This window comes from Gobius niger, assembly GCF_951799975.1.
Source record: "Gobius niger genome assembly, chromosome: 1".
NCBI lineage: Eukaryota > Metazoa > Chordata > Actinopteri > Gobiiformes > Gobiidae > Gobius > Gobius niger.
The window spans coordinates 40,835,680-40,903,065 of NC_136852.1; the positions used below are offsets into that span (position 1 = coordinate 40,835,680).

At 42.2% G+C, this 67,386-nt stretch overlaps 6 protein-coding genes across 6 annotated transcripts in view; 5 read left to right on the plus strand and 1 right to left on the minus strand.

The window, feature by feature from the left end:
- Window positions 1-296: 296 nt before the first annotated feature.
- On the minus strand, window positions 297-8,132 carry nudt18 (nudix (nucleoside diphosphate linked moiety X)-type motif 18). The gene is made up of 9 exons (XM_079568574.1): window positions 8,066-8,132; window positions 6,554-6,714; window positions 6,263-6,373; window positions 4,991-5,093; window positions 3,709-3,832; window positions 3,377-3,501; window positions 3,189-3,265; window positions 2,850-3,047; window positions 297-483 (listed from the first exon to the last, which is right to left on the minus strand). The coding sequence occupies exons 2-9, from the start codon at window positions 6,710-6,712 to the stop codon at window positions 373-375; spliced, it is 1,008 nt and encodes a 335-aa protein (XP_079424700.1). The 5' UTR covers window positions 6,713-6,714; window positions 8,066-8,132; the 3' UTR covers window positions 297-372.
- A 186-nt stretch (window positions 8,133-8,318) lies between these two features.
- sdhaf1 (succinate dehydrogenase complex assembly factor 1) lies at window positions 8,319-10,067 on the plus strand. The gene is made up of 2 exons (XM_079569094.1): window positions 8,319-8,467; window positions 9,325-10,067. Exon 2 carries the CDS (start codon window positions 9,436-9,438, stop codon window positions 9,685-9,687), a length of 252 nt encoding a protein of 83 aa, XP_079425220.1. The 5' UTR covers window positions 8,319-8,467; window positions 9,325-9,435; the 3' UTR covers window positions 9,688-10,067.
- A 5,872-nt stretch (window positions 10,068-15,939) lies between these two features.
- On the plus strand, window positions 15,940-27,807 carry LOC306974274 (uncharacterized protein; the record flags this gene model as incomplete). The annotated part of the gene is made up of 8 exons (XM_079571452.1): window positions 15,940-16,010; window positions 16,141-16,204; window positions 16,383-16,448; window positions 17,809-17,928; window positions 20,866-21,122; window positions 24,537-24,608; window positions 26,117-26,406; window positions 27,493-27,807. Exons 1-8 carry the CDS (start codon window positions 15,962-15,964, stop codon window positions 27,805-27,807), a joined length of 1,233 nt encoding a protein of 410 aa, XP_079427578.1. The 5' UTR covers window positions 15,940-15,961.
- A 5,723-nt stretch (window positions 27,808-33,530) lies between these two features.
- srp19 (signal recognition particle 19) lies at window positions 33,531-38,206 on the plus strand. Its single transcript, XM_079569069.1, has 5 exons — window positions 33,531-33,708; window positions 34,806-34,881; window positions 35,787-35,858; window positions 37,508-37,616; window positions 37,812-38,206. The coding sequence occupies exons 1-5, from the start codon at window positions 33,671-33,673 to the stop codon at window positions 37,940-37,942; spliced, it is 426 nt and encodes a 141-aa protein (XP_079425195.1). The 5' UTR covers window positions 33,531-33,670; the 3' UTR covers window positions 37,943-38,206.
- Window positions 38,207-39,934: 1,728 nt separating this feature from the next.
- LOC306972155 (serine/threonine-protein phosphatase 2A catalytic subunit beta isoform) lies at window positions 39,935-53,689 on the plus strand. Its single transcript, XM_079568651.1, has 8 exons — window positions 39,935-40,366; window positions 43,229-43,267; window positions 45,397-45,567; window positions 49,022-49,195; window positions 49,273-49,362; window positions 49,432-49,593; window positions 51,149-51,267; window positions 53,149-53,689. Exons 1-8 carry the CDS (start codon window positions 40,265-40,267, stop codon window positions 53,219-53,221), a joined length of 930 nt encoding a protein of 309 aa, XP_079424777.1. The 5' UTR covers window positions 39,935-40,264; the 3' UTR covers window positions 53,222-53,689.
- Window positions 53,690-55,165: 1,476 nt separating this feature from the next.
- tti2 (TELO2 interacting protein 2) overlaps window positions 55,166-67,386 on the plus strand; it is a 14,347-nt gene continuing 2,126 nt past the window's right edge. The window contains exons 1-7 of the mRNA XM_079568118.1: window positions 55,166-55,297; window positions 56,274-56,724; window positions 57,465-57,634; window positions 60,931-60,988; window positions 62,394-62,522; window positions 65,220-65,312; window positions 66,876-67,087. Of these exons, the coding sequence (XP_079424244.1) occupies window positions 56,284-56,724; window positions 57,465-57,634; window positions 60,931-60,988; window positions 62,394-62,522; window positions 65,220-65,312; window positions 66,876-67,087 (1,103 nt within the window). The 5' untranslated portion in view covers window positions 55,166-55,297; window positions 56,274-56,283. The remainder of the gene's footprint in view (window positions 55,298-56,273; window positions 56,725-57,464; window positions 57,635-60,930; window positions 60,989-62,393; window positions 62,523-65,219; window positions 65,313-66,875; window positions 67,088-67,386) is intronic.

Sequence of the window (67,386 nt, forward strand, 5' to 3'; positions counted from 1 at the left end):
CAAATCTACACTAGTTCATTATGTATCCAGTTTCTGCTCCACAGCGCCACCTCTGGAAGGAACAAACCCATTCATTTCAGGCCACAGACTTTAGCTCAAAATTAAAGAAGAATGAATGGGAGAAAAGTCAATGAATACAAATAATAATAACATTTCCTTAGAGCTTATACTGCAGATCAATATGTACATCATTGAAACCTAAACTCTCTGTAGCTTATCGAAGGGAGAGGCTTCTTGCTTTGGTCAAAACATATTTACAGACAAGACTTTAACACCGTTCCTTTAGTGTTTCCCCCTTGTTAAAGTGCTCTGCTCCGGTTTTAAAGTCTGTAGGGGCGCTCTCATTAGTACATGCTGCAGGGGGCGCTCTCCTCAGTACATGCTGTGCAGGGGTAAAATGGCCGTGGTCTTGGTCTTGTCCAGGAGCCGGTTTCTGAGCTCCAGACTCTGGACTTCGTGCCAAACGTAACGCTGGTTCTCGATCTGAAGGAAAGGAAACACTTTAGACACGATAAAGTTCACCAAAAAACAGAGTAAACACAACTAAAGATTTGGCTAAACATTTGACCCACGCTGGAAAAATGACCGCCTTAACCCCCATCTGAACCAAGCACATCGGTTTTACCCAAATCTAAAAGCCTCTTCAAAAGGGCGTCAACATAGCAACGAAACGAGAGGAAAACAAGGATGAAAAAGCAGTGAGAAAAAAAAAAAGTCAAAAAAGTGACGACAATACAGCAGTTTAATTTTGACAACATGTTTTAAAATTAGAGGTGGGCATACATTTTTTTTTTTTTAAATCTAGATTAATTTTGAAATTAATCTAGATTAATCTAGATTAAAATGTCTCGCTTGAATTCTGCCGAAGCCATTCAGAATATGTGTGCTACCCAAATAATGACTAAAAGTAAGTCTTTGAGAACGAGTTTCTCAAGTCAGGCGGTGCGTTAGACCAGGGGCTCATCTCCTGTTTCCAAAATGCATCACAAACTGCATGAGAACGTTCTACTATGATAATTGGTGATGAAAATAATTCATGTTCAAGAAGATGCACTTGTGTTTACTAACTGTTTATTCAGTTAAACATGAATTTTGAACTGTAGGCCGACATTAGAGGTCCTGATGAACTGTGTACAGTCAATTTTCTGGTGACAAACTAAATCTCCTCTTCTGCACACTATGACCTGCTAAAGAACATGGGACAGTTGTGGCAGGAGTCCCCAAGTATTTATTTACGGGTAATGTGGGCCATCTTACCAGATCAGAATAAAGGCCTCTGTTTGTGAGCGTGGGAAACATGTGCGCGTCTCCTGATTGGTCAACAGTGTCACGTGATCACTGTCACAACAACGCAGCTCATGCTACTGCAGCTGCTGCTACTACGAGCTTCAACCTGGCGATAGTTTTGTCAAAATGGAGATAAACGTCGACAACACGAAGATGTGGGACGTATTTCTTTGGATTTGATAAGAAAAGGAAACGGGCCTCAGCCGCGAGGCGGAGGAGACACCGGGGAGCGGAGAAAGAGAAGCTAACGGACTCGGAGATAATGAGCTGTAAAGTCCGTCTCCAAACTCCGTAAGTGCTGCGGTTAAACTCTGCTCGCGGGTGAAATTTACCTGGAAAAGGCTCTGGTGAACTTTTGGTGATAAAGTTGCGCTGTTTGGTGTGGGGCTGTTTGGTGTGGGGCTGTTTGGTGTGGGGCTGTTTGGTGTGGGGCTGTTTGGTGCGGGGCTGTTTGGTGCGGGGCTGTTTGGTGCGGGGCTGTTTGGTGCGGGGCTGTTTGGTGCGGGGCTGTTTGGTGCGGGGCTGTTTGGTGCGGGGCTGTTTGGTGCGGGGCTGTTTGGTGCGGGGCTGTTTGGTGCGGGGCTGTTTCGTGTGGGGCTGTTTGGTGTGGGGCTGTTTGGTGTGGGGCTGTTTGGTGTGGGGCTGTTTGGTGTGGGGCTGTTTGGTGTGGGGCTGTTTGGTGTGGGGCTGTTTCCTGTGGGGCTGTTTGGTGTGGGGCTGTTTGGTGTGGGGCTGTTTGGTGTGGGGCTGTTTCGTGTGGGGCTGTTTCGTGTGGGGCTGTGGCCATGAAATGAGTTGTTTATGTCGCTGTTTTGAAAGAGGGAGGCGCTGCGGTGTTTTTCTGTCTTTTTTTTCACTCTGTCATTGGCCGCTGCTTCTGTGTGTCGCTTTGGAGACGCTATATTCACTCACGTTTCTCCTGTGCGTCCCACATTGGGCATAAAAGTCGTGTAATCTGTGCTGACCATAAAATATCACGGTGAAAGTCATCATAGCTTGTAGAGTATAGATCCAGCTCCCAACGCAACTTTGAGAATAGATTAACGGCGATATTTTTTTTATCGCCTGATAAGAGTCTCGGGTTAACGCAGCACGTTAACGCCGATAACGGCCCACCACTATTCAAAATGTATCCGTTTAGATGAGTTTTGTAGGTCTTAGCTTTCAAATGGGATCTATACTGTAGGCTGTAAGCTTTTAGATTTGGGTTAAACTGAACTGGAGAAAATGCACCCGGTTAAAGTGGAGGTTAAGGGGTTAAATGTGATAATGATCAGGTAAAAATGCTAACGCCAAAGGAACAAGCGCAAATCCCACTTGAAATCAGACTTTTAATTAATAGGGATACACCGATCCGATACTGGAATCGGATATCGGAGCCGATACTGAAAAAAAACGATATGGGGTATCAGATCCAGAACCAATACCAACTCTATCATAGGAGGAAGTCTGACCTGTGGGGGGCGCTGTATCATAGGAGGAAGTCTGACCTGTGGGGGGCGCTGTATCATAGGAGGAGGTCTGACCTGTGGGGGGCGCTGTATTGTAGGAGGAAGTCTGACCTGTGGGGGGCGCTGTATTGCAGCCGGAGGGGGCAGTCTGACGCCGTCCTCGTCTCGCGTGGGCGGCTCGGGCACCAGCCGCACCAGCGTGTTGAGGCAGATGCCGTCGCTGTGCCCATTGTGGCGCCCGTTGTGCTGCAGCGAGAACACGCCCAGAGTGTTCACGTCGTGGTCATAGTAGGACGACGGGAGGGCATCCTGCGCAAAACAGAGTCAGAGCGTTTCACACTGGAGGAGAACGGCTTGAGTCGATTCTGATGCGAAAGTAGAGCATATTCTGAACCTCTAAGTAGGGCAGGTTTTTGGCCGGGTTTGGGGCAGGTCTGGCTTTGAGTTTACCTGGACCACCATGTTGGCCGCCCACGTCACGGCGTGAGTGTAGATCGCCGCGGCAACAGGCAGGTGAGCGAACGGCACTGAGGACAGACACAGAGAGACAGGGATTTATTAATTTTGTTGGTTTTAATCTAAGGTTTGTTAATCTGGGAGGGTGGAGGGTTAGGAGCTAGGGCTGAGCCAGGACTGACCTCTGAAGACCAGGATCCAGACCTGGTCCCGTGAATTTGTGTAGACGAGGACCAGCCTCTGCACCACGTGCCGACAGCTCAGGTCTAAGGGCCGGACGGGAGGGTGCCAGGGATCCCCATGGTACCTGAACACAACACGGTCAACACCAGAACAAACACTTTAGTCACTCGTATCCCTTTTTTGTCGCCTGCTTTGTTGCCTTTTCATCACTATTTTTGTTACAGATCTTTCACACATTATTGCTCTGTTTTCTGGTTCTAGACAGATATCTTAGCATGGGCAACGGAAAGAGTATCGTTCAAGTATCTGTACTGATCCCTGCGGGTCTTACTTGTGTCCGAAGTCGATGAGACGCAGGATGTCTCGTCCTCTCAGGTTCAGGGGGCTCCGTCTGTCCCACCAACAGGCCTGGAGAGACTCCTGGTCCGCCTCGGAGAGGGTCTTCAGAGTCCCACCTACAGCGGAGCCAGAGCCAGGACTGAGCCGGGAAAAATACCCCAAAAATCGGCTCGATATATTGATCGATCTTTAGGCTTGACATTCACCTGGCTATAAGCTACAGGCCACGTTGGTGCTTGTGAATGTCAGAGCTGGTTCTCGCAGTCGAGTGTGGCGTGAATGAACAATGACTGCAGGTCAGTGGTAGAAGGATGGGACAATAATGAAAGTTTGTGTCATGATTATCTTGGCCAGTATAATTGCGATTAATGATATTATCACGATATTTGCCTCTGGTTTCAAAATTTCACTGAAACGACAGGAACTGGGTAATGAAATATTCCTCTTCATCGTCTGCTATGAATAATGATAATAATAATAATAATAATAAGTAAACATTTAACCTCTTAACCCCCACCTGAACCAAGCACATGTTCTCCAGTTTGGCTTTACCCAAACCTAAAAGCTTCTTGAACAAAAGTGTCAAAATAGCGACAAAAATAAAACAAAAACAAGAAGAGCGACAAGAAACCAACAGAAAAAAAACAGAACAAAGAAAGCAATGGAAAAAATTATGCGAGAAAAAAGAGCCATTTAGATGAGTTTTATAGACCCTTTAATTGTTTGTAAACACTCCGGACTTAGCTGGAGGCAGGAAGTTAGATTCCTGTCTATTTCCACTGGAGTTGTTGTCATGGTAGCGATAAACAAATGTTTAACTGTTTTTGGAAATATCAAATAAACCTTATAGTCATAAATGTCGTTCCTCTTGGTCTGGCACCTTAAGCCACAACAGAACCACATTATTTAGTTGTAGTTTTACACTTATAATCGCTAGTTTTAGTTTAATCTTATTTCTCTTGATCACTTCCTGCCTCCAGATGATGTCACTGATGATGTCAGCAGTTAAAGGGTCTATAGGTCTTAGCTTTCAAATGAGACGTTACTCTGGCCTATAGGCTGTAACCTTTTAGATTTGGGTAAAGCTGAACTGGAAAAAACGCACTCGGTTTTGGTGTGTTTTAAAAGGTTAATTGTTGCATTCTTTTATCGCGATTTAAACGATATCATTGTTGACCGTCCCATCCTTAGTGTGGTGCTTTGAGAAACTGGGTAACACAGGCTTGTAAAGCGCAATACAAGTGCAAGCATCATCATCATCATCATCATCAGACCTGTGACCGAGGCGAGGAAGATGAACCTGATCCACTGAGGGCCCTGCTCCTGGATCAGCACCAACGACACGGGCTCACAGTCCAGCCCCGCCTCCTCCAGCACCTGCGGCAGAGAGAGAGGGAGACTGAACTTTAAAGGTACAGACCAGACACGCCTCCACCAGGGCTGGGCACCATTCAAAAATGTTTATTCCGATACCTGAACGATGCGCTTTCCGATATTAAAATATTTGTCGTCTAGAACCAGAAAACAGAACAATAATGTGTGGAAGATCTGCATCTTTACAATATCAGGTTCATCTCCAATGTCAAGAAATGTGGGAGAAAATGGGAGAAATTGTCGCAAAAATTGTATAGGAATATAGGGGAAAAAAGGGGAATACATTAGGGAAAAATGAGGGGAAATATGGAAAATATTAGTAATAAAAATGAGTAAAAATTATGGGGAAAAAAGGGAAAACAAGAAAAAAAATGGGACACAAATAAGAAAAAAATGTGTAAAAGAATATTTAAAAAAATGGGGGGAAAAACATTTATTTCAGCTGAAACAATCAAGTCACTTTAATGCTGTCCCTGGACCAACACTTGGATCCAAACAAAACTTGGGAAATTGAATAGCGTTCAAAAGTTCATTTATTTCTGTAATTTAACTTAAAATGTGAAACTAATACATGATATAGACTCATTACATGCAAAGAGAGATATGTCAAGCCTTTGTTTGTTATAATTTTGATGATTATGGCTCACAGTTCATTTTCCAAATATTCTAATTTTCTGAGATTTTTAATTTGTGGTTTTCACAAGCCGAGCCATAATAATCAAAATCATAACAAATAAAGGCAATACATATCTCATATCATATATTAGTTTCACAGTTTAAGTTGAATTACAGAAATGAATGCACTTTTTTACGATATTCTAATTCTATTTTTTGTTACTAATGGAATCTAAACTTTTTTTAATGGCACCCAGCCCCATCCTCCATCACCTGAGGCAGAGAGAGGGACACTAAACTCTAAAGGTCCACGACAGAAAATGTCTTTCAACTTTGTAATTTACAAAGTTTCAGAGAAATATTATTTGGAGAGGAAATGGGCCCCTGTGGGGTGTTTGCTTCGATAAGGGACCAAACGCTCCAGGTTTTGGAAATGGCTGATGTGTTTTATCGTACTTTATGAATTTTTAAGTCTATGGAAAAAATGAATAAAAAATGTGGGCCTGAACGGGACTGTTCTGACAGAAAACCCTCTGGGAACAGCTCCAGACGGTCACCTCTCTCTTGAGCGCTTCCTCCAGGCTCTCCCCAACCTCCACACGTCCCGCCGGGAGGTACCACTGTTTATAGCACTCTGCCTTGGCCTCCTGCACCATCAGCACCTCCTCCTGCACAAACACATCACACGATTCAGGATACATTCATTCACTCAGGCTGCTCTCCTCTGGGAAACCTCAGAGGGAGAGAGGAGGCCTGCAGCGCCTCCTGATGGACAAACTAAATAAAGCCTCAAACAGTAATAACACGGGAGAATAAAGTTAAATCCGACTAAATCCTCGGAGTCGTACCTTGTCGTTGAAGATCACGGCACAGACGATGTAGGTGACGTTTTTTTGGAGCGTGGCCGGTTTGGTCTGGTCCAGACCCACGTCGCAGACCGCGATGTCTACACCCTCTCCTCTGAACAGCCGCTCCACCTGCTGCTCGAGCTCCGCCATCGCCTCCATCACTGACAACAACAGACTGGGGTCAGACCTGATGCCCGTGTTAATACGGGAAAGTCACTTTTACTGTGGCGACTTGAGCCACACTTTCTTACCCTGCTGCAACACCATCAAATGTAGCTTGTTTTTGATGCAACAAATTAGCATTCAACAAAAAGCCTTACACAGGGTTTATCCAGGCAGAAGCCACTCAAATGTAATGCTTTTTAATGCCGAAATACTATATTTTAATGCCACACATGTAATAAAAATCACTGCACATTTAATTTCTTAAAGGAACAGGCCACCGTTTTTCCATTCTGAGATATGTTCTTACCTGAGCTTAGACGATTGATACGTACCTGTCTGGTCTTTGTGCCCGTGGAAGAGCTTGGGCACTTCTAACATCACCCCTATTGGAGCTATAGGAATACACTGTGAGAGGCCAAATGCAAACAACATCTTTGGTTGTTTTGTGTGATTGAGGGCACACAGAAAGACCAGACAGGCACGCATCAACTCGTCTAAGCTCAGGTAAGAACATATTTCAGTATGTAAAAACGGTGGCCTGTTCCTTTAAGATTTGCAAACATTTTATTAACCAGAGGAGAGAGAAACAGGAAACTTTTTAGCACAAAAGTGTGATAAATTCCAGCCAGAATTGCAGCAGAATGTGTTTTAGATCCTTGTTTTTGCTTTTTTGATGAACTTACACAGTAAAAAGATTTGAGCAATGTCATAACTGCTCAATAAATGTAGATTTAATGCCAGTTTGGAACTAATTTAAGGCTTTTTAAGTCAGTATTTTGTCACAATTCATTAACCCCTTAACATAGTGCATTTTCTCCAATTAGGCTTTACCCAAATCTAAAAACTTGACTGGAGTTTACAGCCTATTAGGTCACTGTAACGCCTCATTTGAAAGCTAAGACCTGCAAAACTCGTCCAAACGTCCTCCTCTGAGCTCACGTTAGTGTCGCTGACGAAGCCTTTTGGATGAGAGAAACGTTCGATCCTCTAACTACAGAGTACAGAAGACGACACAAGAACTTCTGTCAACAGCACATTTTAAACATCAGGGAAACAAAAAATAAAATTAAAATTAAATGAGGGTTGATTTTTCATTGACGTGCACTTTTTCCGGCACTTTGATTGTAAATAAATAATCACGCATACGTGCGTTCCATCATCAATCATAGAAATCAAAGAGCACCTCTGTTAGCCTCGTTAGCTGTTAGCCGCGAGATTGGCTCGTCCGTTATTATAACCGGAGAATAAAGCAACTATTACGGAATTTGCGAACCGTGTTACGATGTACATTAAGAACATCTGGCTTTGCTCTTTCTGGACTAAAAAAACATCTCCACAGACACCAACCTGAACGTTTTTTGCGCAAATCTCTGCATCCACCGGCCTTGTTTTGATATTTGACACTTCCGGGATCAAAGCGGAACTACGTCATCAGAAAACTTTTTTATTTATTTTTTTGCGTTATTTTTTTAAGGTCAATTTTACATCCACTTTAAATGCTTTTTTATGTTAAAGAGAAACATTTAGAGCGTCTACGATGTGCCCGCGAGTGAAAATAATAATTTATATCATGAAACAATAGAATGAACCCGGAAGTGGGTTTCGTAAAGTGGTCGCCGCTTCCGTTGTTGTTGGGTAAGGTCGGTGTTCACGTCAGTCCGCAGAGGGCACACGTGAAGGTAGTGAAGCCTTTTGGACTCTAACATATCTGCAAGACACGGAGCTTTAATCATAAGCATTTTCACAAAGGTACGTTTAATATTTCATTTGTTTTCTGGACCTAAACCGCCAGCCCTTCACTCTCAACCCCGACGTTTAACTATTTTTCTGCTTTAGAGGAACAATGTCTTCGTGATTGTGCCGTTATTATGTATTTATTTTAGTATTATTACAGTTCTAATGGCTACGAAGGCTTGGGCTATAGTTAGAAATCAAATTCACAGACAATGAACAGAAAAAGTTAAAACAGGCTGCTCCTTCTGTAAAATGGTGTGACTGATCAAGGATTCGATTTCACTTTTACATGATCTTGTAAGGTTGCCTGTTTGCATCTTAATAATGTTTGTATCTTAATAATGGCAAACCCAACGGGATGTGATCGTCTGCATATGGCCTTTATTGCAGTCATGATCTATGAATGAATCAATGAAATGATGAATGTCAACAGCTACGTTTTGACAATGTATGAAGGAGTAGGCATTTACTGTATACGTTATCTTCAGCGTACTCCCTTTGGGAATATTGTTGTTATGGATATAATGACTCCATCTGTGACCCAAAATAAACCAACTAAACTAAACTAAATTACTGTGTGGAAGAAATTGACACTTGCAATATCGGGTTTATCTCCAGTGTCAAGAAACAAACAAAAAACTGCCACTAAAATATCAAAATTAAATATACTTGATGTGTAATCGCTCAAAGAGGGTGAGCGATTGAAACTTAGATGTTTGCAGCATAATTTCTGATGGTTTGCATTGCAAAAATGTCACTTCATTGTTGTTATGAGCTGGGGATACAAACTTGGTATCATTGAAAACGCCCCAGTCAGGAGCAGAAAATTCAATCATTTCTCTAATATGTTTGTTCTCTGTCTGTTTTTGCAGGTGCACGTCCTGAGATCGTGTTTTATCCTGAGAAAGCTGGAAAACATGTTTTAGTGATGCTTTCTCTACCTGTCTGCCTGAGGATTTCACAATAAGAGCCTCCTCTGAACCATGTCCCGCCACAGTAAACTCCAGAAGCAGGTGCTGTCTCTGTACCGTCAGTTCCTCCGCGCCGGAAAGTCCAAGCCGGGCTTCATCCCCAGGATCAAAGATGAGTTCAAAGACAACTCTAAGATCAAGAAATCCGACGTGATGCACATCGAGTACCTGTTCCGCAGAGGGCAGAGGCAGCTGGAGCAGCTCAAGGACCACAACACCAAGCAACTGGGGACGTTCTCCAAGAGCCAACAAGGAAACAGCTGACAGACAGAACATTCAGAACCAACGGCAGCTGACAGATCGAACATTCAGAACCAACAGGAAAACAGCTGACAGACCGAACATTCAGAACCAACGGCAGCTGAGAGATCGAACATTCAGAACCAACAGGAAAACAGCTGACAGACGAATATTCAGAACCAACAGAAAAACAGCTGACAGACCGAACATTCAGAACCAACAGAAAAACAGCTGACAGACTGGACATTCAGAACCAACAGAAAAACAGCTGACAGACTGGACATTCAGAACCAACAGGAAAACAGCTGACAGACTGGACATTCAGAACCAACGGCAGGTGACAGACCGAACATTCAGAACCAACAGGAAAACAGCTGACAGATCGAACATTCAGAACCAACAGGCTCTGGCCATCTGCTGGATGAGAAGCTGAATTGCGCTTTCATTTGAGGTCCATGCTCCCGCCATCTACAACGACGCTGATTTTCGGCCATAACTTTGGGACAGAAAATTATAGAGACTTTCGTTTTGGGTTGGAAACTAGACATTTCAAGCTTTTAAACGACCCCTCCCAGGTCCTTCTGCGCCTCCCTGGGAGCTGTGTAACATTGCATCACAGAAACATCAATGGAAATTAATAAGTTAATATTGTTTTTGTCTTTATTTGATGGGGCGAAAGCTCATTCTTGCCTAGGGTGCCATATTTGCTCGGGCTGGCCCTGGCTGTCAGACTGGTTTAGACCTGGTTTAGACCTGGTTTAGTCCTGGTTTAGTCCTGGTTTATATGGCCAAGTCGTCTCTGAAACGCCTGACTCTTGGCTTTCTTTTGACGCCACCTCTAGGACTATTTAAAGCGCCTTCTGTTAGCAAAGTGAGACTTGAAAGACCATATACCACCACAATGTGTCTCCCGTACTGATGGTAAATAAACTTCTCCTGTGTCAGACGTCCAGTGTCTCCTGCCTCTCTTTGTAACTGTACTTTGGGACTTCTTTGGAGCACATCAAAGATCTCCAGCACTGCCTTCATGTGCTCTGGTAAAGATTCACTTTTCCAGTTGTGAAGTGGAAGTGACCAGTGCATCGTGTTCAAGTGCTTTTGTGTTGTAGCGAAGTGAAACCTAAAAAGAAACTACACACCAACACAAATACACCATTTAGCTTCTCAATTTCAATAATGTCTCTTTTTTCACATATCGACGCGTCAAAACAAAAAGCCAAACATTATTTTTTTTTTTTCAAAGATCAAGATACAAAGCAGCAGCAGTTGAGGGGTTTGTCGATGACTTTCTCACATGGATCTATTTGTGTATTGTGTTGGTGTTGTTTTAAACGTTTCATTTTGCTACAACAAAAGCACTTGAACACAACTCACTCGTAACGTCCTCTTCACTACTGGAAAGGTTCATCTTTACCAGAGCTCATGAAGGCAGCATGAGCTCTGTCGGCAAAGAGAAGCCTTTACTCAAAACAGTACTGTGGTGCACAAGCGTTAGATAGGCCACATTAGTAGTATTTTAAGTTCAGGACTATGTTTTATTCCCTCAGATTGCATTTAAAGGCTGTTCTTTACCTAACTATTAACCTCTTAACCCCCACCTGAACCGAGTGCATTTTCTCCAGTTCAGTTTTACCCAAATCTAAAAGCTACTGGAGTGGAGCTTACAATTTATAGGCCAGAGTAAAGTCTCATTTGAAAGACCTACAAAACTGATCATAACTCTTTGGTCAAATTGTTGCTACGTTTTTTGAGGGAAGATAATTTACTGGAATTTTATTTGATCTGACAAATGGTTTACTTCCTCCCTCACAGAAAGGACGTTCATGGTAAGTGTGGATACCGGCTCCTTTAAGGTGCATGGAATTACATGTGGTGTGCCCCAGGGTTCAATCTTAGGCCCAGTGCTTTTTAATCTGTATATGCTCCCTCTTGGTGAGTCAACTCTCACAGTTCTGCTGATGATACACAGTTATACATCTCCATGTCTCCTGATGACACCAGGCCAATAGATGCACTTTTTAACTGCACTTTAGAATCAAATTCTGGATGGCAGAAAACTTTCTCCAGCTTAACCAGGACAAAACTGAAGTGTTAATCATCAGCCCTGAGAGAGACTTTTACCCAAACTACAGTCACTCTATGAATCCTTCCTCACAGGTGAAGAACCTGGGCGTGATTTTTGACTCTGAGCTGGCGTTTATTCCACACATTAAGAATATCACAAAGAGGTTTTTACCATCTAAAGAACATAGCCAGAGTCGCCCCATTCTCTGTCGGGCCAACACGGAGACGCTCATGCATGCTTTTATCACCAGTCGTATCCGCTACTGTAATGCCCTGCTCTCTGGTCTTCCCAAAAAGAGGATCTCAGGTTTACAACTTTTACAAACTTCAGCAGCTCGTGTCCTGACGAAGACCAGGAGGCGGGACCACATTACACCGGTTTTAGAATCGCTGCATTGGCCCCGTGTGTTTCAGGATCGATTTTAAAGTTCTTTTAATGGTTTTTTAATGTCTTTATGGTCTTGGTCCTTCTTATCTCTCAGAACTGCTTTTACCTTATGAACCTTCACGGCCCCTTCGCTCCTCTGGCAGGGGTCTCCTAGTTATTCCTAAAGTCAACAAAAAGACACATGGTGAGGCGTCTTTCCAATATTACGGCCTTCGTCTCGACCTGAGGAGGAGCTCAGGGCTGCAGAGAACGAAAATGTTTTTAAGAGCAGCTCAAGACCCACCTTTTTAGCTTAGCCTATAACTGACTAATCTATTTATTTAATCCTAATATATGAAATATATATATATGGGAGGTTGTCCCAGCCGCATTGTTTTAAATGTTGTAATCTGTAAAGCACTTTGTGATACCTTTCGGTATGAAAAGCGCTTTATAAGTAAAGTTTGATTGATTGATTGATTGATTGATCTTTTTCACTATTTTGAACTATATTGAATATAATATATGGACCCCCTCGCAAACGAGATGGAACATCTCAAGGGGCATTCCATAAATAAACTTACTTATATAAGATAACCGGTAGGTGGCGGTCATGCACATTGAAATGTTGCCTACCGCCATTAAACTCAACAGAAGAAGAAGCCTGGTCCAATGAGGACACAGTTTTGAAATTTACTTCCGGTGTGGGCGTGTCCTTCACGTGTTTGTAAAATAGCGAAGAGTCTCCGCTTCTGCAGGATCACGTCAGTTTACCGTTTGTACTCCTTTCTTTACTTTATTACTGTCTCATTTACGATTCAGTCAAACTTTAACTGCAGTTTAAAGAGAAAAACACGAGTTATTTACGTCGTCACTTCTTAGTCCCCGTGATGCTTTGCGGCAGAATAACTCTTATGTCTATGGGCAGAAGCAGTTTTCGGTTCTGGCGCGTCAATTCGAGAACCAGAGAGGACTGCATTTACTTCAACATAATAGTTAGGCAACATTTCACCCAAAAGGCAACTCCAAACCCTCTTGGCAAATGCACAGCCCTGTGTTATAAGGCGCTGTGCATCTTTATTTTCTTTTAGAAGGAAAAACAGGTCAACATTCAAAGTTCCTCCTGTATAATATTGTGGATATGGAGCTTAAAGGTTGAGTCTGTGCAGTTTTCCTTTGGTTTTAGGAAAATCTAAATACTAGTTACCTAATATGAGCATTCTGAATACGTGTATTTAGTTACTCCACTCTTTACAACATGGCGGGCCTAAAAGGTTAACACATGTGTAGGTATGTGCATAACATTTTCAAACTCAATACAAAGGCAAGTAAATAGTTTAACCTCTTAACTCCCACCTGAACGGATCCCATTTTCTCCAGTTTGGCTTTGCCTTAATCAAAAAGCTTCTTAGGAAAAAAGCACCAAAACAGCCACAAAAAATGAGAAGAAAACAAGGATGTAAACGCAACAAAAAAGTGACAACAATTCAACCAAAGAGTGACAAAAAAGTGACAACAATTCAACCAAAGAGTGACAAAAATGTGACAAAAATGTGACAAAAATTCAACAAAAATGTGACAAAAATTCAACAAAAATGTGACAAAAATTCAACAAAAATGTGACAAAAAATCAACAAAAAAATGACATAAATTCAACAAAAATGTCACAAAAAAGAAAGAAAAAAAACCATACAAAAGGTGACTCAACACAGCAAGAACGCGAGGAAAAAGATCAGTTTTGTGGGTCTTAGCTTTCAAATGAGGTGTTACACAGGCCTATATAATAGCCAAAGAGGACAGAATGCATTTGGTTTAGGCGGGTGGTTAGAGGTTAAGTATGTTGTAAGTTTATTGTATTGTATTTGTAGGTTTATGTAGCAACCCCCTACAATATGCAATGAAATGTGTGTGTATATGTTCAGTATGAAGAAAGTTACAGAAGTTTCTAGTTCAAAATCAGCATCTGTCTTTAGTCCCGCCCATTGAAACGAATGGAGGTCAGTGTGACCTACAAAGAGAAATGACCAGATCTTTCTAAATATTCAAGATTCTTTCATCAAAATTTCAGTACACATTGATTTAACATATTTCCATTAGTTGCATGTGTTAAAGCATCATTGATTGACTGCGGAATTCTTCCGCAGTCAATTATTGGTTTTCATGTTCTTTATTATTATTCCTCTTCCATCTTTTTCCCGATTTTCTCCAGCTTTCAGCACCTTCATGCTTTGTGCAATTTATGCAAGTTATGCATCAAAACGTTCCGCATGTTGAGGAGAAGGGTGCTATTACTTTTGGGACTTCTGCAACTTACGGTTTTTCCGCAATCGGCCAAAATGTTGGAGATTTTTCCCATTGACTTATAATGGGGCTGCTGCAAATCCATGCTTTTCTGCACTTTTTTCTGCATTTTATGCAATTTCTGCACTTTGTGCATGTTCAGCTTCTGCAACTTGTGGGTTTTGAGAAAAAATTGTCCTTCTGCAGTTTTCCAGTTTTTTTATACGAGAGTTTGAAATTTTTGCATTGGTGTGTATGGGGGGAATCCAGCCAATGGGGAGACTCCAGGACTTTCAGCCATTTGTGCAGCTTCTGCCAATCAAGCACTTTCAACAGTTTGACCAGTTTATGGAATATAAAAGTTTATGCAATAGTAACAATTTATGCAAATTAACCACTTTATGCATTTTAAACCGTTTATGCAACTGAAGAGTTTATGCCATTTAGGATTTATGAATTTTAAAGAGTTTATGCAATTTACATAATTTATGCAAATTATCCCATTCATGCATTTTACCACTTTATGCAGTTTATACAGTTCATGAAACATGACATTTTATGCATTTTACCAGTTTATGCAAATTAGATTATGCAAATTAAGCAATTTATGCAATTTGAACAGTTTATGCAATTTCTACATTCGCTTCCCGCAATTCCGCAGTCAATCGCAATGGCGCAGCCATTGCATTTCTAGTTTTATATTTTGGCTCCTTTAGTTCATTTTAACATTGGAGGCTAGTTTCAGTTGTGTCAGTGGGCAGAGTAAACAAAACTAGTGATAGAAAAATGTGGTGGAGTTTGAAAGATCACAAAACTTTGAGCAGCAAACGACAACAAGACCCTCTTCATGTCCACCTCCTTCTCCACAGTGTCCACAGTGTTTGAAAGGTGTTTGTTAAATTCTTGCATATTGAAGTTAAAAGTTAAATGTTGCTGCTGCGGGAGTAAATGAAGACCGATTCTCTCCATTTCTACACGAGACTGAAGACAATTATCCTGACCAGGCCATCTAATTTCAGCCAAAAAGGCCATTTGCTGTCCTGCTCTGAAAAATGATCAGGGCAAAACCCGGTCACAGATATTGGGGACAAAAATGGCAACTCCATTTTAGAAATCTCCACATACCTAACATGTGCCCCATAAAACCAGAGGCAAAGCATCTCACTCTGAAGGTGCCTAAATTTATTCAAATAGGAAGAGTTTAAATGCAAAGAAAATCCCCTCTTGTTGAAAATGCCTTTACATCTTTGGTTTGTTACATTTCCAATCTGTAATTCAGATGTGTGTGAGTGTAGCACAGGCTGATCAGCTGCTATTAGATTAACAAAGCTTGGTTCATTTGACACAGAGCTGTATGTTCTTCCGTATGACGTGTGTGAACTTCACTGACACCGTGATCTCCAGTGGCAGCGTTTATAAAGTTTGATGCACCTCCACAAACTAACCTCAAAGGAGCCTCCACTGAGTGAAGTTGAAGCACCACAGCGTGAAGTTTGTCGAGGAGTCTGAGCTGGGCTACACATGTCACTCATTTAGCTCTGATGGTGAATCTTTCACAGGTAACAGTGGATCAGGTTCAGGACTGAGATGGGTCGATACAAGGATTTCATGATGGAGTCTGCAGACCGGCCTCGAAGTAAGACCTGTATCTTTATGCCAACGCTTTGTTTACGATGCTGTGGCGTCCTCAGGCTTTTTATTTTGACTCTCTTTGACTGATTTGAGTGACCTTCTGCTGTTGATAACTCTGCTGCTCTTCTTCACAGGAGAAGACTCGCTTCTAAAGAGGTTATTGAACGTTGTGGGAGAAGACTGCGCAGACATCGTCAGGTCACTCACGTCATGATATTAAACACCAGGGATGCGCCATAATATCAGACAATAATATCGGCCAATAATTCATGTTTCGGCCAATAATTCCTTTCTCTCGGCGGCTCCGCTGAGTTAAGGATGTCTCTTATTTCTTTTTTGTCTGCGTAAAATCTCACCAGAGTGTGTTGTTTTACAGTGAGACGTCTGACTCCGATGACGAGGAAGAAGAGTTCTGGCACTACAGTCCTGGACTCCACTGGGAGTAAGTGTTTTTCTTCACATGAGGAACAGGCTCTAGCAGGGGGCGCTCTGCCAGTGATAACCTCTTCACCCCCCCAGTAACCAAGCACATTTTGTCCAGTTTGGCCCATAGGCTGTGAGCTTTTACATTTGGGTAAAGCCAGAGTAACACGTTATTTTTTGCACTTTTTTGTCACCAGTTTTGCCGTGTTTTCATCCTCATTTGCGTCTGTTTTTTGTCGCTATTTTTCCACTTTTTCCCCAGAAGCTTTTAGATTTGGGTAAAATCAAACTGGGGAAAATGGTTTCAGGCGGGGGGTAAGAGGTTGATTATGAGCATGCTGTTTCTTAGTCCTTTGGTTGATTTGTATTTGTCTTGTTTCGCTGTGTTTTTTGTACGTAAAGATTAGAGGGAACTGGACTTGGAGGAAGAAGTTCTCCCTCCAATTGTACTTGAGTACGAGTATTAAAGTATCGGCGGCGTAGGGTTTTTGAAGTGGAACAGTTTGCAGTGGGAGAGAAAGAGGTGGAAAATTCTCCTGAAATTTCCCGAAAATGTGTAGAATCTTTCACTGTGAACTTGAGGCTGGAAATTTGAGGCATTTTAAAAATGTAAAATTATCACATTTTTACTGAATAAACTATTCTTTACCCATGAATGATGTTTTTGGACCATTTTGAGTGCCGTGAGTCTCAGAGTCACATAAAACACAAACTTTCCTAATCCTTGTTTATTCAGTTTTGAAAAGTGGCATCTGTTGCATCAGGATCAGGCGACTCCAGCCTAATATCCCTGTATCCATTATGTTTAAAGGAACAGGCCACCGTTTTTCCATACTGAGATATGTTCTTACCTGAGCTTAGAGAACTTGATGCCTACCCTGGTCATATCTTAGTATGGAAAAAGGGTGGCCTGTTCCTTTAAGAAATGATGAGGGAGGAGGGGCATCTGACACTTATAGAAAGGTTAAAGGAATAGGCCACCGTTTTTACATACTGAGATATGTTCTTACCTGAGCTTTGACGGGTTCTTTAGGACCTGTCTGATCTTCCCCCGTGCCTTCAATCACGTAAACACAGCGCAGACGGCGTTAGCATTTAGCCTCTCCCTCTCTCCACTATAGCTCCAAAACAGGTCAAGATAGAAGCTACCAAGCTCTTCCACGTTTTCCCTATTTAAATATGGTTACGTGAAGTGTTCCACTACAAAGTATAATTACACAAAATTAAACAATGTGGATTTTCTAAGTGGATAAAAGGGGGAACTATATTGTAAGGCGTAATAATACCAGGAGTAGTTCGAAATCCGTGCAGTAATCTTCACTTTACTGTACGGATGCCAAACTACTGATAAATGAGTTCTTGGTTCTGTCTCTCTGCAGTGATTTCTCCGAGCTACATGCAGCAGACGACATAGAAGAATACCAGGAACCTGCAAAAGAACCTCCAGAAGAACCTGCTACAGAAGAAGCTACAGAAGAACCTGCAGCGGACCAGGAAGAGTATGTGCTGTTTTACTGTTGCATTGGCTGGTTTCTGACTGTGGAATGTTCTTAGAGCAAGAGCAAATATTCCTGTGCCCATTATTATTATTAGAGGCCAATATTTTGCAGATAAAAAGCCGATATCTGGGTCAATGACATCTTATTTCCGATAAAATATATAAATCTGTGTTGTGACTCCTAAGTATTGAAATATGCATGCTTGATATTTTGTTTAATGGGTTGCGTTTACGTGACATCACAACATTCTAAAGAGCCCATAGTTTAAAATTGAGATGGAGCAACGGAAAATTCCATGACGATAACGGCGGTAATTGACAAAATACAGATTTGTTTTTTTTTTGTTTTCAGTCATTACTGGAGGAATCTACATGAAACAAAAACAAAGTTCATTGTCACATACGAACAAATGTCCAATTAGGTGTGAAAAAGTGGTGACAATATTCGAAAACATGAGTGTGATGTTGTCCAGTAGAAAGGACTTTCAGACATAAAAATAACATCACAGGTTTGTGAATCCAATCACTGTCAAATACTAATGAGCAAAAACTTTTGGTTTTGGAGATTTCTTACAAAAACTGTATTTCTCCCATAGAGCTGTATTGGCCGCTGCCCTCCACCTGACATTATCACATTCTAAATTGTGATCACCCCCTATTAAATATTTCTAAACTCACCATTCAGTCAGTCACTAAAATTGTCATATGGTTCGACGGCAAGATTATACAGTAAAAATTCAAAATTCTAACGTAATGCATGATGATATTTTATTCTTAATCTTTGAAGTAGCATTATTATCCTTTGCAAAATAAACACATTTTTTGTAGATTTTATGCCTCCCCATTTTGCTATATGCTATATACACTGCTCACAAAAACTTAGGGCACACTCAACAAACACAATGTAACTCCAAATCAGTCACATTTCTGGGATATCAGACTGTCCAGTTAGGAAGCCACGCTTATTGTGAATCAGTTTCACTTGGTGTTGTGGAAATTATACAGACACAGGTGGAAATGAGCGGCAATTAGCAAGATCACTCCAAAAGAGGAATGGTTTTGCAGGTGGTGACCACAGACCATTTCCCTGTCTTTGTCCTTTGTACCGTATATTTGGAACACTTTTGCATTTGTCCAGTGTTCTCACCACTAGAGGTATCATGAGGAGCATCTACAACCCACAGAAGCAGCTCAGGGAGTGATGCTCATCCAAAATGGCACGTCCATTCGCGCTGTGGCAAGAAGGTTTGCTGTGTCTCCCAGCGCAGTGTCCAGAGCATGGAGGAGATACCAGGAGACAGGCCAGTACACCAGGAGACCTGGGGGGGGCCGACCAAGGTCAACAACCCAGCAGCAGGACCGCTGTCTGCTCATTTGTGCACGGAGAAACAGGAGAAGCACTGCCCGAGCCCTACAAAATGACCTCCAGAGGGCCACAAATGTGCATGTTGGTCCTCAAACGGTCAGAAACCGACTCCATGAGGGTGGTATGAGGGACCGACGTCCACAAGTTGGGCCGGTGCTTACTGCCCAACACCGTGCAGCCCGATTGGCATTTGCCCGAGAACACAGCGATTGGCAGATTGGCCAATGGTGCCCTGTGCTCTTCACGGATGAGAGCAGGTTCACCCTGAGCACATGTGACAGACATGACAGAGTCTGGAGACGCCCTGGAGAACGTTCTGCAGCTGCAACATCATCCAGCATGACCGGTTTGGTGGTGGGTCAGTGATGGTCTGGGGAGGCATTTCATTGGAGGGCCGCACAGCCCTCCATGTGCGAGCCAGAGGTTCCCTGACTGGCATTGGGGACCGGGATGAGATCCTCAGACCTATTGTAAGACCATATGCTGGTGCTGTGGGCCCTGGGTTCCTTCTGATGCCTGATGATGCCAGGCCACATGTGGCAAGAGTGTGTCAGCAGGTCCTGCATGATGAAGGTATTGGTGTTCTGGACTGGCCTGCCCGTTCCCCAGACTAAAATCCAATAGAGCACATCTGGGACATCATGTCTCGGTCCATCCATCAACGCCACGTCGCACCACAGACTGTCCAGGAGCTGACTGATGCTCTAATCCAGGTCTGGGAGGAGATCCCTCAGGAGGACATCCGTGGTCTCGTCAGGAGCATGCCCAGGCGTTGTAGGGAGTGCATTCAGGCACGTGGAGGCCACACACACGACTGAGGATGATACAGACTCGTTTTGAGGAATTTCTACAGAATTTGGATCAACCAGTGACCTGATTTGTTACTTTGATTTTGAGTATAATTTTGGATCCAGACCTCCAGGGGCTGAGAATTTGATTTCCATTTATCATTCTTATGTTATTTTGTTCTCAACACATTGCCCTACACTATGAATAAAGATTTTCATCCGAAAAATCGAATTGATTGACATCTAGGATGTGTTTTTTGAGTGTGCCCTAAGTTTTTGTGAGCAGTGTATAAGTATGCTATACATGCCTTTCAGTCATGTGACCTTTGTTGTTATGGCAGCCATTTTGAATACCGAAGTAGCATTATCTAGTACTACCAAATGCAACAATATCTCTACTCTACTATGAAAATAAAAGACAACTGATTGGCTGTGATATTTGTATGTACTCGTATTTATTGCTCAAGAAGAAAACCGTAAAAACACGGCCCCAGAGACGCACGTTTATGTGAAGACACTCTGGCACTGCCAAACGAGAGCATGCGGCTGCATCAGGGGAAAGAAAACAGCAGGTGCTTTGTAAAATGTAAAGAGTAGAAAATACAGATACTTGTGTTTCAAAAGTAAGGAGTAAAAGTAAAAAGTCACGAGGTAAATTACTCAAGTAAAGTACAGATACCTGAAAAATCTACTTAAGTACAATAATGGAGTACAAGTACTTTGTTACTTCCCACGTCTGGTCCTCGGTCAGCACTAACTTCTGTCTGTTCCACTTCAGCTCCAGGACCCAGGCCAGATGTTCTGCTCTGGAGAAGCTGTTACAGCAATATAAATCCTCGGAGTGTGTCAACGAAGCTCTGCTAAAGTTCACTGATCGCGGCCTTCATGAGGAGGCCAAGGTTCTGCTGAAGTACGGGGCCGACCCGAACTACATAGGTTATGCAGGTGAGGGGTCACAGAGGTCACACATTTGCAGTTTCTTTCATCTCATTGACCTTGAGAGAAGAATGTTTCAGACGACTCTCCGCTGCATGTGGCTGTGTACAATGGAGACCCAAAAATGGTGGCGATTCTGATGTTGAGCGGAGCCTCAGCCACACAAAAATCTGGAGAATCTGTGAGTAAAGGCCAGAAGCCTCTGGTTGTTCCAGTTCTTTAGCAGTTCTTGGTTTACAGTACCGGCATCTTCTTGTGTGTTTGCAAAAATGATAAATGTGTCCTCTCAGAGCAGTGCAGACCTGCGGACATGCAGCATTAATCCACTTTTACTGTCTGAATCCCAATGAAATCCCAACTGAATGTGTTGGAGTTAAAGTGTCACTCTCAGCAGAAATGTGCTGAGAGTGACACTTTAACTCTCAGCATATGTGCAGAAAAGGACATGGCTGGAACATTAGGACATGTTCCAGCCATGTCAAATAATGCACATTAATTGTCCGCATTTAAATGTTAAGTTAATGTTGTCCGCATTTAAATGTTAAGAGATCCCACAGTGCTGTAAATGGGTGTTTATTTGGTGAAGATTGGTCAAATACTCTCGGAGATATGGTCTTTAAACAGCAATCACAGCGCAGGGGCTGTATGATTTTTCCAAAAATAGACATTGCAATTTTGATTTAATTTGGATTTTGGTTCCCCTTTTACCAATAATTAATATTAATAATGTTATCATCTTCCCTTCTATTTACAACCGATTTCAGGGCTCGAAAATTAACTGTTTTTAGTTGTTGTGTAATTATACTTGTGGATGTGAGGTGACCTTGAGTGTCTAGAAAAGGCGCCTAAGAAATAACATGCATTATTATTATTATTATTTTTCTTGGTTGCACTTGTGCTCCTAATTCTGAAATTTAGAAGGGATAATAGGGTAGAAGGGAATTTAAACATATCAAATGCCACTTCTACCATTCTCTTTCATTTTAGATTATTTTAGCTGTTTGCATCGATTCAGAAATCTACTAAACTCATATTTTAGCACTGTAAATGGGACACCAGATTTTTTGCGTCCCAAGCTCTGACTTTCTTTGCTCCGCCCCTGCTTCACCGCACTCATCGTCTCCCCGCTCTGTGGAGGGGCCGAGAGAGGGACTTGTAACTAAAGGAGGGGCCGAGAGAGGGACTTGTAACTAAAGGAAGGGCCGAGAGAGAGACTTGTAACTAAGGAAGGGCCGAGAGAGGGACTTGTAACTAAAGGAGGGGCCGAGAGAGAGACTTGTAACTAAAGGAGGGGCCGAGAGAGGGACTTGTAACTAAAGGAGGGGCCGAGAGAGGGACTTGTAACTAAAGGAGGGGCCGAGAGAGGGACTTGTAACTAAAGGAGGGGCCGAGAGAGGGACTTGTAACTAAAGGAGGGGCCGAGAGAGGGAAGTGTAACTAAAGGAGGGGCCGAGAGAGGGACTTGTAACTAAAGGAGGGGCCGAGAGAGGGACTTGTAACTAAAGGAGGGGCCGAGAGAGAGACTTGTAACTAAAGGAGGGGCCGAGAGAGGGACTTGTAACTAAAGGAGGGGCCGAGAGAGAGAAGCGTTACGAGAGGAGGGGCCGAGAGGGGGAAGTTTAATGAAAGGAGGAGCAGACAGAGGGAAGTGCACCGAAAGGAGGGGCCAAGAGAGGGAAGTGTAACTAAAGGAGGGGCCGAGAGAGGGAAGTGTTACTAAAGGAGGGGCCGAGAGAGGGACTTGTAACTAAAGGAGGGGCCGAGAGAGGGACTTGTAACTAAAGGAGGGGCCGAGAGAGGGACTTGTAACTAAAGGAGGGGCCGAGAGAGGGAAGTGTAACTAAAGGAGGGGCCGAGAGAGGGAAGTGTAACTAAAGGAGGGGCCGAGAGAGGGAAGTGTAACTGAAGGATGGGCCGAGAGAGGGAAGTGTAACTAAAGGAGGGGCCGAGAGAGGGAAGTTTAATGAAAGGAGGAGCAGACAGAGGGAAGTGCAACAAAAGCAGGGGCCGAGAGAGGGAAGTGTAACTAAAGGAGGGGCCGAGAGAGGGACTTGTAACTAAAGGAGGGGCTGAGAGAGGGACTTGTAACTAAAGGAGGGGCCGAGAGAGGGACTTGTAACTAAAGGAGGGGCTGAGAGAGGGACTTGTAACTAAAGGAGGGGCCGAGAGAGGGACTTGTAACTAAAGGAGGGGCCGAGAGAGGGAAGTGTAACTAAAGGAGGGGCCGAGAGAGGGAAGTGTAACTAAAGGAGGGGCCGAGAGAGGGAAGTGTAACTGAAGGATGGGCCGAGAGAGGGAAGTGTAACTAAAGGAGGGGCCGAGAGAGGGAAGTGAAACTAAAGGAGGTGCCGAGAGAGGGAAGTTTAATGAAAGGAGGAGCAGACAGAGGGAAGTGCAACAAAAGCAGGGGCCGAGAGATGGAAGTGTAACTAAAGGAGGGGCCGAGAGAGAGAAGCGTTACGAGAGGAGGGGCCGAGAGGGGGAAGTTTAATGAAAGGAGGAGCAGACAGAGGGAAGTGCAACGAAAGGAGGGGCCGAGAGAGGGAAGTGTAACTAAAGGAGGGGCCGAGAGAGGGAAGTTTAATGAAAGGAGGAGCAGACGGAGGGAAGTGCACCGAAAGGAGGGGCCGAGAGAGGGAAGTGTAACTAAAGGAGGGGCCGAGAGAGAGACTTGTAACTAAAGGAGGGGCCGAGAGAGGGAAGTGTAACTAAATGAGGGGCCGAGACAGGGAAGTGTAACTAAAGGAGGGGCCGAGAGATAACTAAAGGAGGGGCCGAGAGAGGGAAGTGTAACTAAAGGAGGGGCCGAGAGAGGGAAGTGAAACTAAAGGAGGGGCCGAGAGAAGGAAGTTTTATGAAAGGAGGAGCAGACAGAGGGAAGTGCAACGAAAGGAGGGGCCGAGAGAGGGAAGTGTAACTAAAGGAGGAGCAGACAGAGGGAAGTGCAACGAAAGGAGGGGCCGAGAGAGGGAAGTGTAACTAAAGGAGGGGCCGAGAGAGGGAAGTGTAAATAAAGGAGGGGCCGAGAGAGGGAAGTGTAACTAAAGGAGGAGCAGACAGAGGGAAGTGCAACGAAAGGAGGGGCCGAGAGAGGGAAGTGTAACTAAAGGAGGGGCCGAGAGAGGGAAGTGTAAATAAAGGAGGGGCCGAGAGAGGGAAGTGTAACTAAAGGAGGAGCAGACAGAGGGAAGTGCAACGAAAGGAGGGGCCGAGAGAGGGAAGTGTAACTAAAGGAGGAGCCGAGAGAGGGAAGTGTAACTAAAGGAGGGGCCGAGAGAGGGAAGCGTTGCGAGAGGAGGGGCCGAGAGAGGGAAGTGTAACAAAAGGAGGGGCCGAGAGAGGGAAGTGTAACTCAAGAAGAGAGAGGGAGAAGTGTAGCTAAAGGAGGAGCAAAGTATAAAAAACAACAGAGGGATATAATTCTGGTCTGGCCAGGGTTGCACTCTGAGGGACTGGCTGTTTTATCTTCCGACTGTGACTGTTGAGTTGAGTCAGTGTGAGATGATGGTGTTGTTTCAGGGACGAGTCTTCTGATGCGGCTGGTGGAGCAACGGGAGAGCCTCGACGTCCTGGAGCTGCTGCTGGAGAAAGGTACTCTTCACATGTTTCTCCTTAAAGCAACAAATAATTATTATTGTTGGCTTAATCAGAGTTTGGTAAGTCTTGCCTGGTGCTTGTGCAATCTATAACACCCGTGAGCTTGGAGTACGTCACCACACCCAATCTAACATCTGATGGGACTTAAAGGGACTAGGTGCAAGTTGGTCATTTTTATGCTCACTACTGCCACTTCAGGTCTTAAGCGTAACTGCAGATTCGATATCAAGCTAGTGCATGACGGCAATTCAGACCCGCTTTTCATTTAATCAACTGACAGGAGTAATTGGGAAAAAATGGAAACAAGTAATTAATTATGGAACTACTAAATTATCGGTTTGTAAATCTCCAATAAGAAACTCTAGTTGGCAAAAAGGAACTAAAATAAATAGAAAAACTTATTTTTCTAATTTTTATTTAATATAGAATGGGAGGACTTTTTTGACTGCCCGTTGCCATGGGATACAATATTCAAATTAATCTACAAGACTCGATGTGCAAAATCGTTATTTTCAAATTAAAATCATAGACAAAAAAGAAACTAGAATAAAATAAAAATAGTTATGCAAGAATTTGTAATTAATGAAAATGAGTAGAGTGAACTGTTGGAGACTGGTACTGTCAATGGACCAGCAACACAGTCCTGTGTGCCACGAACTTTGTTCCTTGCGATGTATATTGTGAGCCAGAGTATTGATACTGTAGGTAACAGCCCTTTTCGTGTGAGTGTGAATGAGAGTAAATGGGGGTGGAGGGAGGGAGGGTTTTTGGTTTGGTGCACTACCTGTAAGTGTATCTTGTCTTGTGCTTTTATGTTGAATGAATAATAATAATAAAAATAAAAAAAATTCAGACCCGAATTAACACCTTTCTGAGTGACAGTGCAGGATTTTAGAGGCAGTTGTGGTGAACAGGTCTGAGCTCATTCTACACATTCGGACATGGCTTGAACATGTCCTAATGTTCCAGCCATGTCCTTTTCTGCACATATGCTGAGAGTTAAAGTGTCACTCTCAGCAGAAACTCCAACACATTCAGTTGGGATTTCATTAGGCCAAGTTATTTGTGTACATTTTAGAGAGTCCTTTATATACAATAACACCCCTCCCCCTTTCCTTGATGCCTACCCTTTCTAAAGACATTGTAGCCTTGTAATGTTACCACTGCTTGTGGGGAAGATGGTTTGAGCCAAGTTTCTGAAAGTCCCATGAAATCTACATTTGAGTTAACGAGAAGATGCTCCAATTGTTCCCTCTTAGGGGCCATACTGCGTATGTTCAAATGGCCACCCATTGTTTTTTACACTGTGGATCCCATGTAGTCCTGGCTTGATTAAGAGTCTGAAATAACTTGCGATGCTTTTTAAATACAGTTGAGGGTTAATCTCCGCATTACATTAACTAAAGCACCAGGTCACAGCAAAACAAAGGAACATGGAGAGAGTCAAAGGTGAAGCAGTGGAAAGTAACATAGGTAGTTACTGTTGTGGTTGTTTTCTGCAGGAGCGGATCCCAACCTTGTAAAATACCTGGAGTCGGAGCTGTGCGAGTTCTTCCAGGAGTTTCTCCGTAACTCTGAGGCGGAGCCTGAACACATTGACTACGGCGTGAAGGCGGTGCGTCTGCTGCTGCGTCACGGCTTCAGGATCCATTGCTGTGGAGACTTTAATCCAGGCGAATCTCTCCTGGAGATGAGCCTGGAGGACTTCGATCGCCTGTTCCCACTGGCTCAGCTTCTGTTGGAGCAACTGACCCCATGTGGACCAGAAGATCACTGCTATCCCCGGTTTGAGGTCAGTCACAGCATCATTTAGACAGTTTCTGCTTGGATTTCTTTGCAGGATGTCAGAATAACCCTTGTGTTGCCTTCGCGGGTCATTTTGACCCGCTGTTACGTTCGGGGCATTTGGATGCAAGGTGACACAAGGGGGCGCCCTTCCAACCAGTGTTAATTTTGACAACATATTTTAATTTAGTCTTAGTCTTTTGACGAAAATGTAATTCGATTCGATTTTAGTCTAGTTTTAGTCAAAAAAATATCTTCAATTTTAGTCTAGTTTTAGTCGACTAAAATTGCAAGTAAATTTAGTCGACTAAATTTAAGACGAATTTAGTCGACTTTGCTTTTATAATATTCATTATAATCATATTTTATCCAGGTCATCGACTTCATGGAGCTGCTCCACATGAACAAAGCTCAGAGCTGATCCTTTGGCAGAGAATTTACATGATCTTAGGCTCTTTCAGACGCTCAATAGAAGTTTGGATGATTTTAGTCTCTCCTTTTCATTTTTATTTCGTCTCATTTTAGTCGACTAAAATATCTGGACATTTTAGTCACAGTTTTAGTCTCATGAAAAACTTTTAATTTAGTTTTAGTCCAATTTTCGTCGTCAAAAATAACACTTTGACTAAAATTAAGACTAAATATTTTAGTCGACGAAATTAACACTGCTTCTAACCTTCTCAGTGTAAATGTGAGTTGACTTTCTTCAGAGTGAGACTTTAGGTCAGACACCATGAGTGACAGTAACATGACGCTACTCAATTTAAATTCCTTTAAATTGAGTAAATGATTATTATTGGGGGCCCTGAGGGGTTTTCGGATCGATAAGGGGGCCACGATGTCCAGGACTTCGGGAATGGCTGTTCTATTCCATGTGATGTAACAGTGACACAGACGTTTACTTCGCGAGACGCAAGAAAAAAGTAAATATATTTCCAAAGGAAAATGACTAAATGGAAAAGAATCAGAAAAGTCACTTTAATCTGACACTGGTCTGGAAAATGTCATGTGTAAGATTACCCGTTACTGAGTGACTCTAATCTGATAACAAAGTAACTCTAAGTAATCATCAGCATCACTCCATCTCTTCCAGACCCTGCATTATCGTCTCACAGAAATTCTGCGTGACAGCTCCGAGGCTGCAGTGCGCCCCCTGGTGGACAAGGCCAACGCGCTGCTAGACCTGCTCATAGAGTGGCCGGAGATGAAGCGCTTCACTCTGAGCCCCCTGCAGGATGGCCATCAGGGGGCAGAGTGGGCTGTGGACACGGTCCCCGCCTCGCTGCAGGCTTTGAGCCTCGCCTTTGTCCGCCGCGCACTCCTGCCCCGCCCCCTGGAGGCCAAGATCGGGGTCTTACCCATCCCTAAACTCATCCAAGACCTGCTGAAGCCTGTGAAGCTGGGCTGAGTGGGGGTTCCTCTTGGTTTCAATACAGGTCAATTCACTTTAACTTACTTTTTTTTTTTTAGCTTTTAAGCTGGTTAGGGTGGTTTCCCTGTGTAGTTAGGCCACTCAGAGTGGTTTTCTGATCGATTCACACTTGAGTCTGAGGAATCCTGCTCTGCCTTTATGTGTTCTGTCTCGGATCTAAACATATCCCCGCCTCCTGATAAAGACCACAGTCCTTACCTCGCCAGCAAGCTGAATTCTCGCGGTATTTGTGAGTTTTCAAACACGAGAATCCATCTTGAACCGCTCCTGCTGTCACTGTTCGGACAGAAACAAAATTCAAAGATCTGTCAAAAAATCGCGATCTGCTGCAACACATAAAAAAAACACACATCATTCTTTTCAAAACTACTGCTGTTTACATGTCATGGCCAATAAAAATATGATAAAATGTAAATGTTAGAGTGGTATTAGTTCAAGCAGACACTGTTTAATCATTCTTGTGATTTTAATAAAGATCGGACCACATTTAGTGACCAAATTGTGCAGAAATTCCACATGGTGCACTTTTTCCTCCCACTGAACTCGAGGGTGTTTTAAAAGGTAAATCCAATTTCTGCCCAAACTCACTTTTTATATGGAAAATGAACATTTTTTTGTGAAATTTTTTGTTCATTCTTTTAACACATAGAGTATGGAAGCCCGTTTCCGCCATGTTAAAAAATAAAAGCCCAACAGGAAGTCGAAATTTCTGAAACGGGCTTCCATACATAGAGTGCCAAAAACGGAAAAACTCGTTTTTGCATTTGCCTAAATATGAAAAAAATAAAACACTAATTATCTCAGAATCTACAAAAAAAAACTGTGATTTTGATCCAAACTAGCCTCTGTTTAGCTTAGATTTCTCAGGAACCAAGGTACGTAGAATTTAACTACGGAGAGCTTGGAGTCTCACCTTTCAAACGAGCCATAGCATGTGTCCATAGCTAAAACATACACTGCGTTCCAAATTATTATGCAAATTGGATTTTTGTGTCAAAAAGGTAAAAAAAAAAAAAAACAATAATGAAACTCGTGGATGGTATTGTGTCTCGGGGCTCTATGAATCACTGACATTAATCTCAGAGACCTGGGATGATTAGTTTTCAGGTTAAGCCCAGTTAAGGGAAAAACTACTGAAAAAGGATGTTCCACTTTATTACGCAGATCATCATTTTCAAGCAATATGGGAAAGAAAAAGGGACTTTCTGCTGATGAAAAGCGTGAAATAGTTGAATGCCTTGGTCTAGGTATGAAAACCTTCGATATTTCATGAAAGATTAAGCATAATCATCCTACTGATAAGAGATTTGTGGATGATTCAGAGCACACACAGGTTTTGTGCCGATAAAGGCACAATATGGACGGTTTCTGCCAGACAAACACATAAGATTAAGAGAACAGATGCCACAAAGCAGCATACAGGTATTTGAAGCTGCTGGTGCCTCTGGAGTCTCCCGAACATCAAGGTGTAGGACCCTCCATAGGCTGCAGCTGTGCATAAACCTTCTATCCGGGCCTCCCCTAAAGGGTTAATTGAAGCTGATGAACAGAAATGGCTGCAGTGGCTCAGAAATGCATGAAGACTCTTTTTCAAACAGTCTTGTTCACTGATGAGGCCGTGTGACCCTGGATGGTCAAATCAATGGAGTAGTGGATGGTTGGTGAATGGCCACAATGTCCCAACAAGGCTGTGGCGTCAGTAAGGAGGGGGCGGAGTCATGTTTTGGGCCAGAATCATGGGGAGAGAGCTGGTCGGCCCCTTTAAGCCCTTTTAGGCTCCCTGAAGGTGTGAAAATGACCTTTGAAAAATATGTGGAGTTTCTGACTGACAACTGTCTTCTATGCTACAAAAAGAAGAGCCGTGCTTTCCCGAACAAAATCCTCTCATGCATGACAACGCACCATGTCATACTGTAAAGAAAACCTCTGCATCACTGGCTGCTATTAAAAGGAGAGAAACTCATGATGTGGACCCCCTTCTTTCCTGACCTCAACCCTGTTGAGAACCTTTGGAGCCTCAACAAAAAAAACTTCTATGAGGGTGGGAGGCAGTTTTCATCCAAACAGCAGCTCTGGGAGGTTATTCTAACATCCTGCAAAGAAATCCAAGCAGAAACTGTCCAAAAACTCACAAGTTTAATGGATTTAAGAATGTTGAAGCTGCTATGACACGAGGGCTCCTATGGTAAAATATAACTTGACCTGTTAAGATTTTTTTTGATTGAAATAGCTTTTGATTTCAGTAAATATGACCTCCTAATGCTACAAATTCAACAAATGACCATTTTCAGTTAATTACAAATGTATTGAAACGATGAGTTGCATAATAATTTGGAACAGTGGATTTTGAGGTTTTTACTATATTTATTTTTGAAAAAAATACTGTTATCACTAGGAAATTTTTTCCACCACATTTAAATGATCCTCTACCAGTTAAAGACTTGAAAATTATGCTGACTCTCATTTGAGTTGACAATTTAGAAAATCTTAGAAAAATGTCATTTGCGTAATAATTTGGAACACAGTGTAGAATATGCTGTGGTGCTACAAATATCATGAGAAACAGACTGGTCTGGCACTCAATGTGTTAAAGGGATATTTCAGAATTTTTGACATAGGGCCTCATTTCCTAGTTATCCAGAGTGTTGCTGATTTCTGGAGATATTTTTTTTATAATTCATGCAGTTCTTGTGTTTGAAGAGTTTCGTGGTGCTAGGCTAATGCAAGGCTAGTGCATTTCTACGATATCAGCTAGAAAACAGTCTTGCCTCAGTGCACCTGAGGCAAATCACTTATAACGCCAGACTTAACGATATAAATGTCTGTAATAATAATGTAAATAATAAATAATTTTAACCATTTTGCATTTAAAATACCTTATATTTGAGCAGCATCTGCTTCATGTTTGTATAAGCTACGCAGCGGCGCAGGGTTCTCTCTCAGAAAATATTCCATAAAAATTGGATCATTCATGTGATGCAGGTCAGTTATGTTCCAAAAATGATTCTATGGACACAGACATTTATACGGTTAGTCTGGTGTTATAAGTGATTTGCCTCAGGTGCTCTGTGGAGCGGGTCACACTGTTTTTAATGCAGGCTAGCTGATACCATAGAAATGCGCTAGCCTTGCACTAGCCTAGCGCCACGTAACTCTTCAAATATAAGAACTGCAGGAATTACAATAAAAAAATCTCCAGGTATCAGCAACACTCTGGATAACTAGGAAATTAGGCCCTATGTCAAAAATCCTGAAATATCCCTTTAAAGGAATAGGCCACCGTTTTTACATACTGAGATATGTTCTTACCTGAGCTTTGACGAGTTCTTTAGGACCTGTCTGATCTTCACCCGTGCCTTCAGTCACGTAAACACAGCGCAGACGGCGTTAGCATTTAGCCTCAGGAGTAGTTTGGCATCCGCGCAGTAAAGTGAAGATTATTGCGCGGATTTCGAACTACTCCTGGTATTATTACGCCTTACATTATAGTTCCCCCTTTTATCTACTTAGAAAATCCACATTGTTTAATTTTGTGTAATTATACTTTGTAGTGGAACACTTCACGTAACCATATTTAAATAGGGAAAACGTGGAAGAGCTTGGTAACTTCTATCTTGACCTGTTTTGGAGCTATAGAAGAGAGAGGGAGAGGCTAAATGCTAACGCCGTCTGTGCTGTGTTTACGTGACTGAAGATTAAGAACATATCTCAGTATGTAAAAACGGTGGCCTATTCCTTTAAAATAGGCAATAAAATTATTATTGATATTTTTTAAAACTTTAGTAGTTTTGTGCAGAACAGAGGAGGATTAACATAATTATGTGAAAAAAGTTAGAAAAAATGTTCATCTGCAATATGCTTACATCCCTCAAAAAAGTGGCATGAAATGCCGTAAACGGGTAAAGTACAACACAGCGTCACATGTGGTCGTCCAGGTCTTCTCTGTCGTCGAGTGAGGTCACGGTCATCGTCGTCGAGTGAGGTCATCGTCTTCTTCGTGGTCATTGAGTGAGGTCATCTTCTTGATTGTCGTCGAGTGATGTCAGGTTCGTTCGAGATGCGGTTGCGGCTCGCCTGGATGATCGGCGAGAGTAGCCGAGTAGTTTATTTGTCCAGATCTAAAGTGTTGCCCTGAGGAGAGAGGAAAGGAGGGGGTCACATGTTTGTGCTGTGATCAGAAACGTGCTCCTCGCCCCCTCCCCTCTCCTCTTTAGATATAAACAAATAAACTATGACTGAAACTACTAAAGTTTTGTATTGCCCCTAAAATAGAGCTCATGCTCTTACAGAACAACTCATGATTTGTTTTATCTCACAAACTTGAACAAACAAATGGGAAAGTTTTCTCTGATGTTGACTGATGTCTCTGGAGTAAAGGAAACAGAGCAGGAGGTGAATGACTTTTATTTAGGATCAACTTTAAATGAACGCGATATCTGAACCAGACTGCGTGATCTGAGGCCAGTCTCGTTCTCTGCATGTGGAGCGGTCGGATGGGCTTCAGACTTTTTTCTCCGCCCCCGTTGGGTCGGCAACTCTCACCGATCATCCAGGCGAGCCACAACTGCATCTCGAACACACCTATTTTCCCTCGGGCATAGGAGACCCAGGCGACCGAGGGCGCCATCTGCTGGATTGGGCGCTGAACTGCGCTTGACTTTTGAACCCCATGGAGGTCCATACTCCCGCCATCTACAACATTGGTGATTTTCGAGCATAACTTTGGACCAGAAAGTCATAGAGACGTTCGGTCTTTTGTGGTAGAAATGTTCATGTTCTCAAACGAGCCCTCCCTGGTCCTTCTATACCAGGGGTTCTCAAAGTCAAAAGGTCCGAAAAATATAATTCACAAACGGCAAAGGTCCGAAAAATAAAACGCCAAAGGTCTGCAAAGTGCATTCTGTCATTGCACTAAAACGGAAAATATTTAAAGGGGGGGTATTATGCAAAATCGACTTTTTCAAGCTTTCCATCATGGCGGCCATTTTAGGGATAGGTTTGCCTGAGTCCTCCTAGGAACGCCCCCACCTCCTGGAGACGCCTCCGAGCTTTTGTCACCAGCCGAGTAACCAACCACTGCTCCTCAGCAGAACCCCCTCCCCACTGATGCCACAGACAGCGTGTGGAGGGGGCGTGTCCGAAAGGGTCAGAGGTTCTTAAAGAGACAGAGGCCTATTTCAAGACATTCACTACAGCCATTTTGAGAGAGCAATTTTATACAAGGCAGTTATTCTAATTTACTGCATTTACAGAGCAACAGAAGGTTTGGTCATCATTGTAGTGTGATATAGACTGGTGCTGTGTGACTGAAAAAAGCCCCTCTTCAAATCATCGTGAAAATGTATCCGGAGGTTCGCATCCCAGTTTGAGGGAAAATCCGTAAATCTATTTCAGAAGTTGAGGTTCCTCCTCCTGTTTGACGAGGCACATGTTCTCTAATTTATTAATGAATAGATGATCATGATATAATATAAGTAAGTGCTTTGTCATTGTACAGGCGCACAACAAAATAGTTGTAATATATAACAATAATCATAAAATTAAAAAAAACTGGCCTTTTGCATATCCAAAGTGTGTCCAAACGGATTGGGAGAGAATAGATAAATGGAATAATTGTAAATTAATAAATGAATATTATTATTTTTGTTAATAATAAACCAGCCTTCAGCTGTAGGCGGCGCTGTTTCGCTCCACTCACCGGAAGTCCAGCTCATCCTCCGGTCCGCGCGGAGGGAGAGCGGCGTGTTTGTTTGGGGCAACATTTACGGCTTTATTCCGCCATTTCTCCCCTAATGTCACCGCTTTGAGCCAGAGTTTGGAGCTGAAATCACCCGTAGCCATGGCTCACCTCACGCAGAGCCCCGCGGATAAAGAAAGGTGAGAAATAAGGGACCAAACAAACCAGCTAGCATTGGGCTAAAGCTAACGACGCTCCGCAGACTGTGAGAAAACTGGGACTAAAACATTAAGTTATCAAGTCATGGCTTATTTTGTACATTTAGAATCGTGTTTTGGTCGTATTTGATCAATGCATAACAATGTCAAGGCTTTTATCGTCCAGAAAATCTCGTTTAAACACGACTTAGCATCGAGTTACAGACCATTTACGCTTCAAAACTGCGGAAAATCTGTAATTAAAGGTGACGTTTGTGTTAGAGCGTATGCACGTCCTCACATTTGTCATGTTTACGGATTCTACGTTTGTCATGTCGAGCCATAACCTTTGCTATCTTAGTGAAAGTTGCCCAAATGTAGACTTCGTATGTCCTGCTCTTTAGAATGACGTGTAACTGAACTGATCCACTTTCTGACCAAAGAGTCTCTCGCCTGGTTATGAAGGGTCCGTCAGCAGCTCCTGTAAAGAGTGTGACTGCAGGAGACACTTTAATCCTAAATGTCGGGGGCAGTGACCGAGCCACAGTGTGAGGGATTGTAAAAATAAAGACAGCACGACCCGAAGAAGCGCGCGTTTGTAACTTGTTGCCAAACAGCTGTGACAAAGACACAAAGTTTAGAAACGGGCTTCAAATGTTCGACTAACCGACTGTGAGTGTGACTGGTGACGGACCACTCAGTCGTTTATTAAAGATGGAAACTCCAAAAAGTGATAACGCCACTACAACTGGAGGAAAATAATCAGTTTAGATCAGTTTCGTAGGTCTTAGCTTTCAAATGATGCATTACTCTGACCCATGGGCTGTAAGCTCCAGTCGAAAAGTTTTTAGCTTTGGGTAAAACTGCACTGGAGAAAATGTGCTCGGTTAAAGGGATCTTTCAGGATACAAGAACTGCATGAATTACAAAATAATATATCTCCAGAAATCAGCAACACTCAGGATCACTAGGAAATTAGGCCCTATGTCAAAAATCCTGAAATATCCCTTTAAGGCGGCGGTTAAGAGTTTAATAATGCAGTTCATGATCTGGCTTCTTATGAACTTTGTGATGATGTTGTCTTTTTTGTGACCCTTCAGGTTCATCTGTTTGTACCCGATTTACATCAACAGTAAGAAAACTTTGGCCGAGGGACGGAGGATTCCGGCGGAAAAGGTCAGTAACTTATCATCAGGGCACCGTTACTTTTTGTCCGATACCAGTACTTTAACGGTACTTTGTTTCTGATGCCTATACTGAAATCGTTGAGAACCAGAAAACGGAACAATAGTGTGAGGAAGAGCTTCACATTTACAATATCGGCTTCATCTGCAATGTCAAGAAATGTGTGGAAAAATGGGAGCAATTTTGGCAAAAATAAGGAATAGTTTTGGGGGGGATGGGGAATAAATAGGTAAAAATTGGGAGAAATATAGAAAATATTAGTAATAAAATTGAGCAAAACGATGATAAGGCAAGTAAAAATTAGGCACAAAAAAATGGGGCAAAGATTGGTCCAAAAAAAAAGTGCACTAATACAACCAAGCTTCTTGCTTTTAAAGGAACAGTCCACAGTTTTTCCATACTGAGATCGAGCTTCGACGAGTTGATGCATACCTGTCTGGTCGTTGTGCGTTGGCTCAGTCACGCAAAACGATTTTGTTCGCATTTGGCCTCTCCCGGCATATTCCTATAGCTCTAAACGGAGCGAAGTTGGAAGCTGCCACACTCTTCCACAGGCACACACAAAGACCAGACGGGTACGGATCAACTCGTCTAAGCTCAAGTAAGAACATATCTCCACATGGAAAAACAGTGGCCTGTTCCTTTAATCCTGTCCCTGGACCAACAGCATCAAAACTTGGATTTTTTTTCATTTCCTGCTTTAATTTTTCCGATACCAAACTGGTATCATTTAACGGTGCCCAGCCCTACACGTGAATGAATGTTTTCTTCACAGACGGCGCTTTGGGTCACAGTGGAGGTTTTTATGAGTGTAGTTGTTCCTGTTTTTGTCCCTGTTTTGTTCCTGTTTTTGTTCCTATTTGTGATCTGTTTCTGGTTTCTTTTCTTCCCTGAAGGCCGTGGAAAACCCGTCGTGCACCGAGATCCGAGACGTTCTCACGGCCGCTGGCGTCAACGTCTACGTGGAGGTAACTCTTACACCTTTATGAAGCCGCTGCACAGCGAAGGGGAGGAAGGGGATTATGGAGAGAGTGCTTAAAAATCAGGAAGTGAAAGGACTGGATCATTAGCTTCTGCTGCTTTAGAACAATGTGGTATAATTCAAAGTGCAGGGCGGTGTCAGCGATGCATTTGCAGTGGATTATTTAGAATAGATTACAGGACAGTTACTTTCTTTTGATTTTAGGAAAGTAACTATGTAATTACTCTCAAAGGAGAACATTACACATCTCTCCGTCATTAAAGTTCTGCTTCATCTTTCAGAACATTAATATTTAAGATATGTTGTACGATCAGTTGTGCTTCTATCTGTTTCTCCTCCAAAATACAAATGTATATTTAAAGCTCTTTACAGCACGGTTCATGTAACACAGCACCCGTGCTCCGAGCGTCGCGATCGACAGCTGCGATCTGTGCGCTTTTGTTTTCCAGTTAGTAACAAACGAAGCCTCGATCCTTTTAATCATTTATGTGAAAGTATTCGAATTGCTCAGAATTAAGTCCAATTTATTGTTTCATAATAGAAACAAATGTTGCTGATTCATGAACTTACAGCTTTTTACAAATAGCTTGGCTCAAACAAAAACAAATGTTTTCCTCCTGTTTCATTTAACCCAGAAATCTCCCTTTGTCTCGTCCAAACTACCAAACCTGGAGCTGTTTCTGCCAAAGAGATTACAGTAAACCTGGCCATTATTGAGACCAAAGCAGATTGTGATTTTGATCACATGTCGATTAATCGCCCAGACCGAAACGTTAAAAACTACATTTTAAGGCAAGTGGTCAGTATACGGTAAATACCTGTTTGAAGTATTCTTTCTCCCCAACACCAGACTAGCTTTTTCAAGCTAATTTCCATCTGTAGTCCTAAGATCAATGTAACTGTGTTAGCATTAGCTACATCTGGTACAGAACGTCTTTTCTTTAAGGTGAATGTATTTTGCACATCGTCCCTTTCAAATAAACTAAAACTAAACTCTCCTGTTGAGAGTAGTTTTAAGCCTTAATCACATTAGAATTAGAATGACCTCAGGTAAAAAGTAAATGTTACTGACGTCCTTGCTGTTTTTATTCCCATGCCATTCCTCAGTGATTTGGAAGGTGAAGATTTCCTTAATTTATTAGTGTAATTCTGAAAACTCCTCAGTCTGAAGTGATTCTGAATCGACATGTCGAAGTTTGGAAAGTTTTTACCCAGCGTAATAAAGTCTACAGGCAACATCGAGTTCAAGCGTCTTTTTACCAGTTTATTTATGTCCGCGTTTAGGCTGTACTATCAATATCAAACTACAACGTTACAGAGGTGAACCGGAAGGGAAAGTTTGGAAGACGTTTGGTGGACGGAGGAGGAGCCTCAGAACGAAAGGAAACTGCTGTTTTATGTCAGCGCTGAATCCCACAGACCTGACGCTGATGATGTTCACTGTAGGATGCGCCGTGAAGCCAAGCTCACGACAAAACCTGAGAGTCAGCGCTCCCATCACGAATAAATAAAAGACTCATCCAGTGTTGTTGTTTATCCATCGTTTCTGGAAAAAAGTCCATAAAAATGAGTGAATTGCTGACATTACTGATGCGTGTGAATAGGGCTTATGTCGGTCTGGTAACTGTTTTTCAGAATAAGATGCATCCTCGAGAGTGGAACAGAGACGTGCAGTTCAGGGGCCGAGTCCGAGTGCAGCTGAAACAGGCCGACGGAGAACTGTGCAGCGACAAGTTCAGCTCACGTGAGTCTAATAAATACTTACTACCACAAAGTACAACGACAAAATGTAAATAATGTGTGGTTTTATTTTGTGTCAGATTAGTTCCAAAGGTTTGCTCAGAGGGATTTAGGATCTGGTTTAGTTTTAGTTTTACTGACTTCTGAATGGCTGCAGTGTCTCCCTGACTCTGACCCTACGTTTCCCCCGTGTTTCCAGGTAAAGACGTGATGTTCTACGTGGCGGAGATGATCCCGAAGTTAAAGACGCGCACTCAGAAGAGCAGCGGAGCGGACAGCAGCTCGCAGCCCGGAGACGGAGGCAAGAAGAGCAAGAAGAAGAAGAAATGAGCCGCGGATTCATCAGTTTTTATTTTGGAAGAACGACTCATTTTCAAACCTCAGTGAAACAACAGAGACTAAGACTATTTCATTTGGAAGGAGAGCTTCCTGAAGTGCTGATATTGATTTGTGCAGCAAGAAAGTTTAAATTCAGTGCTTTGTTACTTTAGCTTTGAATGAAATAAACACGGAAAACAAAGGTCATGTCCTCAGTGCTGTACTTTTTACTTTTCCTCTGCTCCATTTAAAGATATATCGAACACTTTCTGCTTAAAAGATGTATTGTTCTCCTTTGAATACTGAACGGCCTCATTACTGATTCTTTGAAATAGTGGAGCAACATCTGTTTTATTCTTTAGTATATTATAAACTCCGACATTTGTGGGAACACACTGTGCTGATCTAATAAAACATATTTATCAATGTCATGAACTTAAAGGTGAGCTTTCCAGCGTTTCTGTAACAGTGACAGTTACCTTTTGTAAACTCCACTATCCTGAAGGTTAGGGCTAGTTTGTAAAACTTCAGTATCCTTAGGGCTAGGGTCATGTATACGGTCAGTTTGGAGCGTCTGGCCTATCTCATCCTGGGAGAAAAAAAATATCGGGGCCTGGAGGGCTCTGTCATGCTAATGCTAATGAGGCTGGGACTCTGCCCAGAACAGGTTAGTTTGGGACTGTTCAGGTCTTTATCTAGTCTGCAATCTACTTTTAAACATTAGTGTCGCTGACGAAGCCTTTTGGATGAGGCAAAACGTCCTACACTTTAATGACAAAGTACAGACAATGGACAACTCCTGAACAACTGAGAGCCTACACAGACATACTTTCACTCGCAATGAAACCAAGTACTTTGAGCTCCTTTGACGGAAGAGGAGAAAATGTGACTTCATGGATAAACTATACAGGTGAAGGAAGTTTTTTTTTTTTCAGATTTGGGGGACAATAATGTCAAATAATTGGCTTTTTTTCCCTTTCTGACAAATAACAGCTAAGCGTTAGTGTCATACTGCAGTTTTCTAGATTATCAGTCGCTCCACATTCAGCCTGCAATGAGAAGGCAAAGTATCTGGCTGAAGAGTCTGCGAAACGCACTCATCAAGAAACGATTTCACTGTTTGTCTCTGAAGTTTGTGCAAAAACGTCACTAGAAGAGATGATGTAAATTTGAGTAAAAGTAGTGCCCTAAATAAATATTAAATTAAAAGTTTAAAAAAAAGTACTTGAGAGTTATTGTTACTGGACTGTTAAATCATATAAATTATGAGAAACTAAACATATAATTAAGCTTTTGTGACTTTACACTAAACTACTCACAGTAAATGTCACATTGATATTTTTCCACTTTCATTTTGCTCAAAGTGCTTTACATCAGAGAACCTTCACATTCTCATCCACACTCCAGCATCAGACTCTGGAGGAGAGGAGGTAAAGTGTTTTGCCCAAGGACACAACGACAGTGTGCAATTTTGTTGACATAACACGCATATGGTCTACATCAGGGGTGTCAAACTCAAACACACAGTGGGCCAAAATGTAAAACTTGAACAAAGTCGCGGGCCACCATTGAACAAATGAACCTTTTAATATGGACCCAAACAAGATTTGCTTTAACATTGAATATGGAACAAGCAACCCTTATTACTGTACAATATATAACTTAATAGTCCAGATATGCAAAATCTGAAAAAAAAAAGTATAATACCGGTGGGCCAGCTCGAGTAGTCATTTGGTATAGCCTCGCGGGCCAAATATATTTACATTACAGAGTTTGACACCTATGCTCTACATCTTCAGTACTCTAATAAGTACCTTCAAGATGTTTAGACTTGAGTAAATGAACCTGAGTACTTCCTGTCCCTTCCTCCATGGCATAGACATATATTTATAATGATAATATCATGATATATATATAATGTTATTATTTGTTATGGCAACCATCCCCTGCAGTACCGCGAGTGTCCGCTGGGGCCTCCCTCTCTCCTCTGAAATGCCCGGATGTTATTGTAGCTCGCTCTTTTAGCCTCTGTGCTAACCTCGGCTAACGCTGTGTCTCCGCCGCCTCCGCCGCTCCTCTCCCGGTTTCTCTCGACCTTTTCCCCCCGAACCCGGACTCCGAACGGCGGCACTTCAGCCTCGGCTCTTTATCATGACACGAGCTGAAGGAAGGGCACGGTATTTCTAAAACATCCGCAACGGAGACTTTTCTAACCGATTTGGCTGGTCTAGATCGGGCTAACAATACCGCCGAGCTAGCAGGCTAACGCTAACGGGCTAAAGCTAACAAGCTAACCAGTAGTGTGTGCTTTTTCGGGGGCTTTTTTTCAGCGCAATGGACGACAAATCTTTTACTAAAGAACTAGACCAATGGATCGAACAGCTAAACGAGTGCAAGCAGCTCTCGGAAAACCAAGTCCGATCGCTTTGTGAGAAGGTAAGGTCGGATTTTTATTGGATATTTATTTCTTTTTTTCACCTCCAACCGCCGCGGCCTGACAGCGCCAGGCTCGCTCTAATTAACGCAGGCTTCGGCCTCGTCATCCTGCGGCAATTCCCTTTATAAGCTCACATCGAGATCCGAAGACGACAGACACGATCCCGTCAATCACACCCAAGATTGTGCGTTTATTTAGTTTTCGTTCGTGTTTTGGGGTGAAAACGGGCCGTGTCGCCGCCGGGGCCTTTCCGCCGCAGCTCCGGGGGTTTTCAATGGGAACCGCCGCAGCCCGTGTCGGGAAACGGCGGCGCACGTTTTGACGCTTTTAGCCCCGATCTTTAATTCGGTCTAAAATCTGATTCATAAGTGTGTTTTTATTGAGGAATCGCGTAGGTTTGTGAGCTGGAATGGCGTTCACAGAGAAACGCCCCGAATCGATCCACGGTTTCCTCCTCTGCTGTCATGTCTGTTTCTGTAGGTCACATCCCGCAACACCGCCGCGATTCAGCCGCTTTTCTGATCCACAGTTTACGTTTCGCTCGTTTCTTATTTTTGTTTGGGCAATAAACTCAAATCTGCACCGACTTTTCTATGCATTGGTCACTAACGGGGGGGGGGCCTTCGAAATGCCCTCGGGGAAAATGGCTCATGGATAACAACATGTTTGAGTGGGACATTATGAAATCGTCTAGTTTATTGGTTTACCGCTTTTATTGTAACTGGGGCGGAAAGATATATCGTTATCGTATCGAGATATGATCATTTAAATCATTACAATCGAAAAAAGCAAGATAGAAACGATATATAGATATTCATAAATAAAATTGCCCTCTTTATTATTATGTTTTTCTGAAAAATGCTTGGTTTTCACCTAATCCATTCATGCCGGGATATCTGGCATGAACGTCTCGATAAGAAATTTTGTCCATATCGTTCAGCCCTAATTGTAACCTACCATTACAAGAAATTGAATATGTACTGTAAGCTAAATTGTGAATACTAGTGAGCGACTAGTCAAATTATTAAAGCATGACTAATCTGGAAAAAAAGGAAATTTTATTTTTTTATTTAATTTTTCTTTTAGATGTTTTTTTTTATATATATTATTTGATTTTATTGAAGGTGGTTGGGTGGGTTAACTATGTCATGCACTTTTTTCCTAATTTAATTTTTTTTTTTTTTTATACAACTTGCCAAAACAACAAATAAATACATTATTTTATTTTAATATTTAAATTAAATATTACAATGCACCGTGTTGCAACGTATTCCACGTCACACATATTATAAATTCAAACAAAGCAATTTTTTAAATGAATAAAAACACATCATTGGTGGGTCGTACTTGAGTAACTTTTTGAAGAAGTAATTGTTCTTAGAGTAGTTTTATCTTGAGGTGCTTTTTACTTGTAGTAAAATGTTAATGAAGTATCTGTTTATTACTCGAGTAAAGATATTTTTTCTGATTGAAATTTTGATGGATAGAATATAGAACAGATCGTCTTGTTGCTCCTGGTTCTTTAGAATGATTTAGTTTTTCTGTAAAATCACAATTTCATGTTTTGTTTCTCCCAATTCCTGGCAAAGTCTGATTTACTGATATTTGTGAGAACTCAGGCACTCGCAGTACTCGAGTTACATTTTCTCAAAGTACTATTTTTTACTTGAGTAAATTATTTTAAATTTACGTTACTCTTGAGTAAATAAACGATGCTACTCTTGAGTAAATGTATTGGCGACTCTACCCACCTGATTATTACTAATATTAATAAATGGGTTCCGCGCGGCATTAAAAGTCATTAAATGAATTGTGTGAAATTGACCATTTTATTTTTGCTCAAAAGTTTCCCATTTTCTCCAGTTCTTTTCTGTTTGAAATTCTTCAGAAATGAAATTCTGTTTTTTTGTTTTTTTTTTGCATTTCTTCAGATATAGTGTTTGGGCATTAACTTAACTATGACTTCTGCCATTGTAAACCCTTTAATAATAATGTTTTATATCTTGCTGGTTTGAGTGTAACAAATAAGCAGTTACAATAAACATGAACGCCTCATTAAAAAGCATTAAGTTTCAACTCAAACTGGCGTTAAACACATTTTTTTATATAACGCATCGTTTCCAACTATTATTATTTTCACACAAGTTATTTGAAAATCCACAAGTTCTGGTCAAACTGTTTCAGCTGCAGTTTTTGTCCTAAAATACGCACAGATCTGTTTTTTGTGTGAGTGTGGCATTAAAATATGGTATTTGGGTATTTGGCTTGCTGCTGTAGAAAACCTGCTCTGATGTTTATTTATAGTCAGGAGCTAACGGGGCTCTCAATAAAATGAAATGTTTCTAATTTTTGTAAATAGCGCTTAAACATGAACGGGAAATGGAGCGGTTCGATGCTGGCAAAAAATTTCCAATCGATGTGTGTAATATTGCGATCGCGCTATGATTGTGACATTTTACTAAGTATCGTAATCGGGTGATCTTCATACTTTTAAACACATTTGTTTTTCTGTGAATTGTGTGAAGACGAGGCTTTAAAAACATGAAATCCGCTCCATCCGTTAAGTTTCAGGCTCAGTTTGTAAAAAAACAAACGTGTCGATGTCGGTCACAGTTTAGGGGTTTTGTGTCGTCTAACTTTGCGATACAATATTTTTTGTGATGTTTCTTGCCGCCCTAGTTCAAAGGTGGACTGTGTATATGTAACGCCGGTAGAATATTGGGGATGTTCTTTTTCCATTTGGTTCATTCTTCTCAAAATGACAAAATTGATGAATACATTTCGTATTCCCCGAATTAACCGTTGTAAAAAAACAGTAATTTGATTTAAGTCTAAATGTCGTTCCTCTGTTTTTGTTTCAGGCTAAAGAGATTCTGACCAATGAGTCCAACGTTCAGGAGGTGAGTCACTTATTACCTTACGACGCAGCATTTACGAACGCTATTATATTTTACTGCAGCGTTCACATGTTCAGTTTCATAGTTTTTGTAAAGCAACGTATGGTTTCTACACGTCCAAAAGGTTTAGGTAAAAATCAACATGAACCGAAAAGCCAAGTTTTGATGCTGAAAAATTTGTTCTTATTTTTTTTTTCCCTTATTTTTATTACTAACATTTTCCACAATTTTTTAAACCCAATTTCCCCCAAATTATTCCCGATTTTTGTAGAATTTCCTGACATTGGAGATGAACCCGACAGATCTTCCACACATTATTGTTCTGTTTTCTGCTTCTAGGCCACAGATATTTTAGTTTAGGCATCAGACAAAGTATCGGTATCGAAAACCAAGTATCGTTAAAGTACTGGTATCGAACAAAATGCGACAGCCCTAGTCGCTTGTAGAGACGGCGTCGTGTCACTGCTCAGGATTTTCAGTTTGGTAAAATACTAAGTTCAGCCTTCACTTTTAAGTATTTCTGATTAAAAAAACATTGATTTTGCCGTCATATAGAAATGTCAAAATCATTATTTCTAACGTAACGATTGCAGTCATTTCTAACTAGAGCTAAGTTTTCTGCAGAAGACACTCTACTCCTAAACATAGCTCTGTCTTTGTGGCTTTCTACTCTGTGTTGTTTTCAGAGTTTGATCAGACTCAGCTGACGAGCTCCTCTTCTGGTGTTTTTATCCGAATCAGCTGATGCTCTGCTTCCTGTTGACACTAAACACAATTGAATCTCACTTCAGTAAACAGCGTCTCGTGACCGAGCCCGAACACTCTTCGGTCTCAGAAATGATCACGGTTAATCTGTTTTCATTGTGAAGGAGCACCTCATTCTCCTCCAGGGCGTCTGGGTGAAACGCCCGAGGACCCGCCTGCAGATCAGGGGCCAGGTCTGAGCAGAGCGGATCTTAACTCAGTTTAATAGAGCAGCATAACACGCATGTTTGAAGGGGGCGGGGTTGTTTGAGAGTATTAGTTCTGGGATTTACAGCTCTTTTCTGGGAGCCGAGTCCGTGGGACCTGTTCATTTCAAAGAGCAGTTCAAAAGGCTGGCTCTTTTTAATAGAAAATTAGAATAACTCCAGTCAAGAAACGCACAATATCTAAGACGCTATCGATAAAAGGGACTTTTTTTATTTCAAACATCTAAAGTGGCAAAGGAACTGATATTTACTCTTTCAAAAATGTGTTTGTGAATTAAAATCGTGCGCCACAACTAATCAAAAATGACATTTACGGTTCATCTCCAATGTGTGTGATAAATGGAGGGGCAATTGGAAGATTGTGGCAGAAATAAGGAAATCGGCATCAAAACTTTGATTTAAAGCAGGGGTAGGCAAGTTTTCTTCATTGTCAAAAGACCAAGGGCCGGAACATCCAATTGAAGCAATTGAAGTAAATCATCACTTTCTACATATGCCAGTGTTGTACATCATACTGGAAAAATGTCCATCGTAAATTAGAAAAATTACTTAAAATCGCTTGAATAAAGGGTTTTTTATGTTAAATTTGAGTCTGTTGGAACTAATCGAAGATCAGATAAAAACACCAATGCCAATGGAACAAATAGAAATCCCACTGGAAATCAAACAAATTAACTTTTACTGTAAAAAATACTTATTTTTCACTTGAAATTATACAAAATCTGAATTAAGAAAAAACCTTGTGCTTGTTCCATTGGCAAGAATAGGTTTTATCTGCTTTAAGGCCAGACCAAATCCACTCACACTTTAGATTTCATCTCTTAATTCAAGTAGATTCAAGCAATTTCTTAGTATTCGTGGAGCATTCTTTTAGGATTGTAGCCTAAAAGGGTGCTCTGCTAAGACATTTTAAGGAATTGACAGTATTTTTAGCATTTCTAGAGTACTTTAACAGGCATTTGTTCTATGATTTGGGTCATAATATTTCTCAAAATCATCTCGAGGGCCAGAGTTTGATGATGGAGGGCCGGTTTTGGCCTGATTTAAAGAGAGATTCCTTTTTGGTTTCTGCGTTCAACACTTTGTTTTCTCCGACACCAGACTGGTTTGGTTTAGCAGTTTCCCGGTGACGGCGTAGTTTACCGGCGTCTTCCTCCCCAGGTGCGGTGCCCGGTGACGGTCTGCGGGGACGTGCACGGTCAGTTCCATGACCTGATGGAGCTGTTTAAAATCGGAGGGAAGTCTCCGGACACCAACTACCTGTTCATGGGCGACTACGTGGACCGAGGCTACTACTCCGTGGAGACCGTCACGCTGCTCGTCACGCTAAAGGTACGAGAGCAGAACCAGCCGCCAAACCGTTTCAAATCAGACGGGAAGTGCACAGAAATACAGGACTCTGACAATGAGCATTTAGAGGTTTTGCAGAAGTGACGAGTGATGGGAAACTCCAGATTTAGATTTGGAGTCCTGAATTGGCCTTTACCTCTTGACCACATGAGCTGAGCACATTCATATGAGGCGTCACACTGGTCTACAGGCTGCGAGCTCGGGTCCAGAGGCTTTTAGATTTGGTTAAAGCTAACCCAGAGAAAGCGCACTTGGTGAAATGCGGGAGGTAAGAGGTTGATCGTTTTTAGTTTTTGCGAGTGATTGCTTGTGCGATTGATCCGTTTCCATCTGCCAAACTGTAACGTGGCCAATAAAAAGGAAGACGTGACTGTGGGCGGAGCTTTGAGTGGCGTGGACAAAATGGAAGAGTAAAGTAATCCATCAGCCGCAAGAGCTCGAACATGGCCGTGCTGACTTTGCCGCTGCGTTCACCGCAACAGACTCTCCCACAGACCAATCAGAACTTTTCAATGGAAACACATGAGTATTGACCCCATTAACCCCCGACTTCACAAAGGGCTGTTCAGCTTTACCCAAATCTTAGGCAGGCCTGTCAGGATGACAAATTTGAAGTTCGATATATTGAGGCAGGAAAGTATCACGATGAACGATGTTATTGGCGTTATCGATACTAGATACTGTCAGCTCTCGTGTTCTGAAAGTGCTTCATCATATCCTAAAAGTACCACACAAGCTGCAATAAACATGAAATATAATGTCACTCAATTTGCTTCAGTTAGAAATCAAAGTTTTACAAAGAAAAATAAATGCTAATAAATGTATAGACGATAGATATAGAGCCCCAAAATATTCAGTTTATCCGGTATTTCCTGAATGATTAGCCGTAATTATCATGACAGCCCTACCTATCATTTGTGTCGTTCATTTTCGCCACTGATCTGCTGCTCTTTAGTGGCTTTTTAGTTGCATTTTCATCCTAGTTTTTGTTGCTATTTTGACACTTTTTTTCAGAAGCTTTTAGATTTGGGTAAAGGAACTGGAGAAAATGAGATTTGTTCAGGCGTAAGAGGGAGTAAGAGGTTAAAGGTTTTAAGCATTAATTTAGCATCAAATGTAAATTTATTGGCAAAGTATGACATTGTTCTGTGTCATCATTTACTGTAAAAGTTTATTGAAAATGCCAAAATGAATGTGAAGTTTCCCACTTTTTTTTTTAAATGAAAAGTTTCCCGTTTTGCCCAATTCTCTCCTGTTTGATGACATTTTTTCAAATCTTAAAAAAAATGAAATACGCGCTCATTTATTTTCTGTGTTTGTGGCATTAACCTCTTAGCCTTAACCAAGCACATTTTCTCCAGCTAAGACCCACAAAACTGACGGGCTTTTTTGCCTTTTTGTTTTGTTGTTTTCGTCATTGCTTTTTTTCCGCTGCTGTTGACACTTTTTGTCATGTTTTCTTCGCATTTTTGTGACTTTTTGCTGCTTAATCACTTTTTTTTGTCACTTGTTTAATGTGTTTTGTCGCTCTTTTGGGTTTTTTGTCACTTTTTTGTTGTATTTTCGTCCTCGTTTTCATCGCTGTTGTGACACTTTGTTCAAGAAGCTTTTAGATTTGGATTAAGCAAAACTGGATAATATCTGCTTGGTTCAGGTGGGGGTTAAGAGGTTTAAAAACACTACATTGACCTCCTCCTGCCTGTGCAAAGGATCAGGATTGAATGTTTAAATCTCCTCTATGTTATGGGGAATTTACAAACACTAATAGACTAACATTGGCTAAAAAAAGAAGCTGCATCTGAGGTATTTCCTGGTCATGCCCATAAACTCAGAGTCCCAGATGCTGTAACGTGAACAAGACGTTTTGAAACCGATGAGACTTGATTCTGTGTGAACATTCCTGAGCTCGGAGTCACTCAGGTGAAGTTCTGTCGACGCCTTTCGGAGAACTGACTCCGCCCACCTCAGAGTCTGATTGAAGTACGGCCATCCAGTGCTGCTCGTGAAAAAAGATTTAGGGTACGCTAGCGCCCTCTGCAGGTTGGAGCCATTATTCACATGAAGTTTACTGACGAAGATTCATGGCACATCAGGGCAAGAAAATGCAGTGTTCTTTTTATTAACAGATAAAAGTGAAAGTTTAATTTTCCAAGACCAGTGCAGCCTAACATGTAAAAAAGAAAAAGATCCTTATAAATTTAGTTGGTGCGGCTTATATTTGCTCAATAGTCCGGAATTTACGGTAGTTTTAATGATTCTAGTGACAAATGTAACCTGTACATCTCTTCAAACCGATGACACTGCCCCCTTGTGCACAGGGGGTCTTCATTCAGTACCGTAGTATCAATATGGAATCTCTTAACCTCTTAACTCCCACCTGAACATGTTTTCTCCGGTTCTCCAAATCTAAAAGCTTCTTCAAAACAGAGGCAGAAAACGAGAAGAAAATGAGGATGTAAACACAACAAAAAAGCGCTAAAAAGTGACAAAAGAGCAACAAAAAACAGCAAAAAAATTACAAAAATCCAACAGAAAAATTACAAAAATCCAGCAAAAAAAAAGAAAAAAATCCAACAGAAAAAGTGACAAAAATCCAGCAGAAAGATGACAAAAATCCAGCAGAAAAATTACAAAAATCCAGCAAAAAAAAAGAAAAAAATCCGGCAAAAAAAAGAGACAAAAATCCAGCAGAAAAATGACAAAAATCCAGCAGAAAGATGACAAAAATCCAGCAGAAAAATTACAAAAATCCAGCAAAAAAAAAGGAAAAAATCCAACAGAAAATAACAAAAATCCAGCAGAAAGATGACAAAAATCCAGCAAAAAAAAGAAAAAAATCCAGCAAAAAAAAAGAGAGACAAAAATCCAACAGAAAAATGACAAAAATCCAGCAAAAAAAAAAGAGACAAAAATCCAGCTATTTTTTTTTACAAAAATCCAGCAGAATAGTAATAAAAAAGTGAGAAAAACACATAAGGGAAATAAAAAGTGACGACAATGGCAAAGTGGAGAGAGTGTTGGTGGTAAGAGGTTAATTAAATATGGATATAAGTATACTGTATATTATCCAATAAGAACAAATAAACTGTTTAAAGTCCCTCAGAGTCCGCCTTCCCCCGACTCTGGAACAGAGCAGGGTTTATTTCCAGACGTGTGGATACAGTCTGTGCCAGAATCACTGAGTCACCACCAGACTCACTGCTCCCCTCTTCTCTGTCCGATGTAGTGGACTAAAGTTGATAAGTTCTACTCCAAGTAAAGTCCAGCACTGTAGTAAATGTCCTTAGTTACGGACCTCGATGCTCTGGAGTTTGTATCGGTCTAAAGCAGAGCGTCAGCGGCCTCTGTCTCCACAATAAGGATCAGTTTATGGCTTTGACCCTCTGTCCCGTTGCTCGGTCTGAAGCAGAGTAACAACCCTCTGTCCCGTCCTCAGGTTCGCTTCCAGGAGCGGATCACCATCCTGCGGGGGAACCACGAGTCTCGACAGATCACACAGGTCTACGGCTTCTACGACGAGTGTCTGCGCAAATACGGCAACGCCAACGTGTGGAAGTACTTCACCGACCTGTTCGACTACCTGCCGCTCACCGCGCTCGTCGACACACAGGTAAGGGTTCGCCCCGGCCCGCGGCGGCACAGCGGTCAGCCTCGCACAGACCTAAAGCCGAACCCCTCTGTCCTCAGATCTTCTGTCTCCACGGCGGCCTGTCTCCCTCCATAGACACTCTGGATCACATACGAGCTCTGGACCGTCTGCAGGAGGTCCCACACGAGGTACTCCTTCGCTGTCCCGTAGCATCAGTAACCCGGTCACGCCTGTAACCTCCTCCTCCCCCTCCTCAGGGCCCCATGTGCGACCTGCTGTGGTCGGACCCCGATGACCGCGGCGGCTGGGGCATCTCTCCTCGCGGTGCAGGATACACCTTTGGACAGGACATTTCGGAGACTTTTAACCACGCCAACGGCCTCACCCTGGTGTCCAGAGCCCACCAGCTCGTCATGGAGGTAACGCTCTTTACGCTAAAGTACACAGGAAATGACTCCGTACCATATGAAACGGTCTGACTATGCAGGAAATAATCTGGTTTGGGCAGTTTTTTACTGCTTTCTGACATCTTTTCCACACTTTTTTTTAAGGCTGTTTCAGAAACGACGGCTGCATCACGTTAAACCATATCAGTCTGGTGTCCAGTTTTAATTTTGACAACATATTTTAATTTAGTTTTAGTCTTTTGACAAAAATGTAATTTGATTTTAGTCTAGTTTTAGTCAAAAAAAAATCTTCAATTTTAGTCTAGTTTTAGTCGACTAAATTTAAGACGAATTTAGTCGACTTTGCATTGATGATATTCATTATAATCATATTTAATGTTGTTCCTCTGCTTCATGGAGCTGCTCCACATGAACAAAGCTCAGAGCTGCTCCTTTGGCAGAGAATTTACATGATCTGAGGCTCTTTCAGACGGTCAATTGAAGTTTGGATGATTTTAGTCTCTCCTTTTCATTTTTATTTAGGCTTATTTTAGTCGACTAAAATTTCTGGACATTTTAGTCATAGTTTTAGTCTCATGAGAAACTTTTAATTTAGTTTTAGTCCAATTTTAGTCGTGAAAAATATCACTGACTAAAATTAAGACTAAATATTTTAGTCGACGAAATTAACGCTGCTGGCATCCAAGAAAAAGTTTAGGTTCTACCGATATCGAAGAAATCAAGGTATTAATCCAAGTTTTATTTCTAAAGCGCTTTACAACAACCAAAGTCGACCAAAGTGCTGTACACAATAAAACAAAACACAAAATAATTCTTGGAAAGCAGGAACCGAAAAAAATCTTCTCTCCTTAGATCCAACTTTTGATGCTGTCGGTCCAGGGACAGGATTAAACGAAGAGACAGACAATTGTTTTTTCCCATTTTTTTAAACACATTTCTTTCACAGTTTCTTGACATTGGAGATTAACTCGGTGTTGTAAATGTGCCGATCTTCCTCACATTATTTTTTCTGTTTTCTGGATGACAAATATTTTAGAATAGTTATCGGAAAAAGCATCGTTCAGGTGTCGGTGTCGGCTGAAACGCATTCCCCCCTAAGGAATCAATCAAGTTTTATTTCTAAAGCGCTTTACAACAGCCAAAGTGCTGTACACAATAATAAAGGAATACATTTTCATTAAAAACAGACGATTATCACATTCACAACTGTTGCCACAGAACCATGTGTCCGATGCCCTTTTAAACAGGCGAGTCTTTAGTTTTGCTTTGAACAGGGGCAGGTCTGTTCGAAGCACTTAACTCAAGCGGCAACGAGTTCCAGAGTTTTGGAGCTGCCACAGCGAAAGCCCGATCACCCCACTGTTTGTAACGTGACCCAGGCACCTTGAGCAGGTGGTGCGGAGCAGAATGTAGGGCTCTGCTGGGCTGGTGAGGGGTCAGAGTCTGACATAAATACCCAGGTGCAGGGCCGTGGATGGAGCTGAAAATGAAAAGCAAAAGTTTGTACTGGAGTTCGAAAGCTTCTAAAGTGAGATTCTAAAGTTTCCTGTTTGTTTTTGTGTTTCAGGGCTATAACTGGGGCCATGATAAGAACGTGGTGACCATCTTCAGTGCTCCTAACTACTGCTATCGCTGCGGAAACCAGGCGGCCATCATGGAACTGGACGACACCCTCAAATACTCTTTGTGAGTCCAACATTACGTACTTTCACCTTTATTTTACAGGGCTTTTTAAAGTATTATGTTATTAAATAAACCATGCCAAAAGTAAGGCCTCGTTAAAAAGAATTTAATTGGATTCAAACTGGCATTAAATCTAAATTAAATCTAAAATTCTGACATTGCTCAGTAATTTTTACCGGACAGTGAAATTCAGTGGAAATACTCAAATTCTGCTGCGGTTTTGGTTGAATTTGACAATTTTTTTTATTTTTTCTGCTGAATAGTTTCTTGTTTTATCCAATTCTCTTTCCTCTGATGAAATGTTTGCAAATCCCCCAACGTATAAAGTCTTAGTCTCTTATGCTGCTTTAGGGCAGAAAATCACTCAGTATGAATTTAAACTGTTTATTTTGAATATTTGAATAAATTTCACAAATTAAACACTGTTTTACACTCAAATATACTAAAACAGTAGCATCCTTTTTATTCTTGAAATCATCTGGGGACCCTCACCCAAAGGCTCCCGACCCCCACTTTGGGAACCACTGTTTTAACTAACGTTTGTGATAATATTTGGACCCTCGGGTATTTTCAATATATTTGGATCTCTCCGGAACCGAAAGTGATAGACTCCTGTTTTTTTGCTTTGGAAAGAGCTCAGTTAGAGGAGACACATTTCAGTGAAAATCAGGTCACAAGTTTGTTCCTATTTTATGTCACCAGCGCCCCCTGCTGTCACAGCTCAGGGTTGAAAAAAAATCCGTCATGAGCAATTTTTATCCTTCATGAATTAATCTCAAGCGTTTTTTTTTATTTTTTTATAAATGTTTATATATCTAGGCTGCACATTATTTATATTAGTAAAAATGTGAGACTGCAGGATAAATGGAGCTAAACTAAACCTGATCTGAACAGTCATGGTACATTTTGCAACAGAAATGTGAATAAACTCGAGCGTAAAAGTCTCAGAGGAGACGACTTTCAGAGTGTCACCTGCTCATCAACATCAAGGCTCAGATTAAGCTAATAAATGTAAAGTGGAGCTTATTATTTGCATGTTTTTTCAATTTTAGCAGATTTTTTTTTTCTCTGAGGGGTGAACAGGACAATGTTTACCAGTTGGCATCACTGCACTACGCGCCGCCCGCTCCGCACACGGGGGAGGGAAAGAGAGAGAGAGGGGTAGACATAGATGAGGTCGTCCTGAGACTTGCGTGAGAAGAGCGCTCCAGATGGGAAGGATGTTATTAGCCTTTAACCGCGTTTGCATCGTGGTTTTCTTTCCCCGTGTTGTTGTTAGCATCCGGGTCCGGAAAGTTAGCTAGCAAGGCAGTGATACAACTTGTAAGAGCTCATCCAACTTAGACAAGACGCGGTGTGAAACTATAGAGAGAGAGAGCGACCCGCGCTATGAATAACAGCAGAGCTGCGTCTTTATTTTCGTTACGGTTTGATTTTCAATCCTTCAAAATGACGGACGGCCTTTGAAATTTTCCGTCAAAGTAAAAAATATTCCGTAAATGACGGTTAATGTAACCTCTGTATATTTGTATATATTTCTCTGATTCACACCTTTACTCTACGTTAGATTTGGGTCGAACTGCTGAAAATGTGCTCGGTTAAGGCGGGGATTAAGAAGTCAAGAGTTCCATATAGTGATTATGGTGGCAGTCCTAAGCACAAACAAATATTTTACTGCGGTTTTGGCTCCAAAGTTTCCCCGTTCTGTCGACATTTACACAATTTCCTCTGTTTGATGGAAAGTTTGTCAATCTGAAGTTTGTGGCGTTAAAAGTTCTTAAAAATCTTAACTCGTGGCTTTGAAGCTGAATCGTGGCAGTGCCCTGTGTCTGAAGTCTCTTGTGTTTCAAACATTCACTCGTTTCTCTCTTTTTCCTTCGGCAGCCTTCAGTTCGACCCGGCGCCTCGTCGCGGCGAGCCTCACGTGACCAGACGCACTCCCGACTACTTCCTGTAAAAACCCGTCACACACCTCCGAGCCCCGCCCCTTTCCCCGCCTCCCATCGGACGACGAGAAGACCGACCGAACCAACGAGAACGCACCGAAGAGAATCATTTAATAGTAAACACAATTTGGCTTTTACTGGGAAAGAAAGACCCCGCAGAGCGCCCCCCTGTGTCTCACCGCTGTCATTACGCTTTCCAGAGAGTTCTGTTTCTTTCTTTTTGTTCGATGATAATAAAAGAACGTGGACCAAATGTGCCATACTCCTCCTTTTACATGTCCTTTCTGTCTTTCTTTCACCCGTTCACTCTCTCTCTCTCACGCGTCTGTCGCATTCGTCGCTTCTTCTGTTGCCGGAGAAACGTCTCGAAGTGAAAAAGTGCTTGGCGTTTTAGAAAACAGCCGCGAGTTTTAGCTGGCCACAACTATTACTGTATTTGACTAAAGACAGAAGTATGAATAAAATGTCCTATTGACGAAACAACCCCAGAGTCGGTGTCTTTGTCCCAAACACGGATGTTTCTCCACAGGAAGAAGAATGGAATTGTTTTTTTTAATGCATTTGTTTTTTCATTTCACTATGTCACAGGGCTGTGGGGCAAATCAAAGAATTGTATTCACTAAACTGGATGTTACAGCAGTGGTATGAGACAGGTTTTTATCTAATATTTGAGTTCTTGTTTGTACAGGCTTTGGAGCGGCAGTAATGCAGTGTTTGATAGAGACAAAGTAGTGATGCAATATGTGAAAACATGGCGGTGCATAAAGCGCGGCTGCATCTGTGCTCATTTGTGTAAATGTATAACAAACCACTTAGTATAAATAATTTACAGCAGCTGAACAGCTTTTAAAAAGTACACATGAAATTGGAGACGTCCATTTCAGTTTGCTCTGGTCCTCTGGGGTTTCTTTCACAGCGGACAAAACCCTACATCAGCTACATGTACCAAACCCTCTATGGTGTAGCCCTCGGGCAACAAACCACCATTTTGGCTCTAACACTGGCCTTTTAATAAAACCGGGAACAGAAGTAGGTACAGGGCATCTGTGTGTGGAGGAGCATGTGACACCGGTTACAGATAACAGTAACATAATTATCACAAGTTGGAATAACCTGACAAAATATGTAGTTTTAGTATTTAGTAAACACGTCAAGAAGCATGTAAGCACTAAATACTAAAACTACTTTTTTGTTTTGTTGCTTAAAGACAACATGATGCAGATGTTTAGTTTAGTTTTTTTTTCTTCACAATTTCGCACATTCAATCAGATAATTCAATTTATAATCCATCAAGCAATGTAGCACTTTTGTTGGAATAAATATATTGTAGGAGATGGCGATGAATTTTCACCAGACTTTTTTTTGAATTTCTACCTTCTATTCCAAATTAAGGGTTCCAATGTTTGATCCCTTGTCATGCAATAGAGATAATATGAAGTAAAGAAGTGACGTAAATGTTTGTTTTGTTTGTCAAGGCCAAAAGGAGCCTTTAGGAGCCTGAAGAGCCGCATTCATTTATTTTATTTAACCGTTGAGGTCAGGAGTCTCATTTCCTGGGGAGTCCCGGCTCCCAGAGGGGACCCTATTGTACAAGTTTTAGTGGTAGGGGAAACTCCACACAGAAAGGCCCCGTGGGACTCTAAACATGGGACCTTCTTATAAATAAAACAGGCTAAAATATAAAGACAAATAATCTTTCTGTTTATGTACAGGAGAAATTAGTTATTTTACTTAGTTTTTTTTAACTGTAGCCTTTATTTAACCAGGTTAGTCCCATTGAGATCTTGTGAGTTATGAGAGAAGTGATGGTAAATGTGACAACTGAGGTACAAAAGTCCGGTCAGTTTAGTGCCCTCTAAAAAGTAAAATGAAACAAAAACGAGACGCTTGTTTCTGTTTCATCACAGCTTCTTCTGTCGGAACCTTTGTGCGGAGCTTGTACCGACACGGACCCGGAGCCGAGCGCACTGTTTACAGCGGAAACAGAAACTCCCGTGGACGAAGCACATTTGTTTTCTTTCAGAGGTTGTTTTGAAGATGGAAAGACGATGTGAATAAAACTACAACATTTAAACTCGGGCGTTCAGGTAAGACATCCCAGAATCTGCAGCGACGCAACTTTAAAACATTAAAAACGTCCTTAAAACACGTGATACACAAAACAAGTGTCGCCACAGAAGTCATTCAGTAGCCAACGTTAAGGCTATAATGATACATGTGATTAAAAAGCGCTTAACTTGATTCCAGAGAGCGTTAAATCTGCAGAATAATAAAGGCACAGGTCGATTTTATTCCAGTCATTTAACTTTATCTGATTGGACTTTTATTTGTCCATTCATTTCAAACAGGCTAATAAATGGTAAATAAATGGGAAATAAGGAAGGGACAAACGAGGAGATGGTGAAAGAAAGACTTGTGGTGCAGAGGGAGCTGCGCAGGAGGAAGAGGAAGTAGGCGGCGGAGCTGACCAGTGCAGGACACCACGCTTTGATGCAGGGTCAAACCCAAGAGGCGGTGCACTGTTTCAGAGACACAGAGGAGAATGAAGGCAGCCAGGTTTCCTCCCGGTGCTATGGTTTCCTCTACCTCCACAAACATGCTGCTCGGGTCGGCCCACAGTGGCAGCGCGGCTCAGTCGCGGCGGCTCAGGACTAACACCTCAACACTATTTTGTTGTGCGCTTGTACGATGATAAATAATGCACTTACTTACTTACTTAATATCCAACGCTAACTGATACATGTAAGCCAATGGGAGCCGCTAAGCTAACGTTAAAGTGTCTATAAAAACAGCTGTTTCTTTAACCTGCTCCAGCAGCAGAATCAGATCTTACTTTGGAAACGGATGCATTTAGTTTTACAATGTTATTCAGGTTTAAGTGGGCTCTGTTTAGTCTAAGGTTTATGGGCGCAGTCGCAGGTTCTTTCCTGCTGCAGAGCAGAAAGTTTGGAAACCTGCTCAAATTAATATCCAGCTTTGATGCCACTTTTAGTACCGATTTAATATCGAGGAATCTATTTTTGACGACTCTAATAAACACACCGTTATTCTGGTATTTCCCAGGTCTTTGAAGATGGACGTCTCCTCGCCACTCGCCTCAGCTCAGCCAATCACAGCTCAGCTCTCCTCCCTGAACTCTGTGATTGGCTCCTGCCCTGACAGCGCCCTCCCCTCCGCCGCCCGTGATGTCGAGCAGCTTTTTATGGACCTCGAGTCACGTCTCAGCTCCTCCACTCAGTGGGCGGGGTCAGGGGAGCTGAAGGCGTGCCTCTCTGTGTCCCGCACTCTGATTGGCCGCTGCTCTCTGCCTCTGGCAGCGGACGATGTAAGCGTGGCGGTGGAGGCGGAGCTCAAGGCAGTCGCCATCAGGGCTGAAACCGTGAGCCCCGCCCTCCTCACGCTGCTGAGGATTCTGGGTAAAGACGGAGGTGTGGACGAAGGGGGCGGAGCTTCAGAGAGGGTCCTCTACACCGTGGCGCCCGACTTCTGTGTGTTCGCCGTCACACATTTCCAGGTCTGTCCTCGTTTACTCAAATCTAACTTTATTAAAGCGCTTTAACAAAAACAAAAGAGACAAATACAGACACTTAAAGACAGTCAGTAAAGACAAGCTTTAAAGCGTTTGTGACTGGCTTTAATGCTTAATGCTGAGACATAACAAATGAATAAGTAACAATTATAATGTTATTTCAGTGTAGCAGCAATTTAATGAAGAAAGTTATATTTATTTGTGTTTTTAAGCCCCTGGCAGGAAGTGACATAGATAAACGTATGTTCAGTTTGACTAATTTCCCATTGACATAACATGGTCGGCACGGCAACAGTTTAAAATCGTTAGTCCAATAAGGAAGTCAATAAAGAAAAATGGTTACGATTTCTAACTGATTTATAAATATGATTTTAGAATGTAACGATGCACTCACGACCGATTTCCCGATTTCATAGTTTTGGTTTTCTTATTTATTATTTACAGAATTATTATTTTTTACTTCAATTACAGCGCAGTTTAAATGGATTTAAAATCAATTTCCGATGAATTGTTGCATCCCTACATAATTGTGTTAACTGTGTTATTGCAAAACATTATGGGGGCTCTGCTCGTCCTCCTGTTGTGCGTCTCGTCCAAATAAATAAATATCTCAGATCAGGTTAAAAACATAAAAGTGAGGTTTTAAAAGAGCCGCTGTTTAAAGTTTTATCCAGTGTTCGCCGTCAGCTTTAAGACAAAATCACTGACCCCTGTCTGCTCCACAGGTGGCGCCGTGGAGCAGCCCCTCGTCCCGTTCCGCGGCTCAGAAAGTGATGCGGGCGCTGCTGGAGGCGGGGCATTGGACAGACTCCGCCCACATGCTCATGGGGGACAGGGGCGGAGCTAAGGGCATTCTGGGAGGAGTCCTGGACCTTCTGCAGCCACAGCTGAACAAGTGAGAAACTAACGACTATTTAAATGGGGGGTATTATGCAAAATGGACTTTTTCAAGCTTTACATCATGTTATTATGTCATTCCCTCATTAAAAACATGCCTGAAGTGTTGTCTTGGCACATTCACGTATTTCTGAGTAATCTGTAAAAACTCTGATGGCGGCCATTTTAGGGATAGGTTTGCCTGAGTCCTCCTAGGAACGCCCCCACCTCCTGGAGACGCCTCCGACTTTTCGTTACCAGCCGAGTAACCAACCACTGCTCCTCAGCAGAACCCCCTCCCCACTGATGCCACAGACAGCGTGTGGAGGGGGCGTGTCGGAAAGAGTCAGAGGTTCTTAAAGAGACAGAGGCCTATTTCAAGACATTCACTACAGCCATTTTGAGAGAGACATTTTATACAAGGCAGATATTCTAATTTACTGCATTTACAGACCAACAGAAGGTTTGGTCATCATTGTAGTGTGATACAGACTGGTGCTATGTGATTGAAAAAAGCATAATACCCCCTCTTTAACACAGTGGCTGTTTCTCAGTTGCGAGGATCCGTCCTCCGTTTGGCCACTTCGTTGACGTCCTCGGTGGCGGCTCCTCCAAAACGGAGCGGAGTGTCCTCTCGCCGCCGCCTTTGAGCCCAAATGGAACGGCCTCCGGAGCGGCTGCGTCATGTCACGTGTCAAATCATATAATCAAATGTCAATCTATGCTTGCAAAAACAACTGTTTTATGAACAACAGTGGCCAGGAAACAGTTTATATATTGGTTTTGGTTGGATGTCTCACTCTTTGAACATTTTGGCCTGAACAAAATAATAGCTTTTCTGCAAGGATTTGTAAGAAATTCCATTCAAATATTAAATATATGTAGCAGGTCCAGTTTATTGGTCATAGCTACAATTGCAGACTTACGTAAACAATCATAGGCCTATTTTCTCAATAAGGCCTAATAATGTGGCCTTTCATTAACTTTGTATAAACCTTTTTTCTTTTACGTCTTTACTTGCCTACAACACTTCTATCAATGATTTTATTATTATGTCAATGTCAATGTCAACTTTATTTGTATAGCACGTTTACAGCAACACTAGGTGCCCAAAGTGCTTCACATACAGGTACACAATATAAAATGACAGTACAAAACAACAAGAGAAGCACACACAATAGAGTTATAATACAGCTCAACTAGAATTGAACGCCAACGCAAACAGATGTGTTTTAAGGGCAGTCTTGAAGGTTTCTATGGTTGGAGCAGCTCTGACATTTAGGGGGAGACTGTTCCAGAGTTTGGGAGCAGCCACACTAAACGCTCGATCTCCTCGCGTCTTTAAACGGGATCTGGGCACGTTCAAAGGCAGCTGGTTCGCAGACCTTACTGATCTGACTGGGGCATAAACGGACAAAAGCTCAGAGAGATACTCAGGAGCAGATCCACGAAGACATTTAAACACAAGCATCAAGATCTTAAAGTCAATTCTATAGCTGACGGGCAGCCAGTGGAGGGAGGCCAGCACAGGGGTGATATGTTCCGCCTCCTCGTCCCTGTCAGTAAGCCTGCAGCAGCGTTCTGGACTTGTTGTAGGCGGTTGAGTGAGGATTTGTCCAGCCCACAATAGAGCGAGTTACAATAGTCGAGAGGCGACGATATGAACATATGAATAACTCGCTCAAAATCGCTGTGCGGAAGATAAACTTTCACTTTACTTAGAATTCTAAGCTGTTTGCACAAATGTGGAACAAAACCTTTTAAAAGAGAGTTCAAAATAATAAAGTTTTGCGAGAAAAGAAAAACAAAAAAATGTTGCAGTGCATCATGGGTAATTTCAGCTCTCCGAGGCAGCGGCGGATCCACAGGTGTGCCTTCGTAAATGAGCCAAACGGAGGAGTGGAGCTGCGAGGGGGCGAGTGGTCCAGGTGAAATGGAACCACTTGGCGGCGCCGTGATGACGTCCGAAGAGGTCGAGACGCCGAGGATCCTGGCAATTGAGAAACAGCCATTGAGGCCGCGCTGTTTTGGGGATCTAGCTGGAGAGTGCCAACAATCCAGACCGTTTTTCATGATATACGTGCCTCGGTTCCTGAGAAATCCTAAGCAAAGCAGAGGCTGGATTTGATCAAAATCACAGGTTTTTTTTCTAGAAACTGAGATGTCGCATGTTTTAGTGAAACATGCGCCATTTGAGCCTTTTAGATTTGGGTAAAGCCAAACTGGAGACAATGTGCTGGGTTCAAGTGGGGGTTAGTATGAACAAAACAGAAAAATAAATCAAATACATTAATTTGTTTTCATTTTACAGCAATGGAGGATTTGGGGAATTTGAAAAGAACTCAAATAGGAGTTGTTTTTAAGTAGTTGGTGATCAGTTAATTAGATCTGTGTGTATCGTCTGTCTCCGCTCAGTGGGAAAAAGTGGGCGGAGCAGAGACTCAGAGACACTGCAGCGGCTGTAGCGCCTCTGAGTCCACACAAGTTTGATAAAACACTGCCCAGAACGAGCTGCTCTGCAGAAATGAGCTTCAGCAACGTAACTCCTAAAAGTCAGCGTGGAAAATAAAGAACTTCACGAATGCACTGCATCACAAGAAAGAGAAGTCATCTAAATGCACACGCGGTTCATCAGATATAAGTCAGATAAGGTCCAGAAGCAGAAAGAGAGAAATGAGACCGATGAGACTGATGGACAGAGGCTGAAGCAGAACGGAACATAAAATTGACATTGACATTGAAAAGATGTGTCTTCAAGTTTGAGCTGTAGATTTATCCAGGAAGCAACTCCAACATGGCTGTGTCGCTCCCCGGTCTTTCCCACACTTATTCATTCACAAATACTGACATGTTTGGTATCTATGTGCAGCATGAAAGGCTGTGACCGAGATGACGCTGTACTCCAAATATGGTCATTTCCTGTGTGGGAGACAGCAGCGGCTAAAGACGGGAGAAATATACACAGGGCGCATGTGCAGACAAAGGGACTAAACTTTAGGGCTGTTTTCATTCCACTCTTTAACAACATCTGCTCTTTAGTCGCTCCATAAAACTGCAACTATTTTTTTCAAAAACTAAACCAAACCCAAAATCCCTCTGAGCAAATCTTTGGAACTAATATGTCACAAAATAAAACCACACATTTAAACCATTGTCCATTATTTAGCTTTTTTATGAATAAAATGACCTTTTTTTTATTAAAAAAAAAGACAGAAAACTACATCACATTTTCCTCATATCTATTTGCCAGTTTTCTACAGCAGAAGTTTGATGATGTCTCTGAATGGCCTTAAACACCAGACCCTTGTGTTTCAGAGACGCCATGTTTCGTTGTGAAGCCGTGAAGCTGGTTTTCTCCTGGACTCTGCTGCAGGTCAGTCCGGTCTGTCTCTGAGGCAGTGTTCCTTTTAAAAGTGTCTAGTTAAAGGCACACCGTGCAGGATTTTACTCATAAATACAATTGAATCACTAGCATTTATTTTATGATAGATCATTCATCATTGAAAAATGACCTCATAAATGTACAAACAAACATGTGTTTTTTGCTCAGCTCTCCTAAGACATGACTGTAACTTTCCCGGGAGTGGTACGTCTCCAGCTCGTCTCCATGGAGACGTGACTAAAGTCAGTTGAATTTGAGATTAAAATAGGTTAGGTCCTCATCCAAATCCACTCTTTGATTACTCCTGCAGTAATAGTATTTTTCTGTGTCGAGCTGGTCAATAGGAGCATGTTTTGCACTGATGGCAACAGTATAGTCCGAAATGTTACGCAGGGTCACTTTAAGTTTCCTGGTTCCTCTTTTGGGATCGGTTCACCAAAAGAGCCGGCACTTTCGGCTCCCAAATGGCTGGTTTAGATTTCAGACAAATCTTTCATAGATTTTGATTCATGGCTTGTTTAATGAGCCGTTTGCTACGCCCTGCACAAAACAACAGCTATAATCAAGAAAGACGTGAAAAGGAACAGAGGGTTTTCTTTTTTCTTTGCCACTATATGGCTTAGTGCTAAAAGCTTTTTAGCTTTTAAAAGTCAGTGCCCACACTTTTAAAACTGGTATTAGTTTCATGTATGCACTTTTTTTATCCACAGTGAAAATCCTTAGTGTTTCCCCCAGTCCCTCTGCTGCCTGTGTCAGCTCCTGCTCCGCCTGTAGCTGCTGCTCCTCGCGCTGAGAGGAAAGACTGAAGTCTAAGCTTTAGCCGGACTCCTGTATCACTGCTTTTGTAATGGCTTTTGCAGCGCGACATTGCGACGTATCGCCGCTCCGCATGTGATTCTGTTGTTTACTTTTCACTCCACAAACCCAGCGTTGTTCTATTTAACCGGATTGATGTAAAATAAAAAGTGGCTAAAAGCTAGAGATGCACTGACTACATTTATGGACTAGTCACTTGTTTGGTTGTGTTTTCATCCTAGTTTTTGTCACTGTTTTTACGCCTTTTTTTCCAAGAAGCTTTTAGATTTGGATAAAGTCAAACTGGACAAAATAAGCTTGGTTTAGGTTGGGGTTAAAGGGATATTTCAGGATTTTTGACATAGGGCCTCATTTCCTAGTTATCCAGAGTGTTGCTGATTTCTGGAGATATTTTTATTTGTAATTCATGCAGTTCTTATGTTTGAAGAGTTTCGTGGCACTAGGCTAGTGCATCTCTATGGTATCAGCTAGCCTGCATTAAAAACAGTCTGACCCGCTCCACAGAGCACCTGAGGCAAATCGCTTACAACGCCAGACTTTTTGTGCTGAAGCTCGTGCTCATGTGACGTCTGTCCCGCAGGTGACGCGCACCGCCCTCTCTCCGCGCTTGCCCCGCCTCCTGCCGCCGTCGCTGCTGCTGGCCGACCACTACCGCCCGGAGAACTGCAACCTGGGAGTGCGCTGCCTGCACCACATCGTCCTGAACGCGGTCAGTGTCTGGTTCTCGCGCTTTGGCCCGTTACAATAATCATGATTTCATTGTATTTCATGTTTACAGCAGGATGTTTTAAAGAGGGTATTATTCTTTTTTCAATCACATAGCCCCAGTCTATATCACACTACAATGATGACCAAACCTTCTGTTGGTCTGTAAATGCAGTAAATTAGAATAACTGCCTTGTATAAAATGTCTCTCTCAAAATGGCTGTAGTGAATGTCTTGAAATAGGCCTCTGTCTCTTTAAGAACCTCTGACTCTTTCCGACACGCCCCCTCCACACGCTGTCTGTGGCATCAGTGGGGAGGGGGTTCTGCTGAGGAGCAGTGGTTGGTTACTCGGCTGGTGACGAAAGCTCGGAGGCGTCTCCAGGAGGTGGGGGCGTTCCTAGGAGGACTCAGGCAAACCTATCCCTAAAATGGCCGCCATCAGAGTTTTTACAGATTACTCAATAATACGTGAATGTGCCAAGGCAACACTTCAGGCATGTTTTTAATGAGGGAATGACATAAGTACATGATGTAAAGCTTGAAAAAGTCGATTTTGCATAATACCGACTTTAATACCCCCTCCATAATACCCCCCTTTAAGAAGTTTGTGTAGTTTGCATGTACCACTATTGTTCCACTAAAAACACGTACAATAGGTCTGAATCAAAGAGCGTGTTTGAGACATGGGGGATGGATGGAACGGATGGAAAGTCAAACACTTACAGTACAATATTTAGGTAGATTGGAAGGCCGTGCAGAACCAATGTGCGCTTCATATCAGCATCATGAACTTCCTAAACAATAAAAAGGCATAAAGAAAAAATATTTAATACACAGGATAAAAATATATACACATCCTGATTAAAGTGCCCAGCTATTAGCAGAACAGAAAACAGAAACTATAAAAACAAGAAATTGTATGCTCGGTTAAGGCAAGGATTAAGAGGTTAAACACCCATTTATACAGTTAATCAGCCCAAAAAATGTTGATTTGGGGGTTAGTTCTTTAAGGAATTAAATTTTCTTGATGCTGCTTTCATTCTTCGCTTTAGCACCCCAGTTGGAAACTTGGCCCTTGATCCTGTACCTAAAGCTTGTTTGGAGATGGTGTCTATGAACAGAAGTGTCTTGCCTGTGATCAAGTCAGAAACATGAAGAACAGTCTGCATCTTTAGAAATAATGTTGCCAATTTTTTATGCAACTCAGACCTCACCACATCAACATTAAATGAACCATTTTCTGAATTGCTTGGAGCATTATCCAACTCATGCAATGAATGGGCTTCCAAGTGAGCAGGAGCTGTAGCCACGTCACTACTTGTTGAAACACTGCCAACATCCAAGACACATCTAGCAGTGTGACATCTACTTTTATGTGAGTTGAATGACGAGTACACATTAGTTTTGTAACTACAGTGTAGAAATGGACAGGCAACAGTCTCATTCTTTTTCAAGTGACTTCTTAAGTGACTAAAATAAACTTCTTCGCTGCAACGCTGACTGATGCACACAGAGAACAAGTAAAAAGAGTTGCTTGCACTTCAGCAACATCTGCATGAGTACGTGATAAATTAAATTTCAGGGCATTGACAGACTGAAATGTACACAGGCAGTTGTCAAAAGGGCATGACAGGCTCCTAGCCGGCTCTTCGCCGGCTCCTGGCAGGCTCACTTGCCAACGTCAGGATAGCGAGGGGGGTGTTTGAAGTGTCAAAATCTTCCTCCACCTGAAATAACATTAGTGTCAAATGTTATTTGTTACTTATTTGGTCAAAGTTAATCTTGTAAACTTGTTTTATTCTTCTTAAGGTCACAATAATAATGCATGGTCCCATGTGGATTGCTTTCCAGACATTCAAGTCTCTTTACATTTTCAGGTATGTGATTATGCATAAATTCAAGAGAAACAGAAAAGCCTGAATAACATAGTTTTGAAAATTTAGAAGGACAAAGATGTTTGCGGTTATCAACACCAACTTAACCTTGAAGTACTGTTGCAGCACTGCAAAAGGGACTGCAGTTCATTTAATATATAGCAAATAGGGATGTACCGATTTGATATTCAGTATCGTCATCGGTTGTCGATCCAGGCATTTTGTGTCCTTTTCAAATAAAGCTCTACTGACATTTTCAAGCTTTAGAGTAAGTTTCTGTGGCATTAAAAGGTCTTCAATAAAATCGTTTATCACGATCTTCAGCCTCAATATCGAACTGCACATTTTGTTTTCCCTGCAGAGGGCTCCGAGACTTGAAATGGTCTCAGTGGTTCAGTAGAATTCAGCATCATGGGGACGACTGCTGACCTGACAGTTGTGCAGAAAACCATCACTGACAAAACCAGCCTCAATATAGCAAAAGAAGCTGGATTTTTTGAGTTGAATTACAGAAATAAATGAACTTCTTCACGATATTCTAATTTTGGTGACCAGACCCACCAGATATAGAACTGTCAGCTCTTGTTGATTCACCCTTTTTTGAGTCTATAATCTACATAAAAATAAAATATTCAAGTCTATAATCTACATAAAAATAAAATCTTCAAAGCTTGGATCTAACGAGAGAAGATTTTTTGGTTCCCGCTTTCATTACTTCCATTTGTTCGATGCCGGTGGAACCTAAACGTTTCCTCTGATATCTGTTGGTGTGGTTTACCGGTTCCCGGCCGTGTGTGTGACGTGTGTGACGTGTTTGTGTTGCAGGCGGCGGCCGAGCTGCGACAGTTGAACCAAGCGGAGGTGGTGTATCAGGCTCTGTTCAGACTCCTGTACCACGCACAGCCGCAGGTCACACAGGTACCACCCTGATAACGAAGAGCGCCACCGTCTGTCATAGAACAGAACTGCGCTCTCATGTTCAGAAGGTCTTACTCTGGTTCTGTTTTATGAACCTCTGGGTCAGACCTGATCAGAGCCGTGGGAAGATATTTTTAGTTAGGGGGCGCTGAGGGACAAAATGTACCCCCAAAATGCTTTTTCTGTGCATAAATCCTATTTATTAACCTCTTAGCTCCTGCCTGAACCGAGAGCATTTTCTCCAGTTCAGCTTTACCCAAATCCTGTAGGCCAGTGTAACACCTCATGTGAAAGACCTACAAAACTAAATTGATCTTTTTCCTCACATCAGATTTTTTTTTCATCACTTTTTCTGTTGGGCAGTCGTCTCATTTTTGTCAAATTTTCGTGACTTTTTTGTCACTTTTTCATCAAATTATTCGCAATTTTTCGTAAATTTTTTGTCCATTTTTTGTCCATTTTTCACAATTTTTAGTCAAATTTTTCTCACTTTTTTCTCCATTTTTGTCATTTTTTGTAAATTTTTTGTCACTTTTTTGTCAAATTATTCGCATTTTTTTGTCAACTAATTATCACTTTTTCGTCCTTTTTTTCACCATTTTTAGTCGAATTTTTCGTCACTTTTTCGTCATTGTTTTCGTCTCAGTTTTGTTGCTATTTTCACACCTTTTTTCCAGAAGCTTTTGGACTGGGGTAAAGCTGGAGAAAATGTGCTCGGTTCAGGTGGGAGTTAAGGGGTTAATATTGCCTGCAGTTCACAAACTATCCACCAGGGGGTTCTGCAGCGCCCTCAGCACCCTGGGTTCACACGGCCTTGGACCTGATTCACTCTTTTGTCATTGATACCTAGATACATTGACCTCAGACTTGTCTTTTTTCTTCTCCCCTCTCTCCTCACTCTCTCCTCACTCTCTCCTCACTCTCTCCTCACTCTCTCCTCACTCTCTCCTCACTCTCTCCTCACTCTCTCCTCACTCTCTCCTCACTCACTCCTCACTCTCTCCTCACTCACTCCTCACTCTCTCCTCACTCTCTCCTCACTCTCTCCTCACTCTCTCCTCACTCTCTCCTCACTCTCTCCTCACTCTCTCCTCACTCTCTCCTCACTCACTCCTCACTCTCTCCTCACTCTCTCCTCACTCCCTCCTCACTCTCTCCTCACTCTCTCCTCACTCTCTCCTCACTCTCTCCTCACTCTCTCCTCACTCTCTCCTCACTCTCTCCTCACTCTCTCCTCACTCTCTCCTCACTCTCTCCTCACTCTCTCCTCACTCTCTCCTCACTCTCTCCTCACTCTCTCCTCACTCCCTCCTCACTCTCTCCTCACTCTCTCCTCACTCTCTCCTCACTCTCTCCTCACTCTCTCCTCACTCACTCCTCACTCTCTCCTCACTCTCTCCTCACTCTCTCCTCACTCTCTCCTCACTCTCTCCTCACTCTCTCCTCACTCTCTCCTCACTCTCTCCTCACTCTCTCCTCACTCTCTCCTCACTCTCTCCTCACTCACTCCTCACTCTCTCCTCACTCTCTCCTCACTCTCTCACCCCTTTCTCCCTCCTCCAGGCCGTCCTCACATGTCTCATGGACCTCCTGTTGATTCTGGAGAAGCCGCCCTCTGTAAGCCCCGTCCCCTCCTCCGTAAGCCCCGCCCCCCCAGTGAGAGCCGTCAGTCGTCATGACGCTGTGCTGCGATTGGTCCTGACGCAGATGGAGGCGGAGCATAAAGTGGCTCTGCGTCGGGTTTACGCCTCTGCGCTTCCCCCGCTCGTCGACAGGTGGCGCTCTCACACACCACACTAAACATCAACAACCAAGCACAATTATATGATTATCATCCAAGAAGTAAATCACGGAAGTAAAATGTGTATATTTTAACAAACTGAAATATGTTTCAATTTGCACAGTATACAGAGTGATACAAATTCATGCTAATATTTCTCTGTATGAAATGTCAGAAAAAGAACTTTTCACTTTGTCAGATACTGAGAGGTGCTAGAAGAATAACTCAATCACTGCAGCCACCATAAATATCACATGACAAAATCCAAAAACGTGGATGAAATCAAACAAAACA

Coding starts and splice junctions, on each gene's coding strand:
- srp19 (XM_079569069.1), top strand. CDS start 33,671: ATGGCTCACCTCACGCAGAGCCCCGCGGATAAAGAAAG. Junction 33,709..34,805: donor AGCCCCGCGGATAAAGAAAG/GTGAGAAATAAG, acceptor GTGACCCTTCAG/GTTCATCTGTTTGTACCCGA. Junction 34,882..35,786: donor GGAGGATTCCGGCGGAAAAG/GTCAGTAACTTA, acceptor TCTTCCCTGAAG/GCCGTGGAAAACCCGTCGTG.
- LOC306972155 (XM_079568651.1), top strand. CDS start 40,265: ATGGACGACAAATCTTTTACTAAAGAACTAGACCAATGGATCGAACAG. Junction 43,268..45,396: donor ATGAGTCCAACGTTCAGGAG/GTGAGTCACTTA, acceptor CTTCCTCCCCAG/GTGCGGTGCCCGGTGACGGT. Junction 45,568..49,021: donor CGCTGCTCGTCACGCTAAAG/GTACGAGAGCAG, acceptor TCCCGTCCTCAG/GTTCGCTTCCAGGAGCGGAT.
- nudt18 (XM_079568574.1), bottom strand. CDS start 6,712: ATGGAGGCGATGGCGGAGCTCGAGCAGCAGGTGGAGCGGCTGTTCAGA. Junction 3,833..4,990: donor CTTCCTCGCCTCGGTCACAG/GTCTGATGATGA, acceptor GCTCCGCTGTAG/GTGGGACTCTGAAGACCCTC. Junction 3,266..3,376: donor CTGGATCCTGGTCTTCAGAG/GTCAGTCCTGGC, acceptor GTCTGTCCTCAG/TGCCGTTCGCTCACCTGCCT.
- sdhaf1 (XM_079569094.1), top strand. CDS start 9,436: ATGTCCCGCCACAGTAAACTCCAGAAGCAGGTGCTGTCTCTGTACCGT.